Below are 72,089 nucleotides of genomic sequence, written 5' to 3'. Positions count from 1 at the left end.
CGCTGCCTGAGGTAGTGATGGGCACGAGAGCGGGCTCTGTAGTGGTCTCGGGAGCGATCTCCATAGTTGTCTCAGGAACAGGCTCCGCAATCGTCTCGACCTCCCGAGGTGGGAGGTTCTCTGACCCCTCCAAGTCAATCACCGGAGGAGCTACAGCAGGCTGTTCGGGCTCTGGAGTAGGAGCCTGTGGAGATTTAATGCGAGCTCTCTTTGCAGCTCGCTTCTTTCTCCCCTTCATTTTTCCAAAGAGTTTCTCTGCACTAAGTCGCTCCATAGGACCTGCAACAGAATTCAACGTCAGTAATGCTACCAAGAAGTAGAAACTACCTACCGAAGAAAAATACTAACTCTAAACAAGGCGACCTACCGGGACTCAAACCGGCCTCAATGAGCTTGTTCTCAGTGATGAAGTCCTTGTAGTTGAAGCCGAGCTCCACCCAAGACTGGAGCGTGTCCCTTGTATCCCGGTCCAGCGTAATGCCGGAGTCCTGAATGGCCACCCTTTAGTGAATAGGGAAGGGCCATCCCGCAGGGTTCCGAACTACAAATAATCCCGTTTCCAGGCCGGGATTTTATTGGGGAGGTCATGTAGCAACTTGTAGCCCGGACGAGGGAACAAGTAGTAAGTCTGCCTGTGCTCGGGGAGAATGCTAGAAGCATTCTTCTTTATGGAAAGTATGGAGGCGAAAATGTCAAGGTCGAGAGGCAGGGCATAGTCGAAGCAAAGGGAGATGGTACCGACCACGTTCCGAATGGAGTTCGGGTGGAGCTGGTCTATAGTGACGTCGAAGTAATTTAACACTTCAATAATTAGGGGGTGCAGTGGAAGGCGGAGTCCGGCCACGAGCTGTTCCCCGAAAATCACGATCTCGTTGCGACCGTGTTCCCAAGGGAAGTCGCCTGTAGGAAGGTGGTAGGTATACTCCCTATGAAGGTTATACTGAGCTATCAGGCTCCTAAGCCTGTCTACCGTCATGGTAGAAGGACCGAACTTGTCTGGTATCCGACCTCGATTAGAGGTGGATGCCGGGTTACCCGAGGTCTCCCGCACCTCGTAGGTGGAATGTGCCTCAGAGGCACCTACTTAAGCCGAGGTACCCACCTCGGGCTCATCTAAAAGACTGTTGAAGCTCTGGTGTGACATAGCTACGAACTGAAAAATGAACTAAGGGAAGCTAACTACGAAACTGAAAGGACTGGAACCGAACTAAAGAGGAGAGGCTAAGGAGACTCACCAAGGGAAGACGACCGAACTAGGAAGAATGGCGGACTGGAAAACCCGAGCTGAAGAGCTTAGCCACGACCTCAAGACGAACGTTAGTGAACTTATGGCGGACAAGATGACTGGGGTCCCCCCTATTTATAGCCGCTATGTCCGAGATTCAACGGTTGAGATCAAGACGATCTAACGGCTCGCAAGAAAACCGGCTGCGCGACCCCTGAGGTGAAATCGGTTTAGCACGTTTTTTGACATTCGCGGGGTCTATAGATCGTGTGAAGTTTGCGTGTGAACTGCATGTGACCCGGGTTATCTTGGATTGAGCTGAGCAGCGAACTGGTCCGACCAACGAACTATCTGACTGGACGGCCTAGACTTCGAGCCAAATCCACCCGTCACGTCGTGAACTCCCCACACCCGGTCAGGACCCCTGGCTCGGGGAGTGGGGGGCAATTGATGGAGGGTGAATTGGCCCAACCTCATCATGAGGGGACACGTGGACATGACTCAACATAAGCGACAACTCGGCACGACCAGTCCGCCAAGATCCAGCGTGACAGCTCGCTATGAGATGACACTCTGATTACCTCGAGCTAAGGTTTTTCCAAGTTGGGAATATCCCGAGTTGAAGACACTTCGGGTTGAGCTCGGGAGCCTCATAAGTTATCTACTCTTGCCCAAACCTAAGTAGGCCACGTCGGGTAGAAGCACCTCGATACGGCACCTGCGGCTCGGCGTAGGGTAGCTCGGTACAAGGCAGCTCGCAGAAGAGCAGCTCGGCATATCACAGGAGCTCCCCGGGATCCCTTCATTTTCTTCTTCACAGGTGCTTCGTCTGCCGCTGGTTAGAAGCGCAGCCACTTCCAATTAGGAGTGACCAGGTCGCGCACCATCAGATACCATTAAAAAAAATTTGGGATAAATGGATTGCACTCAAGAGTTTGCCTATGAATTCCACTGTGGACCTACAACAATTTAAATTTTCAAATTATAACACCAATACCCACCTATGCATTGACATCAATTCTGAGTTGGCACCTAGACTAGACAATAAAAAACCCTCAAAATTTTCTCAAGGGTTTGACTATAGACTAAACAACCAATCAACCAGTATTTAAGAAGTGGTACTCGGTGGGTAGTTTTCATCAAAATTTATGTGGGTTTGATCGGTCAAAATTCATATGGTGTCATAGTATTCGGGCATCTAGATTTTCCCTCTAAATTTTGTTATGCTTATAGATTCTTGATTATTTTGAAGAAAAATATACAGAAAAGTTAATAAAAAGAATCCAACACAGGTGCGCATGAATTCTATTTCTTCCCTTCCGTATACGCTAAAGGCTGAATTAGAAAATAGAGAATAACGTGCGATTTTTGGTTTGAAACTCAAATATGTAAAGTGAGCGTAAAAGTTTAGGGATCTCACAGTCACAGAAGCCACAGCCAAAGAAAATAAAGTGGGAGGGATATACCTACTATATACAGTTAATTCTACACTTGTATAAATACACTGGAAATTCAAATTTTCAAAAGCCAATTGGCGCCATTGTAATTTGGAACCAAGGGTTTAATTCGTAGCACGGATTTCCAGTTGAAACTTGAAATGATTCGCCTGCTTTACGTCGTACATTCTCATCTCTCTCGTTACTCCTTCCTAAATTCCATCTACAGATCTGATCTATTATGTAGTATGTGTTTTGATATATTAGATGTTTATTGATGAAATTATAAATACTTAAACATCATTAGATGCTACATGTACATCAGTAATAAACCGAAGTCTGCTATTATTAGTCCCTATATGTATAGATTCACATAATAGGAGAAATGTTGAAATGGTGCCTATGTTGTAGCATTTATCTAATAAACCCTCACGATTTTAAATATGTGCATAATAAATAATTTTTTTTTATTTTCATGAATTTATTACAAAGAACAAAAAAAAAAAAAAGAAGTTACGAAGGAGCCAGTTTTATTCATATTTCATAATCAAAGGAACCAGTTTATTTAATAGTTAAGTGTAGAGGAGGTTCCAACACCAAGTTTCAAACTTCAATAATACTACGGAGCCAGGAGCCACAACGCGACAGAGCAAATAAAATCAGCGCTACCACTGTCCAGTGTGGCAGTGTCCACTACGGATTTTGTATTTTACTTTTTTTGCCTCGACTATATGAAATTAATCCACCCGTACCCGTATTCCAACTCAATAGAACATGGAATCCGATGAATGAATTTTTGATTGAGTGACGACCATACACACTGCCATACTGGAAAGCGGAGGAGGTTGCATGGTAACCGTCATGTGTCCTGAAATGAAGATTAAAGAACGATTATAACCGATGGTAACCGTCATGGTAACCGATGGTCCTCACCACTGATCCGTAAATTTGACGGGTGGCGATTCACCGGCGTGAATCCCTCTCCAGCCTCGTCCCCACCTCTCCCTTATTCTTTGTTTATCGGATTCCAAATTTTATACAATCGAATTCGAGATTACATTAACACTTGTGCATGGTGATGGTGGTGGTGTACACTGTACAGACCGCCAGATGGCACTTTCACATCCATCTTTTGGTCATCTGTGCAGTTGAGTTGAAGATTTCAAGTACAATGGAGTCCTTTCTAACAGACGTCGGATGGGCGTCCTAGCACTGAGACCCGCCGCGTCAGCCATTCCAGGGCGGGCATATGCCATAACCCTCCCACTCTTGAAAGGGCGTTCAAATCAGCCCCTCACAAGATTGCTCCAAGCAACGTCCCGCAGTATATCTCCCGCCGTGTATTGAGAGATATCATCGTTTCTAAGATTATCATTGTGAGATATTTCCAATGCACGATAGAAATATGGTCTCCCTGAAACGTGATTTTTTATCCGCTGAACTGCTGAACGCGATAGCACCGAATTCGCATATATCATTCATTTATCATCGAGAGATGTTTCTAATACACGGCTGCTGTGAAACCTTGTGGGGCGCAGGATGGCACCACACCAGATGCGAAACGACTCATGGGCGGGAATATATTTATGTATGTCAATTTTCTTTTTCAGTTATTTGGTTTTAGTAAATTAGAGAAATTATTGAAAATGCAGAAGAATAAACAAGAAAAGAGAAAACCTTTCAATCAATATTGGGAGGAATGTGAATCACTCTCCTTGGGTTGGTGTGGTGTGGGTTCCTTCTTTCTTTATTTGTATCTTTTCTGTATAAATATAAAAAAAAAAGATATTTAGATTTTGATTAATAAAATGAGAAGGAGTTTGCCTTATTTGTATAGTTAATTGGATTTGAATTCGGATATGACTTGATTCGATTCAACAAATATCCGAATTCGATCGGTTATTTAATTTTTATATATAATATATAAAATATTCTATATAATATATATAATAATTAAGTTATATAAATAATTTAGATATTTATATACTTTATATCAATAAAATATTTATTAATTATCTAAAATAATTAGTTAATCGAATTCAATTCAAATCGAATCGAATCGAATATTCGAATATTTAATCAGATTCGAATTCAAATATTAATTTTCAATATCTGTCGGATATCAAATCAAATTTGGATATCAGATTTGAATTCAATCCGTTTACACCCCTAGTACTCCTGTTGTGTATTGAATGTTTGATACGCATTAACTATTAAATGATAAAATCACTAATTAGGGGTTATCGGTTCCAACTTCCAACTTCCAAGTTGCAACTTCAACCACGATTAGCTCCTGTCCGCATGTGAATTTCACGTGAGCACTGACTTCTTTTATTAAATTCTCCAGTCCGTGGCCTCATGTAGGGATGCAATGGATCGAATCGGATTCGAATAAAAGTATATTTGAATCTGATCCGATATTGTTCATATTGGATCCAATCGAATCATATATATATATATATATATATATATATATATATATATATATATATATATATATATATATATATATATATATTAAATCTTCGGATCTAATTCGATATTCAATTTGATTTATTTTCTTTAAAAATTAATAAATTAGTAAAAAATAACATATAGTAATTTAAATAAGGTAAAAACAAAAAAAATATAAGTATTTTTTTAGTTATTTTCATCATATATACATGTTTTTTGTAAAAAAAAAATAATACAACAAATTTATAAAAATATATTTATAAATAAATAATATATATATATATATATATATATATCAGATCAGAGGTGATCCGAGTTGATCAGAGGTGATCAACAATGCCCCACCCACTCACCCACTCACCCAACATCGCCCTCTATCATTTTTCCTTTTTCGTTCCATTTTTTTTAATTTTAAATCTATGCACCAACCACCTTAGTTGTTAAGGCGACGAGGCGCTCTTTGAGGTTCGCCTCGCCTAACTGCCAAGCTGTTTTCTATTTCCTACTATAAAATATTTTTTATTCATTATATTTTGAGATTATAATTAAAAAATAGATATTACTAAACTAAAATAATCATTTTGTGTGTTTATATACTAATTTCTTTTTATTATTTTCTTATTTATTAGGGTTTAATCAATACAAACATTGCTAAATGCTGTATTGAATCCTCAAAGACTTAAAAAACATGAACCAATAAATAAGGAAGAACTTCAAATTTTATCTAATCAGCACATTTTCCTCTTCCATATTCTTCTTCTTCTTCTTCTTCTTCTACTACTACTACTACTACTACTACTACTACTACTACTACTACAACTACAACTACTACTAATACTTTTTATTTTCTTTTTTTCCTATAACAAAAATAAGGTTTCAGCCCCTATATTTTTTGAATTTTATTTTCATTCTTCTTTTTTCTCTCGTGAATATGTTGATTTTCTATACTTTAATATGAAATTTATACTTTTCTTATGAAAATCATGAATAATTATTAAAGAAATATGGTTATGGTACCTAGGGAACTACCTATAGGATCTATGTTTTTAACATAAAAAAACGCATTGCCTGGGCGATTAGGTGACAAGGCGCCCCTAGTCGCCTAGCCTCACGTTGGGGTGGCAACCACCAAGTTTATCAATTCGCCTTATCTAAATGTTCAAAAATTTTAAAATATATAAATGTCATCATTAATTTATCTAAATTTCCAAAAATTTTAAATATCAGTAACAAATGAAGTGCCCAAAATATATAAATGTCACCTTACAAGTTAATCACCAAAACCTATGAAATGTTAACTTGTACGATGGAAACCGGATTTAGTCAGTGCAAGCCCCATTCGAACTGTCTTTATAGCCTTTCAATGGGAATATCTCCCCATGAAAGAAAGCACAGAAGTACAGAGATGTATCCAATGCTAGGCTGTTTGAACACCGTTCGAACGAAGTTTGCACTAATTGAAGTAGATCTCTGTATGATGCAACTTAGCCTATATATGGTGCCTCAATAGACTTGGGATCAAATTCTACTATTATAAAAAAAAAAACGGAAAAGTACAGACTGACCCAATGCATATTTCCTGAATTCCACTACAGATCTATAAACATTCAAAATGTCAAATACCCTACTCTATGCACCAATGCCTGCTTGTGAATTGGAATTAATTCCAAGATGGCACCTACCCCAATTATACTTTGGGCCTAAAAATTCTGACCTTGGGCTGAACCATCATTCTCCAAAAAAAGAAGGATAAGTGGATTGCAATCCACCTCAGAAATTGGAATTGCAGCCCCCTCCTAGTCTACTAGTAGCCCCCCCATAAATTGCATCCTGCCCGTGAATTTGGCATTAATTTACGGACAGGATTCAGACCACCCCTAGAAATCCTAGCTCCACCTTAGGGGTGGACTGAACTATAACCCCCCCCCCCCCCCCTAAAAAAAAACCTTAAGGGAAGATCTTCTTGTAGTTTTGATAGTTAAAAGACGCATTGAGCTTTTGCATGAAGATATGAGCAGCCCGAAGTTAGTTTGACTACCATGCGTCTTTCCGCACGAGAATAAAGCGAGAAAGACGCAAAAAGCTTCATTTGGAGTGGCCCCAAATGGGCTTCTTACGTCTTTTCGGCTCACCAACTTTTGGTGACTAGATTTGTTACGAACCAAAGGCTTTTAAACAGCTGAAAGACTGCATGAAAAGACATGCCAAATGGGGCCTTAACCTATATCATCATATCATATCATATAATCGTATGTAATTTATTTGGATAGTTGATAACAACTGTTCCAGGGCTTTAAAAACTAACTAGGAACCTAGACCCATGGTTTTCAAAATCAGACCAGACCGGACGATCAGACTGGAAAATCAGGAACCAGTCAGGTGGCCAGTTTCGTTTTACCCCAGAGTCGTTATTTCCCTAAAACTATTGATTTGGTCAACAAACCACTAACCTGGGTGGTCGAACCGTTCGAACCATCTAACAGTTTGGCCTTTTTTATTTTTTAATTTTTTCTACCAGAACAAGCCATCTGTTCAGTCCAAACGGTTGGACCGTTCGACCCGGGAAGTGGACCCCTAACCGGTTCGTTATCCGGTTTGGTTTTAAAAACCTTGCCTAGAACGTTCTAGCCACTAGTTTCTGGGTTGACGGTTTGATTGTTTGGTTTGAATAGATGGCTTGTTCAAACTAAAAATAAAAAAAAAATAGTTGAATGGGTTGCAAGGGTCATGTTGCCCAAATCAATGGTTTTTGGCCAAGGACTAAGTTAAGGGTGAAATGGAACTGGTTGTTTAGACAGTTTCTAAGTTGGATGGTTTAACCGTCTGGGTTAATGATAGTTTGAAAACACCGGTTCCAAGCCCCAATTTCCTGAAATTCCATTACTACACAAAAAGTGTTTTTTGGGCCTCCAATAGGAAAAGTTCTTTGTTTGAAGATGTTTGGCTCTTTTAGGGGGGCTTATACAACACAAATGTTTTTATTTTTATTTGTTTTATGAAATCGCCACACCAGCTAAAAATAAAAACATGTTAAATTTTGTTTTCAAGTAGAGAAAAAGAAGTTAGTTGTATTTCAAAATATAATACATGTTTTTGGAACCATACAAATTATATGATTTATAGAACATGATATCAAATAATTACATCAAAACACGTTTTTAAAGCCAGAAGTTCAAAAACATTTTTTTTTTTTGTTTCAATTTTGAAAACAAGAAATGCACAAATAATCAAGAATATTTTTTTTTCTATTTTAAAAATCAACATGTTTTCAAACAAAATGATTTTGATTTGTCTTTAGAATCAGCAACAAGAAAAACAATTCAATGTTGTAGGCCTTAGACTTTCCTTACATTTTTTTTTTAACTTTTATAGGCCAGAATCAAGATGGAGTTGGGAATCAAGTTGGTTAAGTAACTTAGGTTGTGTTTGGTTGCAGTGCAATTTTATTTGCACTAGTACAAATATATGGGAGTGCAAATGAAAAAAAAAATGTAAAATTAGGTTTGACTTTGTCTTGGATTTTACTTTATTCTGCTTTAGGTCTTATTTTACTTCATTTGTACTGCAACGAAACAAAATAAGATAAAATTTAAAACAAAAATAAATCAAAATTTATACCAAAACATTTACACTGCCACAGTTTTGCATCTGTGCAAATTTATTTGTATTGCAACCAAACACTGCTTTAAGTTCATCCAAGATGCTAGATGTTATATATGTTAAATCCACTAAAATAAGGTATAAATACACAATATATATGCATTTCGGGCCTTGTTCATTTTTCATTACTTGGGTAAATTGTTCCCGAGCAAATGTTGCCTGAGTAAATTTCAGTGGCAATGTTCGATAGCACTTCCACTTATTTGGGTAAAGAGTTTAGCAGTAGATAATTATATTTTACATGGGTGAATAAAAAAATACAGGGAAAATTCCTGAATAATATCCTGTACTTTGGGCCTAGTGCCACTTTGGTCCATGGACTTTAATACATGACACTTACGTACTTGAACTTTAAACGTGCCAATCCAATATTTGTCATTAACTAACAATTAAGTGGAATTTTAAAAGACACAAATGCCCTTCGAGTGTCATCTAATTATCTTTACCAGCCATCCAAACATTAACAAAAAATGAACAGTGCCAAATCCTTGTCTCTTCTATTCAAGAAAGTTGGGGTCACATCTCAATGGACATTCTGGTGACTCAAACTTTCTTGCATGGTTTTCAAAACCGGACCAGATAGGACGGTCGGACCGGAAAAACCGGGAACTGGTCAGGTGACTGGTTCCGTTTTCCCCCCAAAACCGTTGATTTTGGTCAACAAACTACTGAACCGGCCGGTTAACCGTTCGAACGGTTTTGACCATTTTCCAATTTTTTTAATTTTTATTTTTTTGTCAGAACGGGCCAGACATTCGGGTTGAATGGTCAGACCGTTTGAACCGGTAATTGGACCCCTAACTGGTTCAGTCACCGATTCATTTTTAAAAAAACATGCTTTCTTGAATAGAAGATGCAAGGATTTGGGACTTCATTTTTTGTCAACGTTTGGATGGTTGATAAAGAGAATTAGATGATACTTAAAGGGCATTTGTGCCTTTTCAAATGCTATTTAATGGCTGGTTAAGGGATTGGTTAACGATAGGTATTGGATTGGCACATTTTTTAAAGTTCAAGTATTGAATTATCTCATTTTAAATCTCAGAAATCAAAGTGGCACTAGACAAATTACAGGGTACTAATAAGAAATTTTACCAAAAACATATTCACCCTTGATTACCTTGGTAACCAATGCTATTCGAAAAATTTATTTTCCATAGGTCCCATTATAGTGGCATGATAGCATAGGTAAGTTGATCAACCAACTAACTCCGCAACGTATGGACAAACGAACAAAGTCCTCAAACAAAATACATATATTGTTATAGTTAAGATAATTTATATAAATTATTTACACATTAAGGTATAATTAGATATGCATCATATTGGCCAGTTGGTGTATAGTGCATTAGTGCCCCCTCTCAATCCCTGAAAATCAATGAAATGTAGAATATCTCGCAAAAAAGGAGATTAAATCAGCCCCTCACAACGTCTCACAGTACATTTCCGCTGTACATTGGGAACATCTCCCAATGATATCTTATAAATGATGATGTCATCATTGGGAGATGTTCTCAAACCACGGTGAGAATATGCTATGGGACGTTGTGGGGAGCAATCTTATAGGGGGCTGATTTGAAAGGATAAGGGCTGCCCGAGCTTCTTACTTTGCCCCTGAATGGGGAATTTATTGTAAGTTTGTAAAAAGAGAGGGAGAGAAAAGAAAAAAAGCGCTTTCCGTTTTAATAAACTCCTTCCGATTGATATCATGAGGTTTCAATTGAGGAACAAACCATTAAAAGCTCATGTTATATGTTCCAATGGTCCTAATCGTTCAAATTCTTAGATGTTGGACTTTTTTATGACATAACTTTGAGCTTTTATTATATGCCATGTTCAAATGAATAATTAAGCATTGTGCTTAACGAATAGAAACAAGAAATAAAGCCTTCTAATAACTGTTTAAGGTTCCCTAAACGACTCCTATTTAACCATTGATTCAACCTCAAATGGATTGCAACAATGCATCATCCTTTGGTAAAATTTGAATCCCAATATCTCATTAGCTACCTTCACCCATCATTTCTGGGTATTTTGGTAGCGTTTTGAATAATCCAGATTACTCTTCAATTAATGGTGAAATAGGTGTTATTCCATGGATATACCTACACAAATTCTGTATGAAATTCTTTATTTTATCGGTGAAAGGAAGTAGTACTCCATCACCACCAAAAAGGATATGAATCGAAGTAGTTAGAGGCTCATAATATGACACCGGAAAGATTAGAATGGGAGATGAGGATTCATACAGCCAGCCAACCTATGTAGTTGAGACTAGGCTTCAATTGAGTTAAGAATTCCTCATTTTATGACTTATTTGGTCATCCTTAAATTTCCTAAAATTGCACTCATTTTCAATTATGTCATTTCCAGCATTCAAATCTGTATGGTTTAACATCTTCACGAGATAATATTATTCATCATAATGGTAGTAAACTGTAAACATCAGAATGTATTATTGTCATGCCGCATGCGTGGCTCAAGGCTAGGAAAACCGAAAATGTATCTATATACAACCATCCAAATTCCAATACAGAAAATTTCTTCACTTTGGTCACATCATGAATCTCTGGCTTTATGCATCTTACCACGTCAAGTACCCTCTTGTAGGAATTTTGTCAAAAAGTGTGTGCACCTATTTTGCATCAAGTGGGAGCGCCAATTACTACTCCATTACTAATGCCCCACAAGCCCACAAGCCCACCCCGGATTATTATTTTGTCCGGGCCAACATAATTTTGGACCGGAGCATAAATTCAACCAGATGGGCTGTACCTGTATTTCTTATTCTAAGATCGGTCATAAGAACCTTGAGACATAATAAATCCTTCTTTTTTTTTTCTGATAATTTGTTCGAATCATTTGGGCGGTTCCGATCATGGAACATAACTACCCATTACCTGTCCATAACTTTGCTCGATAAGACCCATTCCACGCCCATTTCATGCCCATAACTTTAAACAATTAAAATGTTTTGGCTCATAATGTCGCTATACGGTGTCTTCTAGTTTCTAACAAATGTTATGGCTCATTCCAGATTTCCAGTCCACTAGAACAGTTGAAACAGTAACAACAAGGGGGGGGGGGGGGGATTAACTAAAATTTAAGGGGTATTGATCATAGATATTGTTAACAAAATAAAACCTAAAAATTAGGGGTGGATTCGAGTCGAGTCGAGCCGAATAATACCAGGTTTAAGCTCGGCTCGAGACTGTTCTACAAGGCTTGAATTCAAGTTCGAGCTTGGTTCGAGCCAGAACCTTGAACTCGAATTCGGCTTGAGTAAAAAATGCATAAACTCGAGTTCGATTTTGAGAAAAAATATTTTATAAAAATAAAAATTATATATAAAAAATTTTATTTTATATTTAAAAATTAAAAATTATAATAATTAAGAATTATAATATATATATATTTGAACCGGCTTACGAGCCTCACAAATCGAACTCTAATAGACTCGAACTTGGCTCGTTTAATAATAGAGCCATTGTATTGGGCTTAAGCTTAAGCTCTATTGAAATCGAGTCGAGTCAAGCGGCTCGTTGCCACCCCTACTAAAAACCTAATAAAAATCAAACTTCCCAAAAGAAAAAAAAAAAAAGAAACATTTTGCTCGACAAGACCCGGAAGCGACAACAAAATGGGGTTGGAATAGGGGCATATAGGACCTGGCCCAACCCGACCGGATGACACCAACCCTAGCCTAGGGGAAATAGGAGGGCTATTGGCACGATTTGCTCACGTCAAATTAGTATTTCACATCGCATGTAGATTGAAAGCTTCAACTGGGTTGAACTGTTTAGAGACAGAAATTGATCAATGGCACAATATTATGGTGGTGGGCGAAGGTTTCTTTCTCTCTTTGCTTTAGTTGTTGTTGTCACAACATTCACAAGCACTGTTTGTGAATTCTCCTGAGTTCTGAGTCTTCTGACCGAAGATGCACATTCTCAAATACACGTTTATCAAACGCCAAACGCTTTCGCGCGGTAGTTGCCTAATGGAAGCTAGCAAGCTGCATACTCCGACACAGACACAGTCTATTTTCAAGCGTGCAACTGCCAAAGTGCCAATGAATGCCAATGAATGGCTCTCACCTTCACCTTCTCTTGACTCTTGTGATCCGCACTAGTTCTGAATTCTGAAACCTAGCCCAATATGGGAAGCCATCGATGAAATCTACTTTCTTTTTTCCTTATCTATTATAAGAATCCATTCATTTTTTTTTTTTTTTGCTTTTTCTTTTCTCCTTTTTCGATGCTGGAAATATTCATATTCATTCAGCAGAGAGCGGAGAACAAACTACTAACAGCCTCCTAATTACCAATGAATTTAAAAATCCAAACACTCCCCAATACACATACATAAAATTGGATGGAATGAGAAATATATGTAGGATTTCGGTGATTTGTATTTTGTATATGGAAATTGGAAAGAGGTGAGTGAGATAGGAAATGGGTGGAGTCCAGGTGTGAGCTAGTGGGTGTCATGTATTTGATGCGGCAACAGTGTGAATAACTGACTGTATAAGTTGCTCTAATTATTTGGAGGGCGGAGGGGTGGTTGAGTGAACCCAAAGCCTGCCTGCAATCTAATCTTTTTCTTTTTTAGGTGTTTTTTGGGTTGGGCACAATAAAGTTTTATTCTCTGCATACTTTGCTTTTGTTTTCCTCCCATGGTCCCATTTAAAATTTAAATAATATGTGTTTTTTCTTTTAATTCGTGAAAAAATAGCCAATTAATGCATAAATTAAATAAGAAAAAGATGAAAAATGGGCTTGCCGATGGTGGCCCACATAATCTGTATTATAGATTTTGCAACCAAGATCCACCAGCAGCAATTGATTTGATGGTGGTACGAACTACGGAGTCCAAAACAATGTGGGCCGGGCGGCAATTTTATATAATTTGGATTTTGGAGCTATCAACCACCAACCCATAATTCAAAAATCAAAATTTTGAATTATGAATTAATATAGTAGTTTTGTAGGTTGTAGGCCCTCTCTTTCACATGATGCATGCGTGCAGTATACAGTATACACTACTACGCGATAGATAGTCCCAAGTGAAGACAAACAACCCTCTCACACACTCACATGGAATTAGAATTAATTGAGGAGAGGATCATGATCATTCATGTAGCACAATTAACACTAATTAAGTTGCTTAATTTACCCAGTAAAAGTGTAAAACTAGTGGTACAAAATTTGACTTTGACGTGCCTATTCCTGCAAATCAGACTACCTAATAAAGGGTAACAGTCTAACTGTGCCTCCAGTGTTTATGCAGTTTGGTTGGATTGAATGGATGACTTTTGCCCCCTTTTCCAGTGCTACCCTTAATAGGTTTTGATCCATGCTGAATTGAATATTATTTCCTTTATTTCAAAATTACAAGACTTTAGAATACAAGTAGATAGAGATCCCAGGTGTAACTGCGGATTCAAATCCATCCATCTACATACGTAATTTAAAACAAAAAGGAAACCCTACTGACGAGGAAATATTGGACGCCTCTCTCTCTGCTATAATGTGAATAATTGAGCCATGGGGTTAAGCGTGAGAATTATATATACTAAGCTTTGGGCTTGGGCTATAAAGTTCATTTGTCTCTAAATTGGTCAAATACGCTTTTCCTCTAAACAAACCATATAACTCATAGATTTTTTATATGGTACTAATAAAAGGGAAAATTCACGATTAGTTTCTTACACTTTGGCCCTATTGCCATTTTGGTTCCTGAATTTTAAAATACAATAATTCAGTATCTGAATTTTCAAAATGTATCAATTCAATATCTGTTTGTCGTTAATCAGCCGTTAAGTGCCATTTGAAAAAGACATAAATGCCATTCGAGTGTCATCTAATTCTCTTTATCAATCATCCAAACGCTGACAAAAAATGAACAGTCCCAAATCTTTACCTCTTCTATTCAAGAAAGATGGAGTCACCAAAATGCCCACTAAAACATGACCCCAACTTTGAATAAAAGAGGCGAGGATTTGGGATTGTCAATTTTTGCCAACGTTTGTGATGAAGAAAGATTTGGCCCGATCTCGTAACCACTCAACACGTGGCAAAGGCAACAGCTCAGCATAACAGCACGCCCAAGGCGCGAGCTCCAAAGGGAGGAACCAGCAGTCCGAACTCCCTACAAGGAGCCCGAACTCCCTACAAAGAGCCCAAATTCCCTACAAGGAGCCCGAACTCCCTACAAAGAGCCCGAACTCCCCGCAAGGAGCCCGGGTTCTCCCTTAGGTGCCAAGCCTTACGAAACAACCTGAACTGGCCCGGCCCATGGCAGTTCGGGCCACACCTCTATCCAAACTCAAAACTTAATCTCGCACACCACTCCAACACTTCACCTCCAGGACGCCGAACTAAACAAACCACACCGTACCTGACACCGAAGAAGTCCGTATCCAGGGGCAACGCACCTGACTGACTTGGGATTTGACGCTTGACAGCCACACTTCAACGGCCATCTGCCACCGCCATCTCCAGTTACAGAGACGGCTCCGACAAAGGGAGCAGTGGCGGTTCTGCCCCAGCAGAGGTGATGACACCCGAACTGGCAGAAGCACAGAAGTAATCATGCCCAACCTGACAAAAGCTTAGGAGTGAGTGCGTGAAGTGGTTATAAAAGGCTCTCTACCCCCCAAGAACAAGGTATGTGAACTTTGCGCCATCTGGTTTTATCTTGCCTTTGAGGAAATACTAACTTGAGCTTCGGAGTATACTCCAGCCCGAGGCAAGATCTTTGATAGCTAGGACCCGCCGGATTGCGCACCATCAATTGGCGTCGTCTGTGGGAACGCTTCTAAAAGCCTCCCTCTAAAACTCTCATAACCTCTTTTTTCCAAAAACCCCAACACTCATGGTTTCTTCCAGCAATGCCGGATGTGGCACGGAGATGAACACCACCGGGGAACAACATAAAGTCCCCGTGGTGTGCATCGGACAGTTCACCATCCCCCTTCCGGTGGATGGAATCCCCAACCTGAATGTGCCACGAACAGTGGCGCCCGTAAACCTTCCTGCCATGAACGTCCCATTTCCTCTCCCTGTCGAAACAACCTTTACTGAACCAACTGCTATCCCCCTGGCGACCAGCCAGAACCAGTTGGACGACCTGATGCAATGCATAAGGGCAATGCAAGCCCAAATGCAACAATTCCAGCAACATCAGCTCCAGTAGCACCAAGTACTGAAACACATCTCTCAGTATCACTATTAGCAGCAGTTCCCTCAACTGCCCCTGAACCAACCACTGCTTCCACCTCGGCACCCTGCTCCAAAGCCGGTTAAGCCTTCCCCTCAAGGTGGACGCCATCACTGAGGAGAAGCCTTCCAACTTCAGAACCCCCACAAGAGCCAGGCCTCATCCCCGGGCAGAGGGAAAAGAAAAATCACCCCCGCCTCGCAGCTCGCCGACGGGTCGGGAACCTCGCCCACCAAGTCAGTATCTCGGCACTCCAAGTCTGAACTCCCGCTGACAGAGAATCGATTCAGTGTCCTAGCGGCAGACTACCAGCAGTCCGGGCCCACCAACCTCGGCAACATAGAGGTCAGCAGCGCCAGTACCAGGTCCACTCAACAACGAAGACGCCAACGAAGTTGCCGAACTGCCACCCGTGTCCTGCCCGAGCTCAGAGGTAAAGAAGAGACAAGCTCGGACGAGGTAAAAGCTACCCCGATTCTCTCAGTTCCTTCCCCCCTCGCATCGGAACTCCTTGCAGTCCCCATGCCCAGAGACTTCAAGCTCCCACCTTTGGATAAGTATGATGGGTCCATCGACCCCAACGACCACGTCGATGCTTTCCAGTCCCAAATGCACCAAGCTAGGGCCAGTAAATCGTGCATGTGCGTGGCCTTCACCACCACCTTCAGGGGGTGGCCCGCACTTGGTACAGGAACCTGGCCCCCGGGTCAATAAGAAGCTGGACCAAGTTCGTTCAGGTCTTCACCGCACACTTTGTCACCAGCAAGCGATGCCCCAAAACCGAGGAAAGCATCTTTGGAGTAGTCCAGAGGGAAGGAGAGTCCATCCGGGGCTACATCAAATGGTTCAATGACGCGTGGTTGCAGATACTGCGATTGGACCCCGCGGTGCAGATCGCGGCGGCCAAGAGAGGAGTAACACACAAGGAGTTCAAATGGCACATGGTAGCTAACCAGCCTGCGACCGTAGCCGAATTCCTCAAGCTCGCGGATAAGTTCATGAGAACAGAGGAAGAGATCAACCAAAGGACCGAAAGCGGGATCGAGAAAAGAAAGAGGGAAGGCGAGCCCTCCAACCCAGTCGACAGAAGAAAAAACCCGGCCCGGGAGCCGAAGCCGCGCCAGTCGTTGCGAGCTCCCTTAGCAGTTCGGACAGACTACACACCGTTGAACACGAGACGGACCGAGATCTTGATGACGATCAAAGACGCCCCATACGTAAAATGGCCACCTCGCCTAAAGGGGAACCCAAACGAGAGAAATAAAAACTTGTACTATAGTTTCCATAGAGATCACGATCATAGTACCGAACAGTGTAATAATCTCCGGGACGAGATAGAGGGACTCATCCGTCGCGGATACTTGAGAAATTTTGTATAGCATAATAATAATAATAACAATAAGGCGGGTCGGCAAGGGGAGCGCGGAAGGGATGCCCCCAAATCCAGTAGCAGGCCAGCCGAACCGTTGCAACGACAGCCTCCGGAAGAGAGGTCAGTTCGGGGAACCATCCATGTGATAGTGGGAGGATCGGTGGTAGCAGGTTGTACTTCGGCAGTGGCCCGAACGTCTATTCGCGAAGCAACCCGAGAAGCACAGAACCCTCCAAAGAGGCCGAAGACTGAAGAACCGATCTTCTTCACGGAAGACGATGCGCGAGGGGTCTACTACCCCCATGATGACGCGCTTGTCATAAAACTAAGGATCAGCGACTTCGAGGTCAGGCGCGTACTTGTGGATTCAGGCAGCTTGGCAGACATCCTCTTCAAGTCAGCATTTGACCAGCTGCAGTTGCAGAGAGGCGAGTTGATGCCCGCGAACACTCCCCTGGTGGGCTTCAGCGGAGAGGAAGTCAGGCCCCTCGGGAAAATAACAGTACCTGTGGAAGTCGGCACATGGCCTTGTGCGGTCAGACTCAACTACGATTTCCAGGTGGTCGCGATCCCCTCCCCATACAATGCCATAATAGGGCGGCAAATTACACACATCCTGCGGGCAGTGGTCTCCACCTACTATTTGGCAATGAAGTTCCCTACAAACTTTGGTGTGGGGGTAGCATAGGGCGACCAGCTTGAGTCCCGCAAGTGCTATGTTGCTGCCCTGAAGGGAAAAACCAAGGCGGTCGACGACCTCGAACTGGAGCGGCCTTCGGAGCAGGGCGAGGAACGAGCTTCGCCCACAGAGGAAATGGTCGCAATCCCGACTTTGGCTACGGACCCGGCTCGAACGCTACAGATCGGTGCTTCCGTCAAGGAACCTCTACGAACCAAACTGGTGAGTTTTTTACTTCAAAATTTAGATATTTTTGTATGGTCCGCGGCCGATATGCCCGCAGATAGAAAAGCTAGCATATGCACTGGTAATTGCAGCTCGAAAACTCCGCCCATATTTCCAGGTTCACACTGTCATCGTCTTGACTGACAAACCTCTGAGGCAAGTCTTACTCAAGCCCGAGGTTTCCGGTCGGCTGACAAAGTGGGCCATCGAGCTTAGCGAGTACGACCTCCAGTATAAGCCACGAACTGCTATTAAGGCCCAAGCCTTAGCAGATTTTATCGCCGAGTGCACGTTTAGCCTCGAAGTCCCTAGGCCGGTTGAGCCCGAGATCCCTAGTTCGGGTGAGCACGGAGCTCCCAAGACAATAGAGTCTGAACCCCGTGAAGTAGCAGTCAGTGTGGCATCTCTCCTGGTTAGGCCAAACGCGAACTGGGATGAGGAGCCTTGGATCCTTCACGTAGATGGCTCCTCGAACCAGCAGGGCAGCGGGGGCTGGAATAATGCTGTGCGGCCCGGGTGGCACGAAATTGGAATACGCACTACGCTTTGAGATCGCGACATCCAACAACGAGGCGGATTATGAGGCACTGATAACCAGACTGAACCTAGCGCAAAAAGTAAGAGCAAAGTACATAGTTATTTGCAGCGATTCCCAGCTTGTGGTCAACCAGGTTACGGGCGAATACGAAGCACGCGAGCTAATTATGATCTTCTACCTGGCAAAAGTAAAGGAAGCTCTGCTCAACTTCCAGTCACACTTCATCAAGCAAATCCCGAGGTTAGAGAACACTGAGGCCGACGCCCCTGTCCCGGTTAACCAACATGAGTCACAACGCCATGAGAACCATGTACATAGAGGACTTACCTCGGCCTAGCATTCTCGGTGGGGCAGAGGAGGTCACTCCCGTCCTTGAAGCAGAGCCGAGCTGGATCGACCCACTCGCGAGGTTCTTACTAGATGGAACCCTCCCTGCGGACCGCAATTCAGCTAGGAGGGTGCAGCGCTAGCCAGCCAAATATATCATAATAGACGAACGGCTGTACCGACGGTCCTACACGCTCCCTTACCTGCGTTGCTTGTGACCTACCGAAGCCGAGCTCGTACTCCGCGACACTCATGAAGGTCTGTGCGGCGGACACTTGGGAGGCAGGGCCCTCGCCCAAAAGGCACTTCGACAAGGGTACTACTGGCCAACGATGAAGGTAGAGGCCGTCGAGCTCGTCAAAAAATGCGACAAGTGTCAGAAGCATGCCAATATCCACCATCAACCTGTCGCCGACCTCAAGTACCTCACCAGTCCATGGCCCTTTGCGCAATGGGGCATCGTCCTCCTGGGGCCATTCCCGCCAGCAACAGGTGGGAGGAAGTTCCTAGTGGTGGTGGTAGATTACTTCACAAAGTGGATAGAAGCTGAACCTCTAGCAATAGTTACAGCCCGAAACATACAGAACTTCTTTTGGAAGAACATAGTATGTGGCTTCGGGTTACCTCGGGTACTGATCTCCGACAACGGCAAGCAGTTCGAGGATATCAAGTTCCAGGAATGGTGCCAAGATATGGGAATTCGTCAGAACTTCACATCGGTCGCACACCCGCAGGCAAACGGTCAGACAGAAGTAATGAACAGAGCCATCCTCCGCGGACTGAAAGCATGACTAGACTGAGCTGAAGGGTTGTGGGTGGACGAGCTACCAAGTGTTCTATGGGCTCACCGAACTACGGAAAAAACCGCCACGGGAGAGACCCCCTTTAACCTCACCTACGGCACTGAAGCGGTAATCCCGACGGATATCGAAGTACCTACACTGCGACTAGAAGCATATGATGATCAGACAAACGGAGACGAGTTACGTACCAACCTCGACCTACTGGACGAGGTAAGAGACCTCGCGTACATCCGGACAGCAGCTTACCAGCAAAGAGTAGCTCGGTACTACAATGCTAAAGTAAAGAAGCGGAACTTCCGCGTCGGCGACCTGGTTCTCCATAAGATCATGACACTCGAACCCGGCGTGGGCAAACTTGGACCAAATTGGGAAGGGCCCTATAGAGTAAAGAAAGCGCTCGGGGGGGCATACGAGCTTGAAACCTTAGAGGGGAAACAAGTACCCCGAGCATGGAATGTCGTCAACTTAAGGCGATATTACCTATAGACCATCAAGCAAAGTGGACAAAGTCGCTACCAGAGCCTAAGGGCTAGGATGCCGAGCTAACAAAGAACCTCGGCATAGGCAAGCAATGGAAAAAAGTGCCAACCAAAGGCCCTGGCAAGGTGCTGACAACGAACTAATAGGGCAGTAACCTGGGCATCTCAGAGGCTAAATATTAACACCAAAACAAGCCGCGTGAGTGCAGTAACCCGGGCAAAAAACAGATTGGGCATATGGTCAGTTCAGCAAATAAGATCAGTTCGGGAGAAAGAGCAACCAACACTTAACCAAAAGAGTCATTCCATTGCAAAATAAGGGAGTGTACATTTTCAAAACAAAATATATATATATATATACATACCGAGATCACAGGCTCAGAGGCACTTCGTCATCATTAGAAGCCACTTCAATAACACCCGAAGGACCTGCCTCATCCTCAGAGTCCGGTTCAGCGTCTGCAGCGTTGGCCATCTCCTGAGTAATGCGCGAAGTGTTTATAGCACTGATATTGAGCTCGGGGTACTATTCCGGATCATCCACCGGCTTAGTTTAAAGCCCCTTCTGTACGAGCCCACCATCAGGTCATCAAAGCGCGACGAGTTGATGTATTCATCAACAGCCTTCTTCTTGGCATCCTCGATGCCTTGAGAAAAGATATGTGTCCTCTCCCTAATGTTCTCTTGAAGGTATTCAACCGGAAGCTGCAAATCCAGCCTCAGGTCCGCCATATGCTTCACAACAACTCCCATGGCTTCGGTATTCCTCTGAGACCTCGCCAGCCTGGCTTGAGCTGCGCGAGAACCCACCTCAGTAGCTCGAGAAGCCGCCTCGGCAGCACGGGAAGCCTCTTCGGCAGCTCGCGCCTGCCTCGAGCTCCTTTCCACTTGGGCTGCCAAGGCGTGGATAGAAGAATTCACCTACCAAAAGGAAAAAATAATAAATGATCAAAAGAACAATAGCGAGAAAGTTAAAAGCAAAGAACCTGACAAGGAAATCGCTCTTACCACCATGGCATGAGTGGCAGCACGACAAGCCACCTGGTTCAGAGGGAGCTCGGTCTATGCCGCGACCTCCTCAGGATAAATGGCCTCCCTACTCTTCTGAAGAGCGTAGTTCGGCGACAACACGCTCCTGAACTCGCCTTGGTATCCCGAGCCTGAAGGCCCAACTCGGGTATAAGCGGACTCAGAGTAAGCAGGAGCCCCCGTGTAAGTAGCCTCGGCATAAGGGGCCCCTGCCGCTTCTTGTACTGGAGGGGCCATTTCGGGCTCCCTGGGCGGATCCACTAACGGGTAGTCTGGTACCTCGGGCTCCGCATCTCGGGGCAGCTCGGCACGAGTTCGCTTGGTGACTCGCTTTCTCCTCTTCATGGTGTGAAACAGATTCCCACCACGAGTCTTCTCTGCGTCCATCACACCTGCAAAAAGATCTCGGCATCAGGAAAACGAAAGAACAAAGCAAAAACAAAAGGTAAGCCTCTGAGTAAGGAACCTACCCGAACTCAGACCGGCCTCGATGAACTTAGCCTCCGTCAGATAATGGTGGCATTTTAGCCCAAGCCGTGCCCATTCCCGGAGGCCCTTCGCCGTCTCCTTATCAAGCGTAACACCGGCATCAGGGACAGCCATCCCCCACCCGGTTTGGAACGACCACCCCAATGCACTTCGCACCCTGAAGTAGTCCCGTTTCCACGCCGGGACTTTGTTGGGAAGATCGTGTAAAAGCTTAAAACCCGGGCAAGGAGACAGGTAATACGCCCGCCTACGCCCGGGAAGGGGACCCGCTTGCTTCTTAAGCATCAGAATTGAAGAAAAAATCTCCAAGTCTAAGGGCAAGATCTGTTCACAAAATAGGGAGATTGTCCCCACCAAGTTACGAATAGAATTCGGGTGAAGCTGGCCGACAGTAATGCCGAAGTGGTTCATGACCTCGACTATAAGGGGGTGGAAAGGCAGGCGCAACCCAGCAGCGAGCTGCTCCCGGAATATCATGATTTCATCAGGACCGTGTTCCCAAGGGAAACTGCCCGAGGGTATAAAATAGGTGTACTCCCTAGGCAAGTTAAACTGGGTAATAAGGGAGTGAAGCCCCTCAGGCGTCATGGTCGAAGGCCCAAACTTGTCTAACGTCCGACCTCGGCGGGAGGAGGACGCCAGACTACCCGAGGTAACTCGGCCTATTGGTTCGAACTCTTCCTCGAGTTCTACCTCCGGTTCGCTAGGACTGTCGGGGGATGCAACTCGGTTCGTAGAACCTGCATCTGATCCCCTTGAAGAACTGTCTGAGCTATCCGAGCTAGACATCGGGAGGAGAAGATGGATTCCAGGAAAGTACTCATCGGTAAAAAGGCTTGAACGAACTACGGGAACTTGAACGCGAGCTACAAGTTTGAATGCGAGCTAAAGGCTTGGACGCGAGCTGAAATTTGGACACGAGCTCAAGAAGCAAAATGCAGAAGTGACAAAGCAACTAGGGTCCCCCACTATTTATATCCATAGTAACAAAAAATCAACGGTTTTGATCAAAGCAGATCCGACGGCCCGCAGTCACGCTGACCGCACGTTTCCTGAGACCGAGACGTGACTGGCCGCACGTCTCCTGAGACCGAGACGTGACTGGCCGCACGTCTTTTGAAACTGAAAGAGCGCCAGCACACGTCGCCTCGCATTAAATGCGGTTGTGGCGCGTTTTTTCACAATTGAAAAGATGCCCGTTGTTACATCTCCCAGCGGCGTGCTTTTTTGAATTTTGAAAAAAAAACGTACGCTGTCACGTCGGTCAACATTTATAGACAGATTGGCGTGTTTTCCCGACTTTTTGGCGCTCGAGAAATCTGGAAAGATCCTAACGAACGCGCACTTCGCGCTATCAGTCAAAACCAGTTCGAAGTACGGGACAAATCCACCCGTCACCTCGCGAACTCCCCACGCCAGGGCAAGTCCCTTTGCGCGAGGAGTGGGGGGCAATTGATGAAGGAAGATTTGGCCCGACCTCGTAACCACTCAACACGTGGCAAAGGCAACAGCTCGGCACAACAGCATGCCCAAGGCGCAAGCTCCCAAGGGAGGAACCAGCGGTCCGAACTCCCTACAAGGAGCCCGAACTCCCTACAAAGAGCCCGAACTCCCTACAAGGAGCCCGAACTCCCTACAAAGAGCCCGAACTCCCCGCAAGGAGCCCGGGCTCTCCCTTAGGTCCCGAGCCTTACGAAACAACCCGAACTGGCCCGGCCCATGGCAGTTCGAGCCACACCTCTATCCGAACTCAAGACTTAACCTCGCACACCACTCCAGCACTTCGCCTCTAGGACGCCGAACTAAACAAACCACACCGTACCTGACACCAAAGAAGTCTGTATCCAGGGGCGGCGCACCTGACTGACTTGGGATCTGACGCTTGACAGCCGCACTTCAACGGCCACCTGCCACCGCCACCTACCACCGCCATCTCCAGTTACAGAGACGGCTCCGACAAAGAGAGCAGTGGCGGTTCTGCCCCAGCAAAGGTGATGACACCCGAATTGGCAGAAGCACAGAAGTAATCATGCCCGACCTGACAGAAGCTTAGGAGTGAGTGCGCGAAGTGGTTATAAAAGGCTCTCTACCCCCCAAGAACAAGGTATGTGAACTTTGCGCCATCTGGTTTTATCTTGCCTTTGAGGAAATACTAACTTGAGCTTCGGAGCATACTCACCGGGTTCTTCCCCAGAGATTACTCTCTTTCCCCTTCGTTTCAGGCACCTTCTGCTCTAGCCCGAAGCAAGATCTTTGACAGCTAGGAGCCGCCGGATTGCGCACCATTAGTTTGGATGGTTGATAAAGAGAATTAGATGACACTCGAAGGGCATTTGTATGTTTTCAAATGCCATTTAACGGCTAATTAATGGCTAATTAACAATAGGTATTGGATTGGCACATTTTGAAAGTTCAGGTACTGAATTGTTGCATTTTAAAGTTTGAGGACCAAAGTGGCACTAGGCCCAAAGTACAAGATACTAGTCGGAAGATTTTCCTTTTATTAATACCATATAAAAATCTATGAGATTTCAAAGATCTTCACAAACATTCAAAGCCTTTCATGTTTAGTTATTAGAATAAAGGGGCTTGTTTTGAGTAAGAGGGACAATAAACTATCAAGGATTATGGAATTGATGTCATATTTTTTAGTATGGCCCGATTAATACCATATAAGAAATTTTGAACCTTTATGTTGACATTTGAAGCCTCTATCCTCAATTATTAAGGTGTAGGGGCTTGTTTCGAGAAAGAATTAAAACATAATAAAGTATCATGATTTATAAAGTTGATGTCATATATATGGTGTGATTAAATAACATATAAGAAATTTATGTGATTTTAGAGACATCAAAGGCATCCAAAGTCTCCCTGCTCAATTATTAAGGTATATGGGCTTATTTTGAGCAAGAGCCATAATAACTACAGTTTTGGTAAGGCATATTCTCTATTTGTCCTTTTTATTCGTGTTAATTAGAGAAATAAATACCTGGGCAGTAGAGGACTTGAAGAATGTTGGAAGAGAAACGTTTCAATAGGTTCTATGTCTTCTCTGTTCATTGAATAGAAGACATGAACCAGTTGTTTTCTCTCTTTGAGCTTTTGGGTGTGGGCTGAAGGTAAAATTTCATAGACTTTTAGGGTGGTCTAGAGTTAAAAGATAAATGCTTTTTCATTTTTTATTTAAAAGAGGAAAAAAGAGTAATGGGAGTGTTAACCCAGTTCCCGTTACTTTTACACTTCTCCCCAAAAAAGCAACACGGATGGAAGTATAGCCTGCATTGTAACCATGGTTTTTAAAACCGAACTGGTTAGGGGTCCGGTTACCGGTTTGAACAGTTCGACCATTCAATATGAACGGCCAGCCCAGTTCTAACAAAAAAAATAAAAATATTGAAAAAACTAAAAAACGATCAAAATCGTTAGAACAATTAACCGGCTGGTTCAGCGGTTTGCTGATCAAAATCAACAGTTTTAGAGAAAAAAATGGTTTTGGGAAAAAACAGAATCGATCAGATGACCGGTTCCCAGTTTTTCCGATCCGACCGTCTGGTCCGATCCGGTTTTGAAAACCATGATTGTAACAACAAACTGTAGCACATCCGAACTCAGTTTGGCAATGCATGTAATGTCGCCTGCTAGGTCAATGCCTCACCTCGTATGGGAGTTCTCTATGAATTATAAATGCCCATCCAGAGTTTCATTTTGCATTTAACTTAAAGAATGCTCAGAGAGAGATGATGATGTCGGAGTTCGATTTAAGATGAGACGAGAGAGGAAATCAGAATCGTAACTCTGATCTTTGGAACGTGAAAAGCAGCAGCATTATATTTATAGGCAGGATGCAATGGAGGTTAATTCTTTTTTTGATAAAAAAAGAATAGGAATGTAAATAAATAAACAAAATATAAGGTTTTAGTTTTACACTACATATTTACATTTGCATTTGTACTCCTTCCAAATTCATCCAAAGTCAATTTTAGTAGTTAGTCACATGGGAAATTATTCAAATTCAAATTTAGATGAACAGACCAGACCCTACGCTCAAAATCAAATGGGCTTTATTTGTAATCCAATCTGCCACTTTAATTATTTGCAGTGTAGGTTAATTCGTCGATGATGCCGGGTCCGATCAAGATCATCACGAGCAGCAGAATCATAACCCTCGACCTCGAGCGATGTCGTCTATGGATAGCAATAAGCCAATAAGCCTGCATGGGAGAAGTGAGAACTCGGTGGTTGACCTAAGCAATCTACGCCTTTGGTGAATGGTGACCCCAACATTGCAGACAACCTCCATTTGCGTGCGTCAAATGTGTTAATCAAACACAGCCGTTGGATTGTCTGATATGACCACATCAATTTATTTCTGGTAATTAAAATAGACACACCCTGATAATATAGACAGGATAGGAAAAAAAAAAATCTTGAATCTTGGAAAATGATAAGATTACATTAATAGAAGAGGGGTCTTCCATGAGATGTGAAGGAAGAGCTATGTGGAATGACTTGTATAACACTTGACAACAGGGAGATTTCTATAGCAGATAAAATTGATGAAACCTTTACCTTTGGCGGATAGAAACAGTTCAGAAAAGAAGGTCCAACTCCACCACAAATACACAACAGGATTAAGGTATAGTCTTTTGCTTTGGGAAGTGGGTATTAGCTGTTTATACCGAACATCGAAACATAATTATTTGTAAAAAATAGCATCCAATTGATGGATGGTGTAAATTGAAAATAAGTGGAGAATTAGGAAAGCCTTCACTCGTACGTCTCCTCATTCCGATTAGGCCATATTTGAGAGTGTTTGAAAACATGTGTTTATTCAAAATAAGTGTTTATTAGGGTCGGGGCCATAATATTGGTGTAAGTCCAAAATAAGTATTTATTTTTTAAAATAAGAGTTTATTTTTTTAACCCAAAATTTACTTTTTTAAGTGCTTATATAATAAGCACTTATTCAATCTTTTTTCTTTTAAAATTATCCTTAGTTGAATTTTATAAAAGTGCTTTTGTAAAAGTATTTTTGTAAAAATACTTCTATAAAAGTGCTTTCACAAAATTACTTTGGTAGAGGTTTTTTTAATAAAGTGCTTTCATAAAACTACTCTTGTAAAAGTGCTTTCCTAAGATTAATAAAAATGTTTTCATAAAATTGAAAGAAAATGAAGGACAAGATAATCACAAATGCTTATTTAAGTGCTTATCGGAGAAAAAGACTACCAAATCCCCCAATATTAAATAAGTGCTTATTCTTTAAAATAAGAACTTGAATAAGTTGGGTGCCAAATGTAAATAAGTGCTTATTTGAATAATCACTTATATTTAACATAAGCACTCCCTAACATGGCCTAAATAAGGAAGCAAGCACATGACTAAATCTTGATGCTTCTAATTAGTCCCTCCTCATTTCTCTTCATTGACAATCGGATACACACCATCTATATCTATATATTAAAATGGAATTTTCCAAGTTGGTATTTTTCTGCTTTCTGAATTTTTCTCAAAGGCACTTAATTTATTTTGGTTTCTTTTGATTTTTTTTTTAAATTGAACAAAATAGCTCAAGTGGCTAATCAATTTTAAGACTTTTAAACTCTATTCATTAATTCACACATTAACTCTCTCTCCTCTTTCTCATCGACTCATTAATTATCTCTTATTAATTATGACTTTAACTCTCTCATTGAATAACTTAAGCCAATAATTCTCTCTCCTGTCATTTATTCCATGGAATTGACTAAATTCGTCAAATTTATCTATATCTATTCCAAATTAAGTATAAGTTTATATACATTAGATATAAACCTTTTTACATTTTTCCAAGAAGAACAAAGAGAATTATTCTTTGAAAGTTGTTTAACAAAACAAATTAGTGGAGGGTAAAGTTGAAACTTTAAATCACCTTAACACTAATAAATGTATTTTGGTAATTTCAATGTCTTTGTTATTAAAAAGCCAAGGGAAATGAGTTATTTGCACTTTTTTTTTATCAAAACTATAGGGAGGCTTTTGTTAGGGTCAAAATAGAAAGGTGGTTTATAGTATTGTTATAGAGACGGGATCTGCTCCTCACACTTGGGCGCCTCACATGCACATCCATCGTGCATTGGGAACATCTCCTGTGAATAATAACTTAAAAGTACGGAAGATGTTCCCAATACATGGTAGGATGTGCGTGTGAGGCACCCTCTGTGAGAAGCAGATCCGGTCTCATTGTTATAAAAGGAGTTTTTTTAATAATTTTACCTAAAAATAATACAAAAGTAATAATAAACCATTAAAAATAAAAAAATTAATAAAAAAATTAACACTAAGATACAAAAAATAATATAAATTTATCTAGAACATAGGAAATTGGCCACTTTGTCTGATTAAGTGCAACTTAGATTGTAATAAGATAAATTAGACATAATCCAAAAAGTAATACTTGAATTGGACTTAGATGGATATCACTTAATTAAAAATGTCATAAAGCTCCGTCTCCAATTTTATTTAAAAATAAAACCTATGCATCACATGAGTCTGACTAATTATTAATTAATTTAAACTCAAAAAGATAGAAGGGTATCGACCTCCACACACACATATCATGTGTGTGATTGATGACATATCATGTGCTGGGCTGTAGACATAGTTTTGGATTTTGTTGGGAAGGGAATGAATGGCTGCGAATAAGTTGTATTATTACTTTAAAACATGGATTGGATGATGGGATCTAATAAATTTTTATGTATGTGAAGGTGTTGCCACCGACATGTCGCATTGATTTACGGGATAATAGGTGTTTGTCGGAGGTTGTCTTCTCAATCTCACCACAATTAATTCCAGCAGAAAACATACTTACTCTATAGTCTATTATTGATAATTCACACACAGAAGACAGAGTTATAGTTTAATTTGCTGTTAGAATTTAGGACCTGGGAAGATGTTTCCAAACTTTGACAATCTGCCACCGACTGCCACTGCCATAAACCAATCACCCATCTTCCTAAAATATTAATATGGTAATAAGAATTAATAACAGAAAATGACTTGCCATAGTGAAATACTGAAATTCACTTGGCCAAGTAGAATAGTAGATGCAGGCTAGTGTTTAGTTTTTTTCCTTCTAAATAATGAACTATTCTATTTTTTAAAATGGTTGGTCTACATCTAAATGGCCCCATCTAAAATGGTTGCCATGAAACAAAATCATTGCGCGCACACACTCTCTCTCTTCCAATAAGCAATTCATTTTCAATTTATTCTATTTTTTATTTACTCTATCTATGAGCCAACATTCTGTATTGCTCCAGAGTCCAGACAGGATTTAAATTGATCCCAGGTATTGTGGTATGGAACTTATACTCGATTCTTGCAATGCACCATTTAACTTGGTTTATGGTCTGTAAGAATGCTAATAAATAAAGAAATTGCCGGAACTCTTGTCTTTGTCCTGTAGTTTTGTCTTTTCATGGGTGCTTTCATAGTGAAGAACAGAAAAGTTGTGTTGCAAGTGACCTGTTCATGGGCCGGGCTTTCACTTGTCACTATTGAATGAAAATATATTAGGCCCGAGCCCAAGTCCGGCCTGATCAACGAGCTTATAACTTGGGCCCAAGCCCAGCCCTGGTAAAAAGCTTGAAACCCGAGCCCGAGCCCGAAATCCGACCTAATTGAAAAAAAAACAATTTTCCCTAACAAATTAGAATAAAAATTCAAATAGTATTTTTTTTTCTATTTAAATGAACAATGGGCCTACAAGATGGTATTTTTCCCTTTCTTTTACATTTTAAAACACAATTTTATATTCTTAAATCAAAAAAATTATTCAAATGGACATAAATCACATAACTAATTTTAAGTTTAATATTAGGTCGGGCTAGGCCGGGTTCGGGCCGGACCAAGCTCGGGCCGGACTATTTTGACAAAACCCAAGCCCAACTCGAATTTATTGCAGGCCAGGCTTTTTGGCCCAAATTTAAACCCACGGGCCTATAAGCATGTTCAAACCCGTTCGGGGGTCGAGCCACCCAGCCCATGAACAAGTCTAGTTGTCAGTAACCAACTGATTAATATCTACCAACACTCCTTTATTTTCTATTATCAAATACCTCAACTCAAAAACTCCATTTCGGCGCATCATTTTTTCAATTGAAAATATAGAATTAGCAAATAAGAAAAACCTTGGTTCAATCATGTTCATTCAGGTTGAACGACACTGAACGACAAAATCCTAATAAGACCATTGTTGAAGTGCGGTTGTCCAAAAGCAACAATTTTTTGATATATTTCGGAAGATTTATGTTTCATCCAGTGATGGTATCTTGGTAACAGGGGCGGAGGAAATTTTCAGCAGGGGGCCAAAATCTAAAGTGGATTAGAGGGGGGTAATAAAATATAAATGGGCCCATAAGGGGAGCCTTATTCTGTTTGCTTGAGACTGTTGAGGGATATCAGCTACCCATTTGAAGAAACAGTCCAATGACCTGGATACACACCATGAATACACACACATAAATCCTACCTCCAAAATAAAGGTTATTTTTTTGGTTGTATGCTTATAAAACATTTATTTTTAAATTTGAGCCTTGGATGAGATTACATAGTAGTGTATCTGATACCAGAGTGGAATAACAGGCTTACCATTTGCAAAACATCAAATTGAAATAAGCACAAGATACTCTCCCAATTCACCAGAGAGAAATTTGGCTGAAACCTTGACTATTGAGAAACGAATGCTACTTTGTTTTTATTTTAACATACAAATGATGCACAAAGTCATAGAATCAACAAATGATACAATCAATCTGATTGGAGAGACATGCATCTTGAATAAATATTGGAACACACGGAGGGTTACAGCAAGAGCTTGTCTTTGTCCAATGAGATCTGCATTTGACAGTCCACAAGGAAACCTTGACAGTTAAAGCTGCCCCTAAAGAAATTTCATCAAATGTCATATCTATTCCTTGATCTTATAAAACATCCCACCGAGTAAATTGGTTTGTGAAAGTAAGAAGAAAATGATGGGCAAATCATATTCCTTCTTGACCATTACGAAAATGCTTTGATGCAATGCAAAAACAAGGTAAACATTATTGAAACTAATGTTGTCAGACTCAGACCAGATAAAAACGGGAAACAGTTTGTGGGCAAGAGAACCGAGCTCGCTGGCACTCCAGATCTCCTACCCACAAATTTCCTACATCCATACCTACAAGACACTACCGCTGTCTATTAGGAACATCTCTCCCCATGAATGACAAGGGATATATTCCCAATGCATGCCCGTAGTGTCCAGTGGGTATGGATGTGAAAACAGTTCATGGGTAAGAGATCCGAGCTCTTCACTGGGTGAAAACCATGGTTTTCAAAACCAGACCGGACCAGACGGTCAGACTGAAAAAACGGGAACCAATTCTGTTTTCCCCAAAAACGAGATTTTCCCTCAAAACTGTTGATTTTGGTCAGCGAACCGCTGAACTGGGGATTAACCATTCGAACGGTTTTAACCATTTTATTTTATCTTTTATTTTTTTGTCATAACAGGCCAAGCAGTCGATTCAAATGATCGGACCGTTCGACCCAATAACCGGATCCTGACCGGTTCGGTCTCCATGTCAGTTTTAAAAACCATGGTGAAAACCGTCATTTTAACTGGGATATAGAAAGGTCACTGGGTCACCGTCACCAGTTCAACCGTCCAGTCTGGCCAAGCCTGGCAACATTGATGGAAACAAACTGAGAGATTACCAAGAGAAGATCCTCATCGGTACCAAATGATTTGCGGGCTTCTTCTAGGCATCCCGTGGAAACCTTGTCACATTTCCTGCAAAAGCTTTGGAAATTAATAAAAAGCAATTTAAGTTAATAATTGATAATTAATAAATACATTTATATGGGTTCTGATGATGATGATCCCCTAATAAATTGTGAGTTCAAGCAAGTTCTCTAAAGAAAGAATTTATTAAGTAAAGGTCTATCTACTTTTTTCAGCACTTCTGATCTCTATTTTTTTTTTATTGGAAACCACTTCTGATCTCTATGCTTAATGGTCTATCATCCTCTTTTTTCCATCCTATCAAAAAAAAAAAAAAAAACCTACTGGATGAAATAATTGGTGTGACAGATCCGACGGTGGGTCATGATTACTTGGGATGTCTGTTAGATGGAGTGCAACAAAATATGATGGCATGGCTTCTTCCCGTCTCATTTTTTTCCTATTCCTGTCAAGTCTTGACCTTTTGATTCTGTTTGGTTGTCAATAAAAGATAAAAAAAAAATGAAAGACGACAAGAAATAGAAAAGAAAAGAAGAGGAAATTTTTATTTTTCTTAAACTTCTATTTGGTTGGCAAGAAAGTTAAGAGAAAAAAAATTAAAATGGGTCCCACCTGCTCATCTTGAACATTCAGCTAACTTTGTAAGGAAAAAATAACTATCATTTAAAATAAAACTTTGGAATTAAAAAAAAAATCTTATTGTATGCCGTAGCACCTTTCATAGGCCAAATGCTTGGCAAAATGGTGTACATGAGGTTGTATGTCTGTGTACAAAATTCTGCAAATGAGCAGTCCATCTAAAAAATTAGGTAGGTAAAAAAGCTGTCACCGTACATAGAGGTCCTTTCTACCCCAGCTCTAGCTGACTGAACCACCATGTTGACTTCTTTTTGAAGTCCATTGGATATCATCTGTAATGGAAGCTAAGAGTTCCCTGGCTTTGTTTAGGAAGTGAGACACCATGGGCCCCTTACCACACCTTGGCTCATCTAGCGACATTTGCTTTTGAATTGCCTTCCACTAAAAAAGATGCAATATTTGCCCGGCTAGCTATCTGAGAAACTATAGGGAGGGCAATAATTTCAGCATTTTGGAGTCTGCAATCCCCACTTATGCCTGGCAATCTTGGATTTCCTTGTGATCTCCTAATTGTATTACCATGTTACACGGGGACGGGAGCCCACACAAATGGAAAAGCAGGGGAAGGCTGAAAAATCTCCAGGAGGTTATTTCTTATGTCATCAGGAGAAATGCCTTGAAGTTACTCGGAGGCAAGAATTCATGAACAAACAAGTGAAAATACATGCCCCCTAATAACCAAATTCCTGTTTTAAAAGTTTGTTGAGAAAATTTTACAAATAAAGGAGAAGAAAAAGAAAGTGCTGATGAAAATCTCTTTTAAAAAAAATCATCTAAAACATTAGATACCTAATCTTCTATACGTGAATTGAGTCCTTCCAAAATTTGAAATAAGGATATAACTAAACGTATTCAGTTAGGGTTATCATACTAAGAGTGATAATTATAAACATTGATCAGTATTTGTACCTGAAAAAAAAATTAAGGCTCTTCTTGGCACATTTCATGTTAACATTGATCACAGAATATCATTAGGTTGAATGAATAAAACTTGTCCATGTTCTGAAACAATATTTATTCAAGATAAATGTCTATTTTCTGTGGGACTGATGCCACTGTCACTCTGACATAAATGCTGTTAGCTATAGATTCATAAAACAAATACTCAAATGCACAATGATTTACAGATTAACACATGAGTATTCAAAATGACAACAGGAATTATTTCCCAAAGTTTCCAATTTGTCAATATGCAGAGGTTGTACTATGAGAGAGTTTTTGGTCTAAGAGATGGATGAATACCATAAGCATTATAAAACCAAAAGTATAGATGTTATGAAAGTAATTGTATACAAGGAAAACATGCAAGTTGTGTTTCTGTAGGTTCACATTGATATTGGGAGATCCATCACTGCTAAAGAAGGTTAAAAGAACTCCATTGACCAAAACTTTTTCTTTTCTAAATGTTTAATATAGGGTTACTAATTAATATTTGAAATTGACTACTGCATTGTACCAAAAATGCATGGAGGTTGCCAATTCATCAGAAATAAAGAACTCTACAGGAAAAAGAAGAAAAATAAATAAATAACTCTCTACAGATCACCTGGCAGACAATGGCATAACCAAAATCTGGCAGGCAGTAATCCATTCATATAGTAAAGATTCTTCCTGTCAAACCTGTAACAGCAGCTATCAACTGTCCCAGGTAAAATGACAGGGAACACACTGAAAAGTGAAAGAAGTTGAGAAGGATGAAAGAAATGAAAAATGGATACAGTTTCTTTGCTTTTTCCAGCAGACATGATGTCAGAAAACAACATGAGGGCTTTCCACTGACAATTCATGATGCAAAAATCACATAACTTCAAGCACATTTTTAAGCAGTGTAGTAATAACCATCATTTATGGAAAGCCATTACTAAAATATACATATAAATTAATGGTCTCATTAAGTTGAAGCACCACGAGTATGCATCAAAAGAAATCTTTGCATCACATTGAACATATCATCAATCCAATCAATCATGAAAGATGGTGGCATCTAATACTGAGGAAACTAAAAGGAAATGGTACCTGGAGCTGGCTGGATCCCTTATTTCAAATTCATCTCTCTCTGCATCATAGCCACATACCACAATATAGTGACCTGCAATATGAAAAACAGGAAAGTTAATATCTAGAATTTATATAGTACCTTAAGCATAAAAATAAAACTTAACTCTAGATAAATTTTATATGGAACTCTAATCATAAAATTACGAAGTAGAAACTTATATTCTATATGGTCCCTGTAAGAATGAAATATAGAATTTATATGGTGCGGAACATAGAATTAAAGGTAAGGAACTAGAGATAAATTTTAACTTTGTCAATTTTCCCTTCTTGTAGATCTTCAGACAATTTCGCAAGTTACTTTAGATACAAGGAAGCATTCCTTAGATGCTGCATATTCCTTTGTCTTCAGATGCAACTTTAAGAGGAAAACTTCAGAATGGCATTACTGCATTCCTCACTTACTAAAGCAATTAGGTTAACTACCTTAACATCCCCCACCTTCCAAACTCGGTGAATGATCATCTACAGAAGTCACTTCAGATTTCAACAAGATTTCTTATAATTTTTCTTTCACTTTTATGATGCTTTACCTTTTTATTTTTTTTTTGTTGGAGACAAAATGGTAAGTTAGGATTAGGAAGGTAGCTTGCCCATGAAACTAATATGGTTCTTCAACTTTATCAAAATATTTCCTTTAAAACAGAAAGTTAAGCCTAAGGGAATTTCCTCCACATCATCTCTTAAATTATTTGCTCTTACCCTGTTACTTCAATGACTCCAATCAACTCTACCACTTGAGTTTGTGAAGAGGTACTGCTGCACACTCATCAAATCCTCTCCAAGTTGACTAATTCTCATTAACGTGTAAATGGAATGCTTAAACAAGAAAGCTGGACCATTTATGTCTTGCCCAAGTGAAACAAATTCTTGGGAAGATCAAAGCTATAACAAGTGGAGACCCCATAAAAAGTTGTATTCCTTCAGTTACATTTCAAGGATTCCACGGTACTATTACAAGATCTTTTTATTTTCCATGAGAACCCCACACCAATGCAGAAAGAGAAAAGTCCTACAGGAATGAATGTGGAGGGAAGAGGAGGGAAAATTAAGGATTTGAATTTTGAGGAGTTCAGGACATCATCATCATCATCCAATCCTTATCTCAACTATAAGGGGTCAGCTACATGAATCCTGTTTCACCAGTTTGTTTTGTTTAATGCCATATCCATTTTTAAATTATTGGCACTTAAATTATTTCTTACTACTTCTACTCCTGTCCTATTTGATCTACCCCTTGCCCTTCTAGCCCTTTCAACTTGTAATAAATGACTTCTTCCAGGTGCTGTTGATGGTCTTCTATGCACATGACAAAACCATCTTAGCCTACTTTCTCTCATTTTATCAACTATTGGAGCTACTCCTAAGTTTCTACAAATGATTTCATTTCTGATAATCTGATCCTATCCTTTCTAGCTTTTCCACTCACCCATCTCAGATATACATTTTGGCCACACTCATTTTCTGTACATGTTTTTTCTTGACTGTCCAACACTCTGCTTCATACAAAATAGGTTGCCTTACAACTGTTTTATAGAATTTTCTTTTTGCACCTATCACATAAAAGTCCAGATACACCCATCCATTTTGCCCATTCTGCTCTAATTCTATGGGTGACATCCTCCTCCTCCTCAATCTCTCCCTTGTCATGATTATCAAACCAAGGTAATAAAAAAGGTCACATTGAGTTATCCCTTGCTCTCCAATCCTAAGTATACCCTGCTTTGCACTTCCATTGTTATTAAATTTACGTCATATATCTTGTTTTAATCCTTCTTACTTTTGTTTCTAGGGGTTTTTATTGATTCCCCCACCTCATAAATTTTTATTGGTTTGTATGGTTGGGAAAAGTGATAAAGTGCAGGAATCAATCAAAATACAAGGGGTAGTATCGTATCATAGCTGAGTAGGGGTGCAAACCGGGTGGGCTGGGCTAGGTTTTAGCTCAACCCAGGCCCAACCCTAAGAAGTGGGCCTAAAGGCTAAAGCTTGAACCCAGCCTGAGCTCGGAGATCAAGCCTAAACTATCCAATCCAAGCCCATCCTGCACTAAAATTTTATGCACTCGGGTTGGGCTGGGGCCTGGTCCGGGCTCAAGTTGGTCAATCAGCTCACTAAAAATTGATATACATGTATCTATGCATGCATGTATGCATATATGTATGGTTTATTAAAATGAGTTATGCATATATGCATGTATGCATGCAAATATGTATCTATATATGCATATATACATGTATATAATTAGGCTGGCCTTGATTTGGGATAAGGTCAGGCCGGGCTTTGGCTACCAAAGTGCTAGGCCGGAGCCCAGCCAAAAAAAAAAAAAAAAAAACTGAACTGTTGGGCTTGGCCCAGCTTGAGGACCAAAAGTCCAATCCCAGCCTGTGTAAAATTGTGGGCTGGGTAGTCCGGGCTCAGGTAGGGCCCGCTCAAGATGCACCTCTATACCTGAGTGGTTTGGTAAATAAAACCAAAAGAAGAATAAAAATTATGAGATGGGGCAAGCCATAAATTTCCCTTGTTTCTGAGGCATTTGTCCAAAAGATTCATTTTGCACTTAATCCTTTGTTAGTTTCATCATTTAAAACAATGCCATCGGCAAACAACTGAAGAAGGGATTCAGATCTGAAATAGAAAAGATAAAGAGAAAAAAATATGCACTTTTTAGAAGAAGATCACACTGTTATCTGAAGGACTTCAAAAGAAACTTTGCTTTCCATTGATTCCACTCTAAGGCCCCGTTTGATTCGTGGGAATAGGGGTCTGGAATCGGAATCGGAATAGGCTATTCCGATTCCAACTGTTTAGTTGGATGTAATCGGAATCCCATTCCCATTCCTGCTGGAATGGCATTCCCCCATTTGAGGGAAGGCCATTCCCTGTCCCTCCCTTGGGAATGAAATCCCATTCCTTCTGATTTCAATTCCCATTCTCATTCCTGTCTGAACCAAACAGACTATGGGAATGGACCATTCTGATACTGATTCCGACTGTGAACCAAACGGACCCTAAATTCCAATCACAATGGATCTATTTATAGGCTAAACACAAGGGTTCAGATCAACTTCACAAACTCCCATTTCAACTAGGAAACTAACCCAAAACAGATTCTAACCACTATGGCAACCTAATCTTAAACTAATAACACATTACTAATCCTATAAAAACTAACTTATTTAAATACACCAGAAATTACTAAAAAATAATAATTGCAGGAATTACCATAAATAGTAAATCTGAAAGTGAAATAAATTGTAATATTAAATTTTACTAAGAAAAGTAAATTTATAGAAGACAAAATCCTATTCCTAACTTGCCAACTAAAAATACCAAATTTCAAATAATAAAAAAATTATTAAAGTGTCATTGGTCCAAGAATATGAAGAATCTTGATTTCTTCCAGGGATTCTTTCCTTGCTTTCATGCCTGCATCAGTTTCTCTAGGAATCAACACCTTCGAACTTGGAGTCAGCAGTGAAACACAAGTTTTAAGAAACAATTTTACTTTCATTAATTCTTAAAAGGGTGTTCTTTATGAAAAAAAAGGGTGTTCATAATGATGTTAATATATGAACTTCAAATCATTTTGAGATCTACATGATATTTACCTTCTTAATAAGTGTATAAACAAGGAAAATGCTTGCTAACAGAGAAAAGAAATTCAAATCTAATTAGTTTAAATTTTTTTTTCTAAATATTTAGCAAATCTTTGATCTGACTAAGAATCTCCTATTCACCATATGAGCCTCACTTGAACTAGTCAAATCTGACAGGATGGGCCCAAGTTCATAGGTTGTGACTTCACTCATGGATGTCAAGTGTGGTCCATTTTATCTGAACCAACCTGCTCATTGTAGTTTCTCTTGTTCTATTGAGGAGGTATGACAGTCTCCATAGCCTACCGCTAACAGTTTGTCAGCACCCATTTATGTTTGGCAAATCTACTTCAATAGCTAAGGAGGGTAATTGAAGTTGCTTTGCTGTTAAAATATCCATGAGGACAGTTCTTAACTTGGCTTCCATGGACTCAACATCCCCTATAGGTAGGTCCTCTACAGGGCCATAAGGTACTCCAGTATGTGGTAATATCCTGGTGGGAAGTGGGATTGTAACTCTAGGCAGTGGATCATTTGGTGCTGATTGTACAATCTAGGGGAGGTTCCTACTTAGTGTAACATAGGACATTCCTATGAACACTGCAGTCGCAGGCATCTAAATTGTAAATCATTTATTACCTCATTTTATTCAATATATAAATCGTGCTTAAATTCTGGTGTACAATATAAATAATATTGAGTACTATCAAGCAAGTTGTTTAGCCAAGATCATTCCATAGTTGTCAAGGTGTCTAGGCGATTCTGGGCAACACTGGGGCACTTGGGTGATAAGAATTTTGTAAAATAAAGAGTTAACTTTTGGCTAGTTCCCTAGTTTTATATACCATTAAGCATGCATATTAATTGAAAAAATAGCAATTTTTTATTAAGAACATAATACTACTATGATAAGTTTTTAAAAGATAAAAATATTTTAAATTATTAATTTCATTATTTTCAAAAACAATATTACTATGATAAGTATTTAATAGAGCAATTTCATATCAATTAGCAACGAAATAAGGCTATTAACTTTATATGATAAAAATTCAAGATGGAAAGCAAAATAGAAAACAAGATAGGTGACGCCTTGACAACTATGGATCATTCTTTAGAAATTACTTAGGATATCAAACAAGATAACATTAGAATTTGTATTTATATATTAAAATCAGAAGAAAATTATAACAGGGTTGCCTCATCAAGAAAAAATAACATCCATAGTTAATATTGATAAAATGATTTTTGTAGGTATAAATAATGGTGGATTACCAAAAAGCGGCCTCAAAGAGAAATCATTTCCCTATTTGATCTACCAAAAAGTACTGTAGCCAATAATTACAAACCACCACTCACCGCTGTAGCCAGAATTTCCTGCATAGAAGGCTGAAACACAAACATCCTCCAGCCAAGACCGACTGCATTGATAAATTTCAATGATAAGCATTTATTAGAAGTTTTCTGTATTAAGAAATATCTCATATAAAACCATAAGAAACCTTTAGTTTTTATCCAGCCAAAGGTATCAGAGAACGAAAAAATAAGAGAAAAGAATTCAGTCAACACTAAAATAGTTACAAACTAGAAAATATTTAGTCAGCATGATGACAAACAGAAAGCACAAGGAAAACATTATGGTGATCGTAGATTGGCAGCTGTCCATTTGTCCAGCATATGCCAATTTTCTTTTGAGAAGGGAAAACTGAGAATCCATTTCTCTGATTCTTGCTTTTATCTGACACCAGTCGCCCTTTCCCCTCTTGGTACATAGTGAGATATGATAGGCTTTCTTGGAAAAAATTGTCATTATCATAACTTTAAGACATAAGTATGATATTATTTCAAGCAAGTCAAAGAAATGAAAACATTTCAACTAAATGGAAGAGAGAAAATACTGAAAAGAAGCACAACACGGTACCACCTCAACTTGTACTGGTCAACCAACACGATTGCAATATATTTCCCTGACAATATCAAGATGGAAATTTCTTTACAACTGATTGACCTGCACTGTAGTAAAAAGAAGATTGACCAACCTATCTCAGAGAACTATCAAAAACTTAAAAAAAAAAAAGAACAAGAACTATTTAAATAATCTAATTATTCATACTAGGAACTCATTTCTACATGTGATAGAGGGCTTTTGAGAAGATGGCATTCAGATGGATGCATGTTGAAGAGGGAAAAGCCACATGAAAGAAGAGGCTTTATATGCACAATTTACAAAGAAAATGGAGAAGCTTTTTTATTCATTAGAAATGGAGAAAGTTAAAGGTCCTTAAATTTAGCCAAAATTTACTCTTCTGTCACCTTTCTATATCAAAACTCAAAACATGTCAAACTGCTTTGCCTTTTTGTATGTCTACATGATAAACAAAAGCATACAATCTAGACATGTTAATGAGAGCTTTAGGACAAGGTTTGTTTCATGGTTAGTTTTCCAAAATTATAAAATGGAATATGACCCGAGTAGATCATTAATTTACATGAAACTTGAGTTTTTCAAGTGGCATAACCAAGTTAGCAAGTTAGAGACTGAATCTATATTGAGCACTCAGGTATTGAATAAATCTTGAACCAACTAGGTTCCAAGATAGTGTGTTGTATAAGCTACTTGCCACTGACATAATGCTGATTAACAAGGATAAAAGGCGGACAAGGATAAAAGGCGGATGCAAACCTTCATAGTTAGAATGCACAAAAATAAATTAGAATGAGAAGGATTGAGTTTGAACTAAAGTAGGGTATATTATATAGGGAGAAATTCTAATGAAAACGTAAGGGATAACTGACCCAAGTCAATTAAGGGAGAGATCGAAGAAGATTTTGCCTAGAAAAATGGAAGGTCAATGAAGCATGTGCCTTAGAGTGTTGTGTTTGGAAGAAAAATCTTAACAGGTTTATAAAAACATGCATACTTTAAGAAGCAGGTTTTAGACACACAACATCTGTGGAATGAATGTATCCAAGATTGTTTTGAGAAGGAAAAAATACAAGACTAGGAAGAACAAAACTAGAAATGACTGTATTTTTTGAAACCTAGACCTAGCCCCTATTTACCCAAATAAAGAAAGGACACTGCTGCATATGGCATTGAATATGAAATTTAGACTAAATATTGAAGTATTTGACATGATACATCATCCTTGTACAGTTTCTGAATATCATAGCCTAGCCTAAATGAATAAAATTTTACCTTATTTTCTCAAAAAAAAAAAAAGCCTAGCCTTAATGACAACATAGTTGCATCATTTCCATCAATTAGCAATGACTAAACTAGAAAGAAAGAGTGATTCCATACAAGCTGTTAAAAACTGTTAATTCTTTAAGTATAGTACCGCAGGGGTACTATTATAACTTTCTCCTTTTATTTTTTATATTCTATCACCCTAGTATAAATACTAATTTGGCTCTCAAATCTCTCTTCCTCTCTTCTTCTCTCCTGTGTAGCATGGTATCAGAGCGGGACTATCAGAAAGGAGAGATCAAGTGAACTGTTTCCTTCGCACCAAATTTTCAGATCTGCCGTCCTCATCTACTGTTCGGGTGATTGAAGATCCAGTTTTCCCATGCACTGAAGTAATCTCTCTCCTTCTCCTCTTTTTTTTTTTCTGGTCGTGTGCCAGAGCAGAACCTATACTAGGTCTGCTGGTTGGATGTGAGGTGATCAGCACCTCTTTCTTTCCTTTTTTGTGGGATCGACTGATCCCTGTAAAAAACTGTAGGTTGGTGAAGACCTTTTGTGTGTTGCGATAGCAGCTTTTATGGTGAACCTGAAGGTCAGAGAGTGACCTGTACATGCTTTTAACAGCATCTCTGTTTGATGCGTAGGTCACGAGACGACCTGTATGCACTGTGACAGCAACCAGTTTTGATTCTGTAGGTCAAGGGATGACCTGCTGTTGGTGCTGTAACAGCACCTGTGTTTAAAAACAGGGGGGGTGCTTCCGGAAAAAAAAAGGGTTCCTTTTGCCCTTGGTGTTAGACTTTTTTAAAGGATTTGTGACCACTTTAAGAGCCTTTTGAATCTGTAACCATGAGCGGTGAAGATTTTGCTACATCTGGTGTTTCCTCAATGCAGAATGGAATGAGTGGGGGTGTGGACCTATCCCTTCCCATGGCTGTTATTCCCCTTGATGGCTTAAATTATTTAGAGTGGTCAAGAGGGATAAGTTATACATTACTGCAAGGGGAAAGATAGGATACATAAATGGGAGAATCAAAGAACCCAATTCTAGGAGTACTGAATATGATAGATGGAACCAGGAAAACAACATGGTCATGTCCTGGCTTTTAGTGTCTATGCAACCTCAAATAAGAAGGAATTTTATGTGGGCTGAAACGGCAAATGAGATCTGGGAACAAGCAAAATTAACTTATTCTGAGTTGTGTCACTATGCAAAAATTTACCAGTTACAGGCAGAATCATCCGCTTGTAAACAGGGGAAGAGGTGCCTTTCTGTGTACAATTCAAACTTAACCTCTATCTAGAAGGAGTTAGATCATTATCAAAGTGTGGACTGGAAGCAAGGATTAAAGTATTGTTATCGAGTATCGTATCGGACAAGTTGGATACGGATACGGATACAGATATGCTTTGGAAATGCATGGATATGGATGAAAAATATGGATACACTAGGGAAACACATAAAAATTTCATAATACATTAATAATATTAAATTTAAGGTCAAATAACCATAAATAATGTATAAATACATAAAAAACGTATATTTTAATGGTGTATATGAAAAAAATATATTACAATTAATATAATATGATGCAGAAATATCATACAATTTTATTGATGATGTATCAATCAAGAGTTCAAAATGCAAAACATATTTTCCTATTATAATTTAATTATTATATCAAATATTTTTATTTTACTATTTTTACGTTTTTACATTAACAAAGAGGTCAACTAAATATCAAATTATCTATGTAAAATAAATATCCATTAATAATTTATAAAATGTATAATCTGAACTTAAAATATATCAAATCTATTAAAAATTCTAAGATACATATCATATGCAAATTCATAATTTTTAACTTTTAAAGTGATTATTCCATTATTATAGTTTTATTCCTATAATTTTCTAATTAAAAATATTTTTTTGGTATAAATGTAGATTAGTAGATTTGATAGATTCAATTTAAGATTATATTCTTGAATATTTTGTAAACAATGATTTTATTTTCTAAATAATAGATATGATTTTATGTCATGTAAATTAATATATATATATATATTTATATCATGTGCAAATTTATAAATTTTAAGTACTAAAATAATTATTCTCTTATTAATATTATATTTTTATAAGTTTTTGAGATTCAAATAATATTTTGATATAAATGTGGATTTGATATATTATTTATTTCTATTACTTTATAAAATACTGATTTTAAGTATTACTTTTTAAATTTTTAGTTGGAGTTAACCATATATGTATTATTTATTTGAATTGCACTTAAGTAATAAAGAAATAAGATCCGTAATCATTTAGTCATAAACACAAAAGATGGAGTGGCTTAGTGGCTTTTAGGCACGGACATTAAGCTCTTCTTTATCTCTAGATGCGGGTTCGAATCTTGCAAATTTCTTTTTCAGTAGACGAGTATGCGCATGCACATTCGCATTTTGCGGGTAGCGTATCAATCCGTATCGATATGTACCTGCCGATACAATGCGATACAGACCGATACACATCTATATCGGCCCGATACACACGATTGGCAGGATACATATAACGTTGTAGCGTATCCTGTGCTGGACACTAACGATACCGATACGATACGCCCCATATCGGACGTATCGTATCGATATTTGAATCCTTGATTGAAAGTGTGATGAAGAAGCAAAATTGTACAAGAAACTTGTTTCCCAGCAAAGAGTGTTTGCTTTCCTCCATGGCTTGAATCCTGAATATGAATCTATCAGAGTCCAGATCCTAGGTAGCAAGGATCTTCCATCTGCCCAGAAATTTTATGCTCTAGTACAATCAGAAGAAAGTAGAAGGAATTTGCTGAACAATTCTGGAGGGGATGCAATTGTGTTGGCAGCAAAAGGGAGTGTTACTACAGGTGGGGGAAATACCTTTAAGGGGGACTTTCAGAAAAAGGGTGGATGACAAAGACAAATTGTGGTGTACTCATTGCCAGAAACCCTGACACACCCGAGATACATGCTGGGATCTTCATGGAAAGCCGAAATAGGCTCAAGATTTGAGTAAGAAGCAAGGTTCAGATCTGAATAAAAAGTCAGGACAGCAAGGTACAAGAAAGCACACTATGAAAAACATGGCTACTCAAGAGGATCAACCCCCTATTACTACTATAACTCAGACACATGTCTTTGGATCTGACCTAAGGGAAGATATTATTAATTCCTTTCGTGACCATTCGGAGCTCTATGGTAGACCAATTTGTTAGATAGATGCTCCTTCCTCAACTTCATTTGCGTCTGCATCAGGTAACTCTGCCACAACTTCCCATGTAGCATCACGCTCCCCTAACACTCCTTGGATCATTGATTCTGGAGAGATAGATGCTCTTTCCTCAACTTCATTTGCGTCTACATCAGGTAACTCTGCCACAACTTTCCATGTAGCATCCCGCTCCCCTGACACTCCTTGGATCATTGATTCTGGAGCATCTAAACACGACTAGTAAGTCCTCTCACTTTCAAACCTATCACCTCCTTTCTAGAAGAGACAAGGTGAGACTAGCTGATGGATCATACTCTACCATAACTGGTCAAAGAACCATTTCTCTTCCTTTTGGCCTTACCCTGTCTAATGTTTTTACATGTCCCGAAATTTTCCATTAATTTGTTCTCTGTTAGTAGTATTACTAATTCCTTAAACTACTTAGTGACATTTTTCCCTTCTTACAGTGTGATCCAGGATCTGGCCTCGGGAAAGACGATTGGTAGATGATGTATGGTGGATGGGGCTCTACATGCTAGAGAATAAGGTTGGTCTTACAGTCACAGAGTCTAAGAGTCGGTCTTGTAAGAGTCAAGTCTATTTATGGCATAGTCGTCTTGGTCATTTATCTTTTAAGTCTTAAATGGTGTTTCCAAAGTTGTTTAAGTCAGTGTCAGAATTTACTTGTCAAACTTGTCAATTGAGTAAGCAGTGTAGAACTCATTTTTCTTCAAAAAATAATAAATCTAAATTTCCTTTCCACATTGTTCATTCTGATGTTTGGAGCCCTGTTACTTTACCATCTAAGAGTGGCTACAAATATTTTATTACCATTATCGATGATTACTCCGGATATACATGGGTATATCCTATGCGAACCAGGGATGAAGTACCCAAAATTATTCAAGATTTTCAGCGGATGATCTTCACCCAATTTCAAACTTAAATCCAAAATTTTCAATCAGATAATGTCAAAGAATATTTTCATAGTGATCTCATGGATTTTTTTGCTTCGTGTGGTTCACTTCACCGTAGTTCTTGTGCCCAAACATTACAACAAAATGGTGTTGTTGAAAGAAAGAACCTACACCTCCTTGAAGTGGCTCGAGGGTTACTAATTCATATGAATGTTTCCAAACGTTTTTGGCTTGAGATTGTCCTTTGTGCTACCTATCTCATCAACCGTATGCCCTCTCGTTGGTTAGAGTGCAAAGCCCCACATCAACTTCTTTTTCCCAAGGCTTCCCTTCTTTCTATTCCTCCTTGTGTGTTTGGTTGTCGTTGTTTTGTTCAAAATCTGCCATCTACTCGTGGAAAATTGGACCATCATGCTATTCCTTGCATCTTCTTGGGGTACTCTCTCACTTAGAAGGGATACCAGTGCTTTGATCCTGCCTCTCGAAGGTATTATGCTTCTATGGATGTCTCCTTTTTTGAGAGTGAGCCTTTCTTCCCTGTTTCTCCTCAGGGGGAGTGTAGGAATGAGGAGAAACTGGTTCAGCTCCCTCCTCTTCCTGATCCACCTCCCTTTCGTGTCTTCTTTCGTCGTCACAAGGGCCAACCATGTTTTAGAGTTGTTGGAGCACCTAGAAGCTGTACCACCAAAGTCATCAAACTCTCCGGGGGTGGATCATACCCAATCAAGTACCTTGGTTCCTATTGAAGTTTCTGACCCTATTTGATAAGAACCCACTAGACGACCTACTCTAGGAACTCTTGAATCAAATTGTTATGCGCACCCAAAAGCTAGAAAACAAGTTGTAGTTGATCAGATTAGAACCTTAAGGAAACTAAGTCCTTAAAGAATCCAATCTTGAAGACGCCACAAAGGTTGATCACTCCCTTGATAAGTCAAGATATTGTATTCTACTAAGAATACAAGAAGGCAAAGCTAAACTTGCTGAAAATACCATTGTATTATTGATTAATTTTCGTGTTACATAGTTGTGACCTTTATATAGGCAATGTAAACATCATTATCTTATAAAGAAACTCCTAATCTTATAAGGAAACTCCTAACTAATGATGATCCCTTTAATTTAGAAAAGCAAAACTGCTTTGAAATAGAAATCCTACTAAAAGACTACAACTAATGACAACTAAGCATAGAAAGGTCAAAGTAAACCAAAACAAGACAAAACAAGCCCAACAAGCCCATCAATACATCTTAGCATGCGAATTGGGTCTTTTCTTATCATGTCCATGCGCCAAGCCCATCAATACATCTTATGTCATGGATTCTAAGCTTGTTCTTCAAGATCCAAGCCTTGCTCATCGTCTTGCACATAAAGATAAGTGATTATCCTTGGTGAAGCTTTGGACACTTCTAGAACAGTCTTAGAATCTTCTAGAACAGCCTCTTTGTCATGCACTTTCATGATTAAGCCTTGTAAAGCCTCTTTCATCCTCTTTGTTCTTGCCCTAGTCATTGGTCCACTGATTCCTTGCAAAGGATCTTGAGAATATTTGGGAATATTAGCTTGAGCCATTTGGCCAGCACCTCGATCTCCATTACTATTGCTATTGATACTTCTATTGCTAATGACCTTGACCTTCCTATTGTTCACTAGAAAGGTGTTAGATCTTGCACCACTAAATACTCCATTTCCCACTTTGTTTCCTATGAAAACATTTCACCCTCCTTTCCTTTCTCTCTTCCATTGACAGTGTCCCTATCCCTAAGAATGTGGCAGAAGCTCTTTCGGTGCTTGAATGGATAGATGCTATGAAGGAAGAAATTAATGCTTTACATAAAAATGGTACATGGGAACTAGTAAATCTTCCTGAAGGGAAAGATCCAGTTGGATGTAAATGGGTTTTCACAGTAAAACATCGGGCTAATGGCACAGTGGAGCGGTGTAAAGCTCGTTTAGTGAAAAAGGGGTTTACACAAGTGTATGGAGTAGATTATGCAGAAACTTTTGCACCGGTTGCTAAGATGAACTCTATTAGAGTCCTTTTCTTCCTAGCTGCTAATCTTGACTGGGATCTTCATCAGTTTGACATTAAGAATGCCTTTCTAAATGGTGACCTTGAAGAGGAAGTATACATGGTATAACTCCCTAGTTTCCGGGCTCAAGGTAATGAACAGAAAGTGTACAGGTTAAAGAAATCATTATACGGGCTGAAACAATTACCGAGAGCCTGGTTCAATAGGTTCCATGTAGCAGTTCAGCAAAGAGGATACAAGCAGTGTCAATTTGATCACACATTGTTTGTGAAAAGAGGGGAAGGAAAAATTGCAGCACTGATAGTATATGTTGATGATATAGTTATCACTAGTGATTGGAAGGATGAAATTCAAAAGTTGAAGAATTTTCTTGCTACCCAGTTTGAAGTAAAAGATCTAGGTCCTCTACAGTACTTCCTTGGGATTGAAGTGGCCCGCTCACAAAAGGGTATCTTCATTTCCCAAAGAAAGTATGTCCTAGATCTACTCCAGGATAAAGGAAAATTGGGAGTGAAGCCATTTGATTCCCCTATTGATCCTGACCACAAATTAGGTGATTGTCAAAGTGAGCCCATCAAGGATGTAAAACAGTTTCAGAGACTTGTAGGAAGATTGTTATATCTTTCTATGACTCGACCAGACATTGCTTATGCAGTGAGTGTTCTTAGCCAGTTCATGCATGCCCCTAAGGCTACCTACCTTGAAGCAGCAGAAAGAGTTCTTAGATATCCTAAGAAATTCCTAGGTGCAAGCTTGTTGTTTCAAAAGCACGGGCATTTGAAAGTTTAAGTGTATACTGATGCAGATTGGGCAGGATCCCTGAATGATAGAAATTCAACTAGCGGTTACTATACCTTTGTAGGAGGGAATCTAGTTACTTGGAGAAATAAAAAGCAAAATGTAGTAGCTAGATCTAGTGTTGAAGCTGAAATTATGTGGCTAAAAAATTTGTTGAGTGAGTTGGGCTTTCCAGTTGACGGACCTATGACCCTATTCTACGATAACAAAGCAACCATAAACATTGTTGCTAATCCAGTGCTGCATGATAGAACTAAACACATTGAAGTCGACAAACACTTAATCAGAGGTCGTCACAGGGGAAATGTGTACTCCTTATGTTAGTTTTGAAGATCAACTTGCAGACATCTTTACAAAAGGGTTACATCACTCACAGCATCATGATTTATGTGACAAACATCTATGTCCCAACTTGAGGGGGAGTGTTAAAAACGGTTAATTCTTTAAGTATAGTACCGCAGGGCAACTATTGTAACTTTCTCCTTTTATTTTTTATATTTTGTTGCCCTAGTATAAATACTAATAGCTAGCGCCGCCAGCAATACTTTTGGCTCTCAAATCTCTCTTCTCTCTTCCTCTCTTCTTCTCTCCTGCATAACACAAGCTAAGGGCTTCATAAGGACAAGGGGAAGCCATGTTACCCACATATTGAAAGTGGTAGGTTTCTGCCCACCTCAGGAGCTTCTTCGAGGGAGCTCAGGCCTCCTACAGAAGAGAAGAGAAGGGAAGATGGTTTTTGGTGCTCAAAAAGGTAATCCCCTTTATTGCTATTTCATTGTTTATAGCCCCAATACATCACATGGGTATGATTCAGTTGTAACTAACTGGCTGATGTGGTCCTCTCACGTAGGTCTTCGGATAAGGCTATATGGGGAACATAACTGCTGAGCCAAACAGTGGTAATGGGCCTAGCTGTGCTCCTATCAACTCCCCCCCACCTTGAGATCAATCTTGCCCTCAAGATTGACGTGGGGAAATTCATGCTTCCAATCGAGAATAATCCTCCCAGGTGGCTTCTTCTTCCGGTAGGCTGCTCCACACTACCAGTGCTTCTTCTATGTAGTACCTCCCCTTGCGTACCCAACGGAAGTCTATCAGTTTGTGGGGCTCCATGACCATGACTCCCTCATCAGTGAAGGCTGGGAGGGTTGCCTGAGTTTTGTCCCCTTGACCCACTTGTTTCTTGAGGAGGGATACATGGAAGACAAGGTGGAGTTTGGAGGATGGTGGAAGTTCTAGCTTGTAGGCGACTGACCCAATTCTCTCCAAGACTTTGAAGGGTCCATAAAGCCTGGGAGCCAGTTTCTGCCATGCTTGCTTGGCTACTGAGGTTTGTCGGTAGGGTTGGAGATTCAAGTAGACCATGTCTTCAGGCTGAAATTCCAAGGGACAATGCTTGTGGTCATATGTATCCTTCATTACCTGCTGAGCCCGCTGCAAATTGTTCTTAAGCTCCTGCAAGATTAAGTCTCAGCTGGTTAGGTATTCGTCTACTGCAGCTACAGTAGTGGAGCCTGTCTTGTAGGGGAGAATGGCAGGGGGGTCTCTCCCATACAAGGCCTTGAAAGGTGTCATACTGGTAGTCACATGGAAGGTGGAGTTATTCCACAGTTCTGCCCAAGCTAACCACTTCAACCACTGTTTTGGCTTCTGCCCCGCGAAGCACCTCAAATAGGTCTCGATGCATCTGTTAACTACCTCTGTCTGCCCATCAGACTGGGGTTGATAGCTCGTGGAATGAGCTAGGTGTGCCCCGTGGATTTTAAAGTACTCCTGCCAAAATCTCCCCATAAATAGAGGATCCCGGTTAGAGACGATGGAGGCTGGTGTTCCATGCAGTTTTGTGATGTTTCTGACGAACAGATCTGCTACCTGTGTTGCTGTGAATGGGTGTGACAAGGCTGAGAAATGAGCATATTTGCTAAATCTATCCACCACCACCATGATCACTGTCTTGCCTTGAGAGGGTGGTAAGCTGGTGATGAAATACATGGTGACATCATCCCGGACCTGATTTGGTATCTCAAGGGGCTGAAGGAGCCCAGCTGGTTGTTGAGTATCATATTTCTGCTGTTGACAGGTTGGGCAGCCGGCCACAAAAGCCTGCACATGCTTCCTCATTCCCCTCCAATAGTAGTGTGCTGCAATGCACTGATAAGTACTTAGTATCCCTGAGTGACTGCCTTCAACGGAGGAATGAAATAACTGTAGAAGCTCCGTTATGTGTGAGGATGATGAAGGTAAGACCAGTCTCCCCTTATAGTACAAGAGGGAGTCCTTCACAATGTAGCCCGGTGTTTTGGTTGGGTCCTCGGCCCATCTTCTTTTGATAGCCACCAGCTCTTCATCGTTCAATATCTCCTGTTTGAGTAGCTCCAATAGTGGGTGCACGGGTCTAGATTCTGCCATCAACTGTAATTCATTTTGTCTTGACAGGGCATCTGCTACCTGATTAGAAGCTCCAGTTTTGTATTCTATCAAGTAATCAAACCCCAATAACTTGGACACCCATTTTTGCTGATCTTCCGTAAGGAGATGCTGCTCCAACAGATATTTGAGGCTCTGTTGATCGGTTCTGACGATGAAGCATCGTCCTAGGAGGTAGTGGTGCCATTTAAGGACAGACAAAACGACAGCCATTAGTTCCTTAACATAGGTAGATTGGGCAACTTTACTGAAATAAGCCAGGGGTTTACCCCCTTGCATCAAAACAGCTCCGATGTCAGTGCCAGATGCATCGCATTCTACTACAAAGGGCTGCTCAAAATCTGGTAGGACCAATGTCGGCGGAGTGGAGACTGCTGTCTTCAAGGAGCTGAAGGCTCATTGGGCCTCCCCCGTCCAGTAGAAGGCGTCCTTCCGGAGGAGTTGAGTCAGAGGTGCTGCTATCAGCCCATAATCCCTGATAAATCGTCTGTAATGCCCGGTTAGGCCTAGGAAGACCCGCAGCTGTCTAACTGAAGTGGGCCTGGCCCAATGCCTTATACTGGTTACCTTCTCGGGATCGGACTTCACCTACCCTTCCTCCACCACATGACCAAGATAATGTACTCGACCCTGCCCAAAGACACATTTGGAGGGCTTGGCCAAAAGCTGATTTTGCCTTAGCACATCTTGAGTTAGCTTCAAATGTAGAAGATGCTGCTCCCAATCAAAGCTATAGATAAGAATGTCATCAAAAAATACTAAAATGAACTTACGAAGATAGGTACTGAATATGTCATTCATGAGTGATTGGAAAGTTGACAGTGTGTTGCACAGACCAAACGGCATGATTAAGAACTCGTAGTGGCCATCATGAGTCCTGAAAGCCGTCTTATGCACATCATCACTGTGGACTCGGATCTGATGATACCCGGACCTGAGATCCAATTTTGAGAGAACCCGGGCCTTCCGTAGTTCGTCTAGTAGTTCATCGATCAAGGGAATTGGGAACCGGTCCTTAACGATGATGGAATTCAATGCTCGGTAATCCACGCAAAACCGCCAAGAACCGTCCTTCTTCACTAGTATAACTGGGGAGGAATATGGGCTGTTGCTGGGCTGTATGAACCCCTTTTGTAGGAGGTCTTGGACTAAGTGCTTGATTTCTTGGCATTGATAGTATGGGTACCGGTAGGGCCATACATTTGCTGGTGCTGCCCACGGTACAATGGGAATCAGATGGTCATGAACTCTCTCGGGAGGGAGCCCTTGTGGTTCTTGAAAGACGTCAGGGTACTTGGCTAGGACTGCTTGCAACTGTGGATCTGGATTGCCTATCCTACCTTCATTGCCTATGGGCTTCAGATGTGGGCCAGGAGTGCAGGCCCCTAAGAGCATCAAGGTGGGCCGGTTTAGGTCCCAACTGTTTTGATTATAGAGCTGAGGATAGCTGGTTGTGGAACCAACAGCCTAGAGCTGCTTAGAGTTATGGTATGATCCCCCCTTTAGAATTCCATGGTCAGTTTGGACCAATCACAAACCACCCGACCCAATTGTTGCAACCACTGTACCCCAAGCACAATGTCAGCCCCACCGAAGGCCAATGTGTATAGATCAGCGCAAAAAACCTCTCCTTGGATGACTAGCTCCATGTCTTTACAGACCCCTTCACATGGTATCTAACTTCCGTTGGCAACTTGGACATTGAATTTAGAGGTAGGTCTAATGGTCACCCCCATCTGGATGGCCAAGTCATCTGAAATGAAATTCATAGTGCTTCCACTATCCACCAAAATGGATACCTCCCGGCCCTTCAATCTACCCATGACACGCATGGTTTGGGGTGACGTGAGGCCTGTGAGGGCCTGTAGGGAAATCTCGAGCGGGCCAAGTCCGAATATCATATCAAGGCTAGTTGGGTTGTCTTCTTCAAGGCCCTCCACAGCCTACTCTCCCTCTTCTGGCCCATCTGTCTGCAGCAAGAAGGCCTGTTGGGCCTTACATCGGTGACCTGGGCCAAACCGTTCATCACAGTCGTAACATAGGCCCTTGTCCCTACGGGCCTGCATCTCGGCCCATGTCAGCCTTTTGTAGGGGACGTTGGGCTTGAGGCTTGGGTTCTCTAGCTTAGTGCGCCCGGTAGTGACTGAGTCCGGGCCGCTTCTGTCTTCAGGGCCATGCCCCATTGTAGGTCTCTTCAAGAAGGGTCCTTGAAGGCAACTTAGTGGTCTTCTGAGTCTGCCGAATTTTTCTTCATAAAGCCTGGCCAGGCTACAGCAGCCATGACCATCGGGGGTTGCATGGATTTCACCTCCACTCGAATATCCTCCCTCAACCCTCCGATAAAACTGCCCAACAGGGCATTTTCCGGCCACCCCTGTACCCTTAAAGATAGACGCTCAAATTCCACCTAATATTCTCTCACTGTACCAGTCTGTCTTAACTTAGCAAGTTGTTCGTCGTAGTTTTCGAATCCAGTGGGTCCAAACCGCACACATAGAGCATCGGTGAAATCCGCCCAAGTCACTTGGGAATGTGACCGACGAAACCACTGGAATCAGAGAATTGCTTCTCCTTCCAGATGGATAGTGGCAATTGAAACCCTCTGATCTCTGGGTATCTCATGGTACTCAAAGTACCTCTCAATCCTATAAATTCACGGTACAGGGTCCTCACCTGAAAAGTTCGGGAAGGTGATTTTGGTCTGCCGCAACACTCCATTTCCTCAAGATAGGTTGCTGGGCTGGCTGCTATCTTCTCCTTCGCCTTCCGTGTTCTCACTGGCAGTTGCCTTCTCCAGCTTGGCCAAGACCGCTGATAGTGTAGCCTTGATCTCAGTGATATCTCCTTCTAGTTTCTTGATACGATCATCACTAACGGACGCTCTCGTCCCCACCATGGTGTCAACCCAAGATTGGGCTCTGATACCACTTGGTAGGTTTCTGCCTACCTCACGAGCTTCTTCGAGGGAGCTCAGGCCTCCTACAGAAGAGAAGAGAAGGGAAGATGGCTTTTGGTGCTCAAAAAGGTAATCCCCTTTATTGCTATTCCATTATTTATAGCCCCATTACATCACATGGGTATGATTCAGTTATAACTAACTGGATGACCTGGTCCTCTCACGTAGGTCTTCGAATAAGGCTGTATGGGGACCATACTGCTAGGCTGAACAGTGGTAATGCGCCTAGCTGTGCTCCTATCAGAAAGGGTATAGTTGAATTAAAATTTACACTTAATTGAAGTACCCAACACAAGATGGTACCTATGTACAAGTAATTGTAAATCATGGCTTGAATTAGTAAACAAAAGTTGAAGAGTTATATCCTAATAGAGGAGATAGCCCTAGACAGAATAGAATGTTGGCCTCAGATAGTTTATAAGCTTAATTAAGCTCAGTTGTATTAACTAATACTCAAATGTGGAGAAGGGGAGAGGATCTGTCAAGTCACCATCTAAAATCCTTAATGAGTATCTATGTTTGCCAACCAAGGTTGCTTGGGGATTTCAACAACTAAGCAAGTCTTCATATTCTTTTCTCACTAACTTAAAATGTGCATTCTTTAGTACTCCAACTCATCCTTTCAGTGTGTAGGAAATCATCCAGAACTATAATTTTGACCTTCAAATTTGGCACTTAAAACATAATTTTAGGTAAATAGTTAGTGCTTTGGTAGCGTCAAGAAAAGCTTAAGCACATTAGGTTTTTAAAGATAAAGGTTAGACCTTGGCTTGGTGAATAGAACATACCTGTATGTTAATTCCAGATTCTAGAGCTTTTTGAAATAGTCTATCCACACGTACTAGGTCATTTGGCAATTGTTCCTGCATGTTTTCCGAGGGAAGATTCTAGAAATCATTAATAAAGCAACATCATGGTAAAGGAGTAGACACAAAGGTGCAGAAGCTGTAATACAAAGTACTAAACAATAGGAATGATGTAGTATGTGGAAAGAATTTCCAGTGATATAATAATAATAATAATATATTTAATATAAAAAAAGTTTTGTAAAAACACCTCTAAACAGGTGTATCGGAGCTCAAAGATATAATATGATACGATACGCCCCATATCAGGTGTATCGTATCGATACTTTGAACCTTGGGTCCAAGAAATTAGAACCAATGATATCTAGATCAAGAAAGAACCGGTTGAATAAACATAAGTACAAAACCTAGAAATAAGCATCTAGGATCCTCTAATTAACACTGAGAGGATCTACCAGGAATGAGGAATCAATACCAAGCAGAATTTTGAAGGAATTAGAGTATTCAATGTGTCAGGAAATTAGCATAGCAAAGAAAAATCAAACCAAAATCAAAATAATTATAGAAACCTTGAGGTTCTGTTTCAGTCAAATTATGGATCTTCTATAGATTTATTTCCAAATAAAGAGTTCAAAATACTTTCAACGCCATACATATAGACACACTCCAGAACTAACTGAAGCTCCTTACAACCTTCTAAGAATAGAAATTAAATTATTACAACAATGATGTATATTTTTCGTAACTTCTCTTAAAACAAACCGTTTAGGTTATAAAACTCTTATTTGAGAATTCAAACAGAAGATCACATCAAATGCCTGCTGCATGTAAAACAAACATAACTCAATGTAATAATAAAATGTTGAGTTTGATAACTGCTTTACATACCCCTTCTGATAACACCCAAATCAACTGGGAAAACTTTGACACCTCAAATTTACGCCACACATAGAATAACAAACTTGAGACAGTATGCTCTTTTTGTTTTGAGTTGAACATTTGGGCCAAGTTGGCCCAGGGCCCAACTGACTGGTCCCACCTTTTATTTGGACTAAGCAGCCTTTCAAAACTTATAAGTTGGGCTCCAACTGAAATTGGATTATATATGGAAAAATATTTCTAGATCTGGTCAACTAGGGAAGCTCCTTAGATGACTTTGCCTATTTGAGCCATGTGGAGGAATCCTGTCGAATTCAGACTGTCCACCAGATGGAGGACCCTCTGGATTGGCCATGTGTACACTCCACACTCCATCTCAGCCCATACCCCAACCCACTTTTTATAGGAGTTTTAACCAATTAATGATAACTGTCCAATTTCTGGGTGCATGTGGATTAGGCCAGCTGATGCAAGTTTGATTTTTTATCCTTCTTTCTTCCCTTGGTGTCATAGAAGAGGAAGAATTATGTGGAGGTGTGCAAGAGCAGCACCGATTTGGTCAATGTGGGAAGAGAGATACCAGAATTTTCCAAGAGAAGGAAAGAAGCCTAGAAGAGCTGAAGGAGTGCATCCTAAATAGGGTGGTCTTGTGCCTAAAATCATTGGACCTATTCCATCAAGTCTCATTTAATGATATTTGGAGGAATTGGTTAGCAGGTGGCAAATTGTTCACCCTTAAAGGCTAGAGTGAGTATGGGTTGAGAACCCCCTCCTGTAAGCTTATTGAAGCTGAATTTTGATGGGGTAGTAGTCTTGGTAATCCGGGCCGATCAGGGGTGGGAGGGGTACTAAGGAATGTGTCTGGAAATGTGGTTCTTATTTACTCAGGCCCCATAGGAGTTGGAAACTCTACTAGGGCGGAACTTCTAGCTGCTACCCAGGGAGTACAACTAGCGGTGCAGATAGGTGTGGAACAATTGCTAATAGAAGGGGACTCCATAGTGGTAGTGGGTTGGCTACAAAACCCAGATTCTATAGTGTGGTGCTTTAAGAATGAAATTAAGAAATTCAATTGGCTGATAAGGAGTTTGACAGTGAGAATACAATGGGTGGAGAGATCAGCAAACGCTATGGCTGATGGTCTTGCAAAGCAAGGGATAAATAGGGAAAGATTGTATTGGGCTCAACTGTAAATTGAATCTGTTTTCTGTTTTTGATTTCTTGCTTTTTTCCTGATGTTAGGTGAGGTCGCAAGTCGCGCCTCTCCATGGGAGCTTGTAACTGCTTTATTCTTCCTTTAATGAAAACTTAATTTACTTATAAAAAAAAAAAAAAACTGACCAATTTTTTCAAATTTTTATTTTACCCAGAAAGACTTGAGGAGTTATAATGAAAACATGGCAATGATTTTTTATCTATAATTTGTTCCAAAGATAAGGATGCAGAGAGAAATGTGGATAGTCCTCTTGAGCCCCAAAATAAGTTGCCACAGGAATTTCCTAGGTTAGGGAAGTTCAACAGGTGACCTGGCTACCAAACATGCAATCAGTCTGCAACAGGTGAAGCCAATATGTGCATATATTTTATACACACAACCATTAAACTATCCATTATCTTCTCCAAAGAAACCTCTTTTCAATTTGCAACCCAGCATTGGCTAATATAAGTTCTACCGAAAAAATACAAATAATGCATGTTATAAAGTATGCAATATTATTTGTGTTCAGGTCTTCTTTTTTCCACAACAATGTCTAAGACAAGATATCAACTGTCTATGGAAAAGGAAAGACCAAGGTGGGTTAGGAATAGGGAATCTAGGGAAGAAGGACATTGCTTTATTAGGGAAATGATTATGGAGGTTCCTTGTTGGAGGAGAAGCTATGGCATAAGGCGGTGGCAATCATTCATGGGCTCATAGATAATGGATGGGATGCTGGTTTATCTCGCAAAGCTACCCTTACCTCTCCTTGGAAGGCCATCAATAGTGTTCTCCCTTGGTTTGTCAACTGCATCTGGTATGATCTTTGCTCTGGTAATAAAATAAAATTTTAGGAAGATCTTTGGGTGGGGAATGTGCCTTTGAAAGACCAATTCCCATCTCTTTTTTCACTCTCTTCTGTCCCTCCCCAAATCCCACATTGGCGGGAGCCTCGTGCACTGGGATGCCCTTTTTTCCTTCTTCTCCCAATAGGCTCGATAAAACTTGGGTCTTAGGAGAAATCTAGGGGACTCAGAAGCCTCTTCAGTTGGTGACCTTTGGCTGCTCCTTGATGGGACTTGCCTCAACCCTAGTAAGAGTGATGATAGAATTCGGGTACCTCTTTAGATTTTTTTTTTTTGGGAGAAGAAACTGGTTATCCTTCTCACCCAGCCACTCATCTGTCACCTCTGTTAGGGTCAATAAGAGTACTATAGAGCTTTTGCAACAAACGAGCAAAAGGTTTATCTCCCAGTCATTTAAAGCTCTTCCAACAAGGGGATTCCAAACACAATTTCCACTGGAAAATTGCAAATAATCTGCTACCTTTGCTTCCTTATCCACTACTACTACAAATAATTCAAGGAAATCATCTTTCAAAAGACTACCTCCACAGTCCACACCAGCAATCCTTCCAGTCCCCACTTAAAAATTGATTTCCTTGCTGAGATGGCTATAGCTTTTCTCTATCCCATTCCATACCAAGCATCCATATGGCTGACTTGCTTCACCTGGCTCCCAACCCCAACTTCTTAGACCATATTTTGCTTTAATTACTCTCCTCCACAGGCTATCCTCTTACTGACCAAACCTCCAAAACCATTTGCCGAGAAGGGCAATAGGCAATATTCAAATCTTTCAATCTTCTGATTTCCGAACCTCCACTTTTCTTGTGCTTGAAGACCCTCCCCCAGTTTACTAGACGAATCTTCTTAACGTCCTTCCAGCCTTTCCATAAAAGCTCCCTCATTTTCTTTTCAATAGAGGCTGCCATCCCAGCTGGAATTGTGTACATGGACAGTAAATAGACTGTGATAAGTTACAGCACACTTTTAAGTCTTTGGTTGGTTTGAACCCCCACCCACACACACACTCACACACCTCTCATGGTGATTTCCTGTGAAGGAAGTTTGGTGTTTGCTCATTCCGCCCCCCCCCCCCCCCAAAAGTGTTGCCTTTTTGCTGGGAAGTGCTCCATGGTATCATTAATACCTATGACTTGGTAAAGAAAAAGAGGCCTGACTGGTTTTTATCTCCTCACGAGTGTTATCTCTTTTTCTTTTTGTGCAAATCAAATGGTGGCACTATCCACCACTTTACTAATCTCCTGTTCTTTTGTCTACTATATCTGGGTGGTTGTAGGTGGACCCTCCAGGAAGCTTGGACAGGTTGTTTGAGCCATCTACTTTCAGGTTTCCAAAAAGAAGAGGTAGGTGTGGAGGTGTACCAGGGCTGCAGCATTATGGACTGTTTGAGAGGAAAGAAATGCTCAAGTGTTTGAGAATAAAGAGAGAAGCTTAGGCTGTGTTTGGAAGCAATGTAAATGTTTACGCCGGTTAGGTTTTGTCGGCGTTTGGAAGGAGTGTAAATCAACATCGACGTAAAACTCCACTCTGGTTTAGATTTGTCGGCATTTGGATGGAGTGGAGTTTTACATCGTAAATCGATGTAAAACCTCATCACATGTACAGTTTTACATTGATTATTGATGTAAATACTACATTGATAAAATTGATGTAAAACTCCACGCTTTTCGAATTCACATTTTTCAAAGTTAACGGTCACTTTTTTATGGTTCAGTGTAAAACCTCATCGATGGACTTTTACACCAATGAGGTTTTACATCAATTCCAAACAAAGCCTTAGAGACTATCATAAAGACCATTACAGTAAGTAAGAGTGGCACATTGGGTCAAAACCTTACACATATTCTCAGACTTCACAATTGATGACATTATGAGGAATTGAGGTGCAGTAGCTAGAGCTTCATCAAGAAAAGCCCAAGTGATAAAGAGTTGGACACCACCAGAAACAGGTTTTTTGAAAAACTTTGATGGGAGTAGCTTTAGGTGTAGGAGGAGTTATAAGAGGGGAAGCTGAAGGCATTCTTGCTATGCTTACAGGACCTATAGGAGAAGGTAATTCAATCAAAGCAGAACTTATGGCAGCAGTGACTGGGGTGCAAAAGACAAAGGATATGGGGGTGGAGAGACTTGTAATTGAAGGGGACTCAAACTGTGATAAGTTGGTTGAAGGAGGGTCAGGAGATGTCGTGCTATAGAAACGAGATCGAGAAATTCAGGTCAATCATGAGAAACATGCAGCCTAAAATATGTTGGGTACCTAGATCAGAAAACTCCCTAGCAGATGCCTTGGCCAAGCAAGGAGTTCACAGAGGACCATTGTTTTGGGCTCAACTGTAAAGCTAAAAGGGAAAGGGCTGATTTTTGTATTGGATTTGGTTCTGATTGGTAACACTGAGAAGTTGGTTTATTGTGTTTATGGGGTGGTTAGATGGGGCTAACTACCACTCCTTGGGATCTAAGTTTTCTGAAGTATTTTCTCCATTTTTAATTAATAAAATATTTCTGTTGCCTATCAAAAAAGAAAAAAAAATATATATAGCAAGTGTCTCCAGATACTCAGCATGCAAAGAGACTCTTAATCTTTTTATTTTCCATTTTTGAAAGTTAAACACAATTAGAAGATAAATTCTCTAATACATAAAAGACTGTCATTACAAAACATAGATGCAGAGAAAGAAGAATTAGGAAGGAAATTATGGCTTAGAACAGTGAATATTCTATTTTATACTTGTATCAGAGGAAGTATGCAAGACATTTAGAAGGTTAAAGATAGATGATATCATCTGGAGAACATAGGCCATGCCATGAACTAAATGTAAGCAAAAACTACATTTCAGTCCAAAACCTCCAAATCCAATTAATCAAGAGGGCAGTCTCTCACTAAATTGATGTTTGAACCCCTAGGTCAGTCTTCCACAAGGTAAAAAACTGTGACTGCAGGCTTGAAAAACAGTATCCAAACCTTTCACCAGGATTTAATAGTTGGTGCCATAAAAAGGACAACACCTTTGACAAAATTGACCTTTACCTTAATTTTTTTTTCCTTATAGATGATCACAAGAAGAGTTTTCTCAGGCAACCTAGACTTTTTCATGAGAAAACCTATTCTATTTCAGACATGCTGTTAGAGGGATGATGTCACCAATCCAAGAAATCCACCAAAGAGGAGAACCTCTAGTTTAGCTAAGTCTACAGTTCCCCAGTCCAAACCTCCAATTCCCTAATCCTCATCAACTAGCCCTCTGTGTGGGATAACAAATGAATTCAAAATTCTCAATCTTAAAAAAGCCCAAAAGGACTTTACTTTTGTTGGTCTATTCACATAGTAAATCCATCTCAATTTACTAACATACAAATATATGTATGGAGACAATCTATATATCTACCTTTAGATCATCATCATCCAATTCTTATCCCAACTATATAGGGTTGGCTACAAGAATCCTGTTTTGTTGTTCCATTCTGTTTAATGCCATATTTATCTAGCTTTAGGTGCATAGTATAAATTTGGAGGGTCAAGGCTACTTGGGCCAAGTCTAGAGTGACAGAATTCCAAATTTTTTACATATTTATTTTTATGGGCACTCTAGGTGCACTTCATATAATGTATCTTACAAAAATTGAGAGGCCTACTACTTAGTCCGTTTAGATTATATAGCATAGTCATGCAAACTTTATTTTATATTTTTTCTGGTGTTCTTATTGAGGCATGGGTGTAGGTGATGGAAACACCCCCTAGCTCAGCCCCTGACTGGGAAAGAAAAGAACTAGCTGATTACCATGACAAAAGAACTCACCTTGTAAAAGGACTCAATACAAAAACTTGGATTTGCTCCTAATGTTATGGTGAAGAAGGAAAAACTAACAGAAAACTTCTGCAATAAATATGCCAGATCAACAGTCCAAATGCTGCCAAAAAAAAACAGTAGATAAATAAATCTAATCGAAAAAGAAAAAGAACAGAAAAATCCAATTGAATGAAAAAGTTCATCAGAATAAATATTAATGATGTGAATGGTGTAATAAACTATAAAGCAACCATCTCAAAATAAAAGAAAATTCATTTCTACTTCCAACCAATAACAGCGTCAAAGCATCATAGCAGTCAAGATTATTGATCAGAAAATTAAAAGAAAGGCACTCACCAACCACTAAGTCTTGCATCTGGTCCAAAGTAATGCAAATCTTGTGTAAATGAATTCTTAAGTGTCTTTTACCACAAGTTGATGTTTTAATAAAAGGATGTTGTATCATAGCATATTCCTCTTACTAGTTCATTTCTGCTGGGTTCTGCACTATTTATTCTATTTGCCTCATCTTTCTATCATCCCCGTATTAAATTTCATTCAAAAGATCATGTTATCCTCAGTAAGAAAAATTCTAGAAGCCTTTTTTTAAATGTTTAAAACAGACAAGCAACTATCATAAAAAATTAAACCCCACAACTATTTCTTAACCAGATAAAAAATTCTTATCTAAGTAAAAGTTGAAAAATTCTGCTTCTAGTTTACAGTTTCACATAAAAGATTAGGATCTTATTTTACTGACCCTATCCAATATTGGGATCTTATTTTCAAGGAAATGGTTTAACCTATTTTCAGACATTTGTCCTTATAAAGTTACATAAAATCAAATTCTTATGGCAAATGGTAACATAAGGATTTGAAAGTTTCACATTTCAGATAAGAATAATGTACCTTGTTGTGCGGCAAAGTTCCGCTAAGCTACAAAGGTCACACTGCTCAATGCCGAGAGTCCTCAAAACCATCAAAACACAAGCAAGACCGCAGTCCCAACTATATAGCTGGCTAATGTGTGGGACCTACAAGTATTACCACACCTTAATGGAGAAAAAAACTGTTCATGCTTTATAGAAATTAGATATTATTTCTTTATCAATATATGAGGGGCTAAACATGTTTCTTGAAATACATATTAGATAAAAAATAATCAAAAAGGAAACAAAGAGTATTGGTAGGTTTGGGATTGACTAACTTCCACAAAGTGAGAACGGGGCAAACCGGCATGGTAGATCTTTCCACCATTTAATGAATGCACAAATGGATAGCCTACAGAAAAGCTAGAACCACCACCATTGGATCCTCTGGCATTTTCTTCTTCTGTTTTTAGAAGTTTGTTTAAGATGATATATAAAGGCCACATCAATGACCTAGTAAACTAGGGTTTCTTCCCAGAGCTTGGACTGTTGTGCATAAAAACTACTTGAACTGTAAAGGTTGCAGTTAACTTTGTCTCATAGCGTTATCCTTCAGATTCTTTCGCCTCTTCTTACCTGCACTCCTACAGAAGTTTTTGATATGATATACATAAGATAAGAGGACATAAAAGCTACCAAACAAACCATATGTACCAGATCTGTAATAGTGGTTAATTGGTTAAGCAGTAGCATAAATGAAGAAGAAAACTGCAAGTTAACCAATGGCCAGACAACAAACTGCACCCACTTTAACTAATAGGCATTATTGAATAGGTAGGGAAGGTTATAATATTAGAAGCTATGAAAAGAGGAGGTTATGGCACCATAGATCCAAAGGCAACGAGAGTAAAGCTACCATCAAGGGCCTAACATTGCAATGTGTGAGATAAAGGAAGCAACAGTACAGATGCTTGAAATTTGAGTGATTACATGTGACACACATATTTATAAGCTAGGTAATGGCATGAGTTAATGTAAGAACTGAACAACAGCTGCCCCTCAAATATTAATCATTCCATTCAAAGGCACACTGCTACATAACTATTGACCCCAAGAGGACAAGAACACTTTTCGTGCTCTTATTATGTTTGCAAAGCTTCTTTACAATAAGTCTTCAAACATTTTGTTGCACTTAGAAGAGAATTATTATAATAAAATTAATAATGCTTTATCCAAAAACAAAAGAATGAGGCGTGTGTCCGAGTTAACTTGTTGAACTGTTAATTGAATAAGATAGTGGAGCCATTTCAAGGAAAATTGTAGAATAGAAACTTTAATAAACATATACAGTCTTACAAATTCACAGCATAGAACCCCCAAAACCAAAAGTTCAATGTAATCAATTAATACTTTGATTTAAAGTAGCCATATTGATAGACAGAAAGATAGATGAGATAACAGGGAAATATTTCGCTAAATGGAATTAGAGAGCCTTCTCGTTTGAACAAAATATAACTCAAAAAGAATGAAAAAGTTAGAAAAAAACCGTTGTTCAGAAATGGAAACAGAAGATCCAAGCATGCTAGTATCTGCACGATGGTTCTCGGTTAAAAGAAACCAAAATAAAAGAAAAAAACTGAAAATATTTGAAAATCCTTTCTGTAGGATAAGATGAAAGGAAAACGAGGTTACTTCTAGAGAAACTTCTGCGAATTCCAGCGTCTCTAACAAAATAAACAAGTAAAAGATCCAGCAGTGATTCATTCATGTCAAGAAACAGAAACGCAAAACGTAAGATGGCATAATTGGGAAATTCCGAGAAAAATAAAACGATTGAAAAAAAAAGGAGGTAGAAAGGAAGGCATGCCTTTGAAACCAGAAGCAAATGGAGGAATGTGATTGCTCGACCAGGTGAGAGAAAGAGACGCCCGTCCAAAGCCCAAAGGCCAGCAGAGACTTGCAGTTGGGCGTCTTCTTTTCTCCCTCCTTCGTTGTTGCCTTTCTTGAGTTTCTTCGTTTGTTATACAGCCGGCGCTTCTATCTTGCGCAGGTTTGCATCGCCGTTTTAAGTTACGCACTCTTTTTATTAGGCGGATTAGCAGAAGATAGTGTCAAGTCAACGATTATCCTTCACCTTTTCCTGAATTTAACAAAAAAACAGATAATGCTACGATACGAGTTAGTCAACTGGTAATTATCCACGAATGCATCATACACTGACCATCAGGAAATTTGTGGGCCCGTAACATGGGTGCAACCTTTCATCACAAATAGTAGTAGCCTAATCAAGTGTACTCACTGCAGGATGCAAAAACTCTAGGTCCTGTGTACAGATCAACCTCCCATTGGTCCACGTCATCCACCGATCCCTTAGCTATTCAACCATGCACCGGCGGGCGGGCGGGCCCTCACATGAAGAAGCGCATTGAAGCCTGAAGGTAGTTCACTGGATAATTAATCCGTACTCGATACGGGGAAGTTATATTCGGGTTAGACTATGAAAAATATATGATATCACACCGACCAATAAACCGGAATCATAAATGTGACAGCTAATCAGGTGTTATTTATTAAAATCTATGTTTGAGTTTTGATTGATCAAAATTCTTTCCATATCATATCTTTTTCATATTATAGATTTTCTCACTATGATATGTAAAAGATAAATTGGAATCATAATATTATTTGAGACCCATTATAATATGATATGGAAAAGATTGATTTTCCATATTGTTTGAGACCCATTACTAAAATGTTTTTTTTAAAGGTAAATTGCATTTCATATTGAACAACTTTTATTAATCATGAGTCATGAGCTGGCTTCATTTGCATTCGGACATTGTAAATCAATAAGACCACACGATATAACTTTACGTTTTTTGAGATCAAATCAGCCCCTCACAAACGTCTCACAGTACATTTCTGTCATGTATTGGGAATATCTCCCGATGATAATACTTAAAATGATGATGTTATCATCGGGAGATGTTCCCAATACTCGACGGAGATGTGTTGTGAGACGTTGTGGGGGGCTGATTTGAAGTCACATTTTTTGTATTGTTTCTTTTATTGAGTTAGGAGTTAGGACATTAGGGTTGCAAACGGATAAGATCAAATTGTATATAATTAGATTCATATATATTATCTGGATTGCAATTAATCCTGTATAACATTAACAATTAATAAATTAAGCTAAAATGATAAAAATATATTATATATTACTACTAAAATGAATTAAAAATAAATTTGATATTATGATTCATGAGAGTTCAAATCAGCCCCCATAAGATTGTCTCTCACAATGTCATACAGCACATCCCCGTACTAGGAACATCTCCCATGATGATATCATTATTTTTGATATTATCATCGGGAAATATTCTCAATACACATTTACAACATTCAAACCAATTTTACTGATATAAACAATATATCAGATTATATTGGATTGGATTCACTCATGCTCATTGAATTAATTATTAAATAAAATATATCAAATTTGATTTCAATTTTGTGGATGCTTTTTATTTGCTTCATGAAACCATATATACAATGGGGGTAGCCTGTTCACTAAACCCATAATCCCCAACTCTGCTGGCGAAGGCCAGGTCTCCGCTATAAACAACAAGAGAACCAACCAACAGTTGGTGAAAAATAGATATCATTTGCAATCATAGAAAAAAAAATTAAGAAAGGTTGTAAAGTAACTTTGTGATGATCTTTTTTATCAAAAATAAATAAATAAATAAAACCTGGTTTTGATGAGACCGGGATTTTAGAGCTGGGGTAGGCGCTGGCTACAAAATACATATTTTTTGTATGAATATAAATGCCCCACAGGCAAAGCCAGAAAATTGACCCTAATACATAGCTCTGTCACCAATTAATGGGCCCTGTAGAATATGTTTAACCATTGAATCTATATATAGCCCATATATTAGGCTACAAGAAAGAGCGATAAAAAAGGTTTATAGGGGTAGAATATATATTTATTATTCTTTTAGCTACTAAATTTCAATGCATTAAACAAAAGCATCACAGCACCAATTAGATGGTAATTTAGAAGTTAAGACATGAACAATAAAATTAAAACTGCCTATGAATAAAAAGAATCTCAAAGAAGTCTCTGTACAGGTGCAATAATACAATGGGCGTCTGCAATAATATTCTGAATTCTCCAGGGAGAGAGGACATATCTCTTCTGATCATAAGATTATTTTTTAAGGATTTTCTGATCATAAGATTCTTTTTTACGGATTTTCTGATCATAAGATTGATGACTGACTGACAGTCACACTTTGGAGATGTTTGGATCCACGTCGGCAATTCTTTAGGTAGGTGTTTGGCATGGGTGCTGGGAACATTACATCGTTTTGTGAGAAGATGGTGATTATTTTTTGTTTGAAACAGGTGTTGTTATATGGGCTGTTTTCTAAGAAAGCAGCACTAGTTTTGTTTGGTATCACTGCTATCAGCTATGTTTTTAACATGGTCTATATTATTTATATATATATATATATATATATATTTTTTTTTTTACAGCCACATTGATGCTATATTGTTGCATCGTTGGCAGTAATACACCATTTTCTTAGAAAACAATGAATTTGGCATTGTTCCAGACCACACTTTCTTGATTTCCAAAGCATAGTTTGGAATAACATTTTTTCTAGAGAAATGGTACCAAATAAGAGGATGTTGTCTGAAACACCACTTTCTCTTATGTAGTGCCTATGTGGCACCATTTTCTATCCATTTTCTCAAAAAACGGCATTGATGCCAAACACCCACTAGAATGTCGATTTTTTTAACTGATTTTCTTGATTGTTTGGAAAATCATTGAAAAAAAAATTCCTGAAATCAGGCCTAAAGGAGGGATCACCATTTTTTGGTGCATGATTCCCCGATTTCTAGCTGATTCCTTTTTATCTTTGGGATGACATGGCATCCTATGTGTAAAGTGGAGTCAGTGTGATCTGGTGCTTCACAAATCAATGGATATGTCACTTCATGCTAAGACATGTTGATTTTTTTTTCTTTGTGATATTTTTATGCATTTAATGCTATCATTTTTTAGAAATGTTTGCAATCTCTACAGTTGTATGTGATATCTTAGACCGTTTGATATGAATTTATCTTTCAGGCCATTACATGGTATCTAAAACATGTGAGTACAGTACACTGAATAATAACTCCACTTAAAAAAAAATACCCTTTAGAATCACTGCCAAATAAATTCATAACCGAATTTAAAAAAATCGGGATACATAATAAAAGTGATACCAAACAACAAAAAATTATGATTTTTTAGAAAATCACTGATTCCACAGTAATCACTTATTTGTTTGAAAAATAAGATGTGAGATATCATCATTGATACCAAACATCACCTAATCTGAATCACCTTCTCTATATGCAAGAAGCCTAGAAATGGGTTTTTATAAAACTATACAATACTTATCCACTCTAATAAGTAATAACATAGAGCTAGCAAGGGGAAGTTGATGAGGATGAGGATTTGAAGGGAATATGGAAAAACTATAATAAATTAATAAATAACAGTATTCAATGTAATATTTATTAGACAAAGCTATGAGGAGAATCATACTAATAAATAAGATGTACTTAATGTACCCAAACTAAGAAACACAGACCCCACATTATATGATACTTGTCATGGCAAAGCATGGATTTCCCAACCCGGAAAAAATAATGTATCAAGGACTTTACATAGGAACTAGAATGCTGAATGCTGAAGTATAGTGATTGACAATGGGTGGGATGTGGATTCATGGCTGCCTGTTGGTCTCAGTTCCCAGTAAGTGATTGAAAGTAGCTGCATCTGCATTTATAGATAACTTATTAATTAGTGATGAGGTGGAAGGATACTGTCGATTATGTTTTACAGAGGCCTCATCTCTCATGTTCAGAACTCATATATATATTTAGATGTCTGATAGATTTGTTTGGCTTTTAACTCCCCATGGCCATTAATTGCATTACATATTTTTACAGAGGCCTCAACTTTATTGCTTGACATGGATCGAAAAAGCTTTGGTCTTTATAAACTTCTCCACCGATCATCGTATAACCATGTTTTTTTGGAAAACTTTTGATGCGCGCAATTCCTACATTAATTGACTGTTGTTGCTGAGCAGTGAGCAACTGAGCACCGCGTTCATGACATTAATGGATCGATTATGCTATCTTTGCTAGTCTCAGAAATCAGAATGATCAAGTTCATTAAGCCCCGTTGTCCGGGCATGGGCTGTGTATGTACTTCACTTTACACACCAATTATCTACACTTCAATACGCTCATTCAATGTACTTTTATAATTATATTTAGTGGAACCCATTAATTGGGTCCAGCGTTGGACCTGCTTCTCAACTCATGGAATTGAGGAGTATTCAGGCCTTTGGTTGACACCGTGGATTAATATATGTTTGGGTTATGGCTGAGTTGGTGCTGAGAGATACGTGGCCATCCAATCATTGCTCAGTCAACTCAGCCACGTTAGCATAGCTCGGCCATAACAGCATAGCCCGACTACGTCAAGATAGTTCGGTCAAGCTACGCTACTATTGTGCCTCCCATCTTATCCCCTCAGTTACATCAGCCACACGTCAATGCGGATAAACACAACTACAGATAAGAGGAGAGAGGAAAGACAATTTCACTAAGGAATAGGACTCTAGCCCGAGGACCTCTATGGAGAACCTCATCCCCAAAACCCCAGAAGCCCAATTCGACCAGGACACGGATGTTCGGCTATAAAGAGGCATTCCCCACTCAAGATAAGAGATTCCAACTTCTCACACCCATACTGTTACTCTGCTTGGACCAGCACCCTTATTGCTCGGCCCGACCATCCATCACCTCCTACTGACTTGAGCGTTGGAGTGCCTACCCGAGGATAACACCTCGGGCCTCTGACTTCTTCTTTCTTGATCACATGTCTTGAAGCGCGGCCTCGTCCTTGTAGCTCGGCACCGCTCTGTTGGCAAGGACTATCTGGTTGCTCTCCTCATTTCGTGCACTACCTCGTATTGAGCAGCATCATATTGGCACCATCAGTGGGAAATGCACAAAAAACATTTCCTGAAAATCTTTCTTTCCTCACCACGCAATCAAGAAAGCGATCAAGATACCCAAGAAACAATCTAAACGATTAACAGGCCGATCCACATCTCGGGAATCTTAGCGTCGTAGCCCTTCGCATCAAGAAACTTCACAACCTCCAGCCGTAGTTGATCATGTGCAGTTTCTAGCAATGCAAGAGAAGGTCGATAAGATCTTTGAGATGATGCAGACACTAGGATCCGCGGCACCGCCCAACCGGGCCGTCCCCCCTCATGCCCCGACACGTACGAAGGACGATCCTCATCCCGAGGACCCCAAAACGCGTCGGCCAGAAAGGAGGGGAGCACGACCGAGTGTGTGAAGCAAGACACAGCAAGGAGGTCTGCTTCCATGGCCCGCTCTCGCGAGCCCAATAACCACAGCAGGACGCACCAAAGCGCGCGAATCCCCTCTAAAGAGAGGTTCGGCAGGCGGATGCCACCTCACGTGGTCTCCGTCGCGGAGTCCAACTCAGTGAAAGACCGCTCCGCACAACTCAAGAAGGAGAAAGTCGTGCGTACTGCAATCCCAAATAACAAAGACACACAAATTCAGGACATTTGACAACGCTTGGAAGAGTTGGAGCACAGCCAAGGCCAGAGAAGCACGACGCCGGTTGTAGATCAGCCTGCGCAGCCAGCCGCGCCAACCGCTAAGGAACCACCGTTGACCTAGGTGATTGTGGACGAGGTGCCTCCCACAAGGTGGTGGGCACCTCAGCTTGACAAGTACGACGGGGATATTGATCCTACTAACCACATTGAGGCGTTGAAGGCTCATATGATGTTGCATGGATCCTCTTGAGGGCATGATGTGCAAAGCCCTAGTGGCCACCCTTACAGGTCCAACCCTGACTTGGTATTCCTCCCTACCTCCATGTTCCATAGCATCGTGGGAGCAGCTGGAAACCCAATTCCATAAACAATTCACGGCGATCCAGAAGCACTAGAAGACCTCGGCCAGCCTTATGCAAGTACGACCGAGGAAGGCAGAATCTCTCAGAGACTATCTGACGAGATTCAATAAGGAAGCGCTACAGGTCCGGAACCTGAATCAGTCTGTGGCCGTCACCGCTATTCAACACGAACTCCGCCCCTCACCATTCAACTTCTCCATCCCAAAAAACCCTCCACAGACCCTAGCCGCACTAATGAGCCATGCGCAGAAATACATCAAAGCGGAAGAGGCACAACAGTTGTGGACGAGGAAGAAAGGTCTGATAAAAAGAGGAGAGACACAGAGAGTGAAAGGCAGACATATCAGACCGTGACACACAAGAGGCAGGACCGCCGACCCGATCACAAACTGTGGACATCGTCGTCGACCTATCGAAACTTCACACCGCTGAATACATCGCGGTTTGAAGTTCTGATGCAAATCCGTGGCCGCAGTTACGTTCGCTAGCCCGAGAAGATGAAAACACAAGGCAACAAGAGGAACCACAACAAGTACTGTGAATTCCATAGGTACCATGGTCATGACACGGAGAACTGCTTCGACCTGCACAACCACATCAAAGGCCTAATCAGGCGTGGGTACCTCGGCGGGTTCGTTGATAAAAGTAAGTAGCCAGCACAAGAAGAATAGCACGTGGAGAATGCTAGGCCACCGTCCCGAGCTCCTCCTTCCGGTATGATTCATGCGATATCAGGAGGGATCGCCGCAGGGGAGAAAGCAGCTCGGGGCGTAAGAAGTATGCGCAGCTGTGCGAAATCAACAACCGGGGACACAAGAAGAAGCGCAACCAGTCAATCACCTTCAGCAGCGACAACCTCTAAGGAGTTCAGACCCCGCACAACGACGCCTTGGTAATCAAAGCCGAGGTTGCCAACTTCGAGATGCGGCGGATTCTGGTTGATACAGGTAGCTCCATCAGTGTGCTCTTCGAGGACGCATTTGAGAAGCTTGGCATCGACAAAGAGCTCCTCACTCCTGTCAACACTCCTCTAATGGGCTTCTCTGGGAAGTCCCTTTTGCCCACTGGAAGGATAACCCTTCCCCTCCTGATCGGAGATAGCGACATCACTGCGATGACAATGGTCAACTTCATTGTGGCTCGTTGCCCCTCATCGTACAACACCATTCTCGGTAGGCCGACCCTTAATGCTTTGCAAGCTACGGTCTCTACATTTCACCTTGCCATGAAGTTCCCCGCCGAATATGGTATAGGGGTAGCATGTGAAGACCAAAAAACTACACAACAGTGCTATTTGCTCTCCTGTTAAGGACCACGCCCGACCATGGAAACATTGATGGTAGAAGCTTATGATTTGCAAGATGAGGTGAGAACACAACGTGGCCAACCTGTCGAAGACCTCATCCAAGTGCCGCTCAACGAAAAAGACCTTAAGAGGACGGTCCAAGTCGGCTCTCTTAGATGACCACATCCGGGAAGAGCTTGTGTAGCTGCTAAGGGATCACGCCGATGTGTTTGCTTGGTTAGTGGTGGATATGCCGGGGATTGACCCTGAAGTCATCACGCACCGCTTGAACGCCGACCCCCGCTACCAACCTATCAAGCAAAAGAAGAGAAGCTTCGCTACAGAATGGTGGCAAGTGATTATTGATGAAGTGCAGAAGTTACTCGATGTCGGCTTCATTCGGGAAGTCAAATACCCCGATTGGCTAAACAACGTGATGATGGTGAAGGCCAATGGGAAGTGGAGGATATGCATCGACTTTATCGACCTAAACAAAGCCTGCCTAAGGACAGCTTCCCTCTACCAAGGATTGATCAGCTTGTCGACACGAAGGCAGGGCATGAACTCCTAAGCTTCATGGATGCCTTCTCAGGGTACAACCAGATTCGAATGCACACAGATGACTAGGAGAAAACGGCTTTCATCACCAACTGCGGCCTATACTACTACAAGGTGATGCCCTTTGGCCTCAAGAACACCGACACCACCTATCAGCGACTGGTGAAAGAGGTATTTAAGGACCAACTCAAGAAAAACGTGGAAGCATACGTCAACGGCATGCTCGTGAACAACAAGA

The 72,089-nt window shown here is 40.3% G+C and overlaps 2 protein-coding genes across 9 annotated transcripts; one reads left to right on the top strand and one right to left on the bottom strand.

Moving 5' to 3' along the window:
* Positions 1-30,469: 30,469 nt before the first annotated feature.
* LOC104601147 (guanylyl cyclase 1) lies at positions 30,470-64,029 on the bottom strand. 8 transcript variants are annotated; one of them, XM_088897902.1, is made up of 11 exons: positions 63,838-64,026; positions 62,309-62,614; positions 62,011-62,135; positions 61,111-61,222; positions 54,353-54,427; positions 39,921-40,012; positions 39,359-39,420; positions 34,365-34,437; positions 33,895-33,968; positions 31,682-31,757; positions 30,470-30,817 (listed from the first exon to the last, which is right to left on the bottom strand). In XM_088897902.1, the coding sequence occupies exons 2-10, from the start codon at positions 62,474-62,476 to the stop codon at positions 31,726-31,728; spliced, it is 813 nt and encodes a 270-aa protein (XP_088754028.1). In that variant the 5' UTR covers positions 62,477-62,614; positions 63,838-64,026; the 3' UTR covers positions 30,470-30,817; positions 31,682-31,725. The 8 variants fall into 8 exon arrangements, with proteins under 8 accessions (XP_088754028.1, XP_088754026.1, XP_088754027.1 ...); XM_088897903.1 differs by having other exon boundaries at positions 30,725-30,863; XM_088897900.1 differs by lacking the exon at positions 33,895-33,968 and having other exon boundaries at positions 62,309-62,606; positions 63,838-64,029.
* A 6,901-nt stretch (positions 64,030-70,930) lies between these two features.
* Positions 70,931-71,317, top strand: LOC148802210 (uncharacterized). Its single transcript, XM_088897843.1, has one exon. The coding sequence runs from the start codon at positions 70,931-70,933 to the stop codon at positions 71,315-71,317; it is 387 nt and encodes a 128-aa protein (XP_088753969.1).
* The last annotated feature ends 772 nt before the right edge of the window (positions 71,318-72,089 follow it).

Source organism: Nelumbo nucifera, chromosome 2, assembly GCF_055504915.1.
Source record: "Nelumbo nucifera cultivar China Antique chromosome 2, China Antique-T2T, whole genome shotgun sequence".
Lineage (NCBI taxonomy): Eukaryota > Viridiplantae > Streptophyta > Magnoliopsida > Proteales > Nelumbonaceae > Nelumbo > Nelumbo nucifera.
The sequence above is the reverse complement of the archived record's forward strand: the minus strand, read 5'-3'. Positions and strand labels throughout refer to the sequence as shown.

What these genes read in the sequence shown, in the direction of transcription:
- LOC104601147 (XM_088897900.1), bottom strand. Translation starts at nt 62,476, where the DNA reads ATGTGGCCTTTATATATCATCTTAAACAAACTTCTAAAAACAGAAGAA. An exon ending in GTATTGAGTCCTTTTACAAG is followed by an intron (nt 54,428 to 61,110) that starts GTGAGTTCTTTT and finishes GAAAACATGCAG; the next exon opens with GAACAATTGCCAAATGACCT. An exon ending in AGGAAATTCTGGCTACAGCG is followed by an intron (nt 34,438 to 39,358) that starts GTGAGTGGTGGT and finishes TTCATATTGCAG; the next exon opens with GTCACTATATTGTGGTATGT.
- LOC148802210 (XM_088897843.1), top strand. Translation starts at nt 70,931, where the DNA reads ATGCGGCGGATTCTGGTTGATACAGGTAGCTCCATCAGTGTGCTCTTC.